The sequence below is a fragment of the Manis pentadactyla genome, chromosome 13 (assembly GCF_030020395.1).
Source record: "Manis pentadactyla isolate mManPen7 chromosome 13, mManPen7.hap1, whole genome shotgun sequence".
Classification (NCBI taxonomy): Eukaryota; Metazoa; Chordata; class Mammalia; order Pholidota; family Manidae; genus Manis; species Manis pentadactyla.
In genome coordinates, this window is record NC_080031.1 from 37,549,951 (window position 1) to 37,622,039 (window position 72,089).

A 72,089-nucleotide genomic window follows, 5' to 3' on the forward strand; every position below is an offset into this window, starting at 1 on the left:
CCAAGAGAAACTGGGAAATGTGTTTTCTACCTGGTAAGCCATGTGCTCAGCTAAAATTCGGGGTACACTGTTACTAAAAGGAAGAAAGGGAGAAAGGATCCTGCCAATAACACTTTGGCTTTTATTATTCCTTTGCTGTTTTATATGTTGTATTACCAGTCCAGTAACATGGTTCTATCTTGCTTTTACTTTTATCCTCTGATGAGATCATAGTTATTATTTTACAATCAGTTGTTATTTAGCTTTACCCATATGGTTGCTAATTTTTTTATCATTTCATTTTGCCTCTTGGTCCTTCCTTTGGGTTCAATTGCACTATTTTTGAAGAACATTAGTTACCTATTGCTGCATAACAAATTGCTCTGAAGCGTAATGAATCGATATACTTATTATCTCACAGTTTCAGGAGGTCAGAATCTGGTGTGGCTTCTCGAGGCCCCCTGCTTCAAGGTCTCTCCTAGGTTCTCACAATCAGTGTGTCAGGTGGGATTGTGGTCATTTCAAGGCTCAACTGAGGAAATACCTGCTTCCTAGCTCATTGAAATGATTGTGGACAGTATTCAAGTCTTCATGAGTGAACAAATGGACTGAGGTCTTGGTTTCTTGTGGCTGTTTGCCAGAAGCCACTCTCAGTTCTTTGCCATGTGAGTCTCTTCAACATTGCAGCTTCTTCATCAAAGCATAGAAGCCAGGAAAGCAATAGAGGAAGAAAACCAAGAAGACAAAATTCACAGTCTTTTATAACCTAATGAGAGAAAGCAGCCCTTTTGCTCTCTTCTGTTAGAAGCCAATCAGTAGGTCCCGCCCACATTCAGGAGGAGGGGACTACACCTAGGCATGAATCCCAGCAGATGCACAAACATCTTCATAAGTTCTTTCAGTGAGTGTTTGAGGACAGTAGCTCTATTGATTTTCGTTGGTTTAAAAGTGTCTTTATTTCAGTCTCATTCTCTGTCCTTCTGGGATTCCAGGGAGAAGTATGTTAAACCATTTGATATTGTCCCAGAGGTCAATGATGCTAGGTTTTTTTCCCCCAGATTTTTTTATATGATTTTCCAAACTTTCTGTTGGTGTTTTCAGGGTCACTGCTCTTAGCTGCAGTGTATTGACTTCTAACCTTTGTACATTTGGGCATTTAAAAACATACTTCTAAATGGTTCACCACCAGAGGATAAGCAGAGTGGAAATTTGAAAACATTAAATTGAACAATAAATAAAGTATCATGTTTCAAACTCTAGACACAGCCAAATATACTACTTAGAGAGAATGTAAATACTGAGGAAAATTTAAATACTCCTTTAAGAAAATTAATGAGCTGAATGTCTAGATCAAGAAGTTAGAAAAAACAAACAATTTAATCCCAAAAACATAGAGTGGAGGAAATTAAAAGAGAAAAGAATAAAATTACAAAAACTACAGCACAGAAGATCAATGTCTGAGTATTTGAAAAGACTTATGAAATAAACTTTTGGCAAGATTATTCAAAGAAAAGAGAGAAGATCCAGAAAATAATGCAAGAAATAAAAAAAGCAATATAACAAAATGTATATCTGAGATTTAAAAAAAGGTAAGTAAATAACAGGAAAAAATTTGTGCCAATAGGTTTTGAAAATTTAGGTGAAATATTCCATTTTCTAGAAAATTGTCACTTTCTGAACCAGCTTTTGAATAAATAGAAAACATGAATAAACTTGTAACTAAATAAATAAATAAAGGGAAACAATCAAGCATTTATTCTGCCTTTTCTACATATGCTCTGCTTAGATATCTGAATAAAAGAGGGGGCAGTCTGTCTTTACAGAAGTAGTCTCAGTAATGAATGGAGAAGGAATGATAGAATTACAACACCAGTATTTTGCAACCCCAAATGAATTGTTCTTTAGGAGTAGCTGGTAACTTCAAAAAAAGACAACCATTAACATTTGAGGGACATGCTAAAAAGTACTGAAAAAGTAAGAAAATAAAAAAGTAAGAAATAGGACCTGAAACTCAGCAACTCACTTGATCCAAGTTCTTATTTACATGTAACGGTTTAATTGTAAACTATAGCAAAGGTATTTAATGTGTGTAAGGTTCACAAAAGTTGCATATGTCAGAGAATGCTTCCTATAAGAACTGAACTGAGTCCTGGAAGCTGGTTATGAGTCAGCTACATACAAGCAAAGAAAAACATAACCTGCAGAGGAGAAAGGCATGGGGTAGTACGGGTGGGTAGTAGAAAGAGCTTGAGGGTCATTGCGAGTCCAGCTGAGAATTTTGTTTCACTCAATTAAAAAATTGATGATGGGATGTCATTCTGATACCAGGGTTCTTGTTTACGGAGTCGAAGAATGAACTTCACAAACACTCAAGGTAGGAGAGCAAGAGAGAGGCCTTTATTTAGAGATAAAGTGAGAGGACAGAGCTCCTGGCTCACATCTGGAGGGGACAAGAGTGCCTGTAGCGGTATGTTGTTTAATGCGTGGTTGAGGACTTTTAGGAACATGGTAAAGGGCTAGGGGTGCAGACTTGTTAAGTGGTCTCAGAATGCTCATTTTTGATGAGTAACAGAAGAAATTTGCTGCTCTGATTCTTTCTCAGGATAGCAGCTTCCCTCTGTGAGCATGTCAATGAAGACCACCTGCCCTGCCCCCAAGGTGGGCTGGGCTGCTGCCTGTTTGCTAGAGTGTGTTAAGAATATTACTTCTTAACTTCTTGGGTTGTTTATAGTTGGGATTGCTTACCAAATTAATCTTTTGCCCAGGTTGTAGATTACTTGATTAGGGTTAGAAAAGGAAAAACAGCATATAGGAACAGTTAAAAGTAAGCTGGCCCTTTAAGCAGGCTAAGGTAAATTTTAACAGTGTCAGGATCTAATTGACACAATGAAGTCACAGGTTATGCTGAGATACTCTATCTAGGGAACGTTTAAACATTCCAGGCCGAGTTGCTCCTGGCCTTTTGGGCTTTCACTGATCTCACTGAAGAATGCCTATATTCCTAGTCTAGTATCTTTACCCTAGAGAATTAGTGTGACGCTGACTGTGTGATGCTTAAGATGAGTTCCAGTAGGGACTTATTTGCACGTCGTTACATTGTTCTGACTGTAATTAGCTTGCTTTGCTCTTTCCTGGAGGTCCTCACCCTACTCTGCCTGAACCCACAGTCCCTGTCTCAGTTCCACTGGTGGTGGAACATCACTCATCGATTTTCATCAAGGAAGTAACACGATCATATCAGCATTTTAACAGGATCAGCCTACTGGCTTTACAGAGGATGCCTTAGAACAAAGTGAGACCGCAAACAGGATGACCAGTTAAGACAAAGATGGCAATTTATTTAAGTATCAGTTATATCTTTAACTTAAATTTAGGAAACTCACCAATATCATTAGCCATATTAATAAATTACCTGGGAATGGAGTTGGTAATTTCTTGGGATGAAATATACTAAAGTTTAATTTCATATTGCATCTAAATAATTCAGATATTATAGATGGATCATATAGAACTAAAGCATCTACTACTGAATATAGAGTTGAAAAAATATATAAATGTTCATTAATAATAAAATTGCATGAATAATATATTTGAGTACATAATAAAACAAAATGATATATAATAAAATAATAAAATACTTTGCTTGTGCTTATGCTCTGGTCTTGAGACCAGGAAGGCCTAGATTTAAAGTTTAGCTCTGCGGCTTACTAGCAATATAATTCTAAGAAAGTCACAACCGCAGTGGACCTGTTTCTTTATCTGTACAGTAAGAGGGCAAGGACTGTTTTGCTCCCTGCTGTGTCTCTAGTACCCGCATAGTGATTTACACACTGCTGATGTCAATAAATATTTGTTGATCAAAGTTATATCTGCTTTAGAGAGTTGCTGTGATAATGAACTGAGATAAAAAATGTGAAAGTTCTTAACACAATTCTTAACAAAGATATTATAAAATGACTGCTTTGTGCCAGGCACTATGCCAGGTGCTGGGCATATGAAATTGAGTAAGACAGCATCACTACTCTTGGGAGCTCTGTCTAAAGCAGCTAAAGTACGTGTGATGGAACCCATGGCAGGTGCTCAGTGAAGTTCAGAGTAGGTGCTCAATAAACTTTGAATCTGAATTTTTATGACACTTTATAAAGCATTTTCATGAATATTATCCCACTCAGTAGAGGGAGGGATGATCTGTTGGGATGAATAGGCACAATTTCATGGGAAAGACAGAATTTCAAATGAGCTTCAAAACATTGATGGATTTTGACAGGACTAAAAGATGGACTGATGGGAGTTTTATAACAGAGAAATATATAAGCAGAAGCTTGTCCTTAGTAATTCCATATTGCTTTTCTGTATTCATGAACCATCTTTACAGATACCCTCTGGAATCAACCCTTACTGTCCTTTGAAAATCCAGAGAACATTTTTTCCATCTTTAGTCTTCATGCACGTTTCATGAATTCTGATTACTAATTGGAGTTACATGACAACATTAATTTATTCACAAATATTTGTTAAACTCTTACTATGCTCAAGGCACTCTTCCTGGTAGTGTGTATACAAACTACCACTCCATAAAGCAAAAAGCTGTAAATGCCATAACTGGGTTTGAACTGGAATTTACTCTACGAAGGCTGAGAAGGAACATTTTTTTTCAGTTCTCTTCCTACAATCAACTTATCTGATTTTGGAGATTTGACCTTTTTAAAAAAAATTAACTGTTCTTTTATAACCTCTTTCAGATTACTTGCTGGGATTTGTGGTACCCTTTCCCACATGAGGTTTTTCTCTTTAGCCCAAGAGTGAGGCAATTTAAGAGTCGAAAGACTGCCGTCTGCCTGGCACCAGGTTCAATACCCACTATGCATTGTCTTGAGAAACTATACCCAGGTGAGTACGTTCTTGTTCTGAATGTTCTTTAAAGAATCTTCTATTTGCTTAGCATACTTGCAATATTACCTCGACATTGGAGGTTGGCTGCTTTAACAGTAACCCTAGGAGGAAGGCCCAGGAAGAGTTCTCTCTCCTGGTTTGTGACGCACGTTGTGCTTATGTTGGGTAACTCTCTGCACGGCCCTGAAGGATGGAATGTCTTATCAGTGCTGAAGTATTTCGGAAACTGATTCTCTTAGAGGATAATTTATCCAAGGTCTTAGAGCTCAAAAGTGGTAGACCTTGGATATGAACACTGCTATTGCTGACCTCAAAAATATCTTCCCACTACAAGATGCTAACCATAATAAAGTGTATTTTTAAATTTAACCATCTGTTTTTTGTAAAAGATTCAAAAAAAAATCTGGGTTCATCAAAAAGCTTCCTGTTAGGTCTCACGATTTCAAGTACTCGGCGATCATTTATTACCCAGTTCAAGGCCTAGGCCTATTACCTGATCTCTTCAGCTATCTTTTCAAATTTATTGCTCCTGCCCAGCAACCTAGACAAGGCAGCAAATTGAGGCAAAACCTGGTCAGGAGATACAGCGCTTAGCCCCGCCCCCTAAGAAAAAAGTCCGGAGGCGTGGAAACGGGCAGGGGTGGGGCTGCCCTTCGGCCCGAAGCATTTATACACCTCCCAGAAAGCCCCGGAGCCCTCTGCGCCCGCCTAGGCCAGGCCCCGGCCGGCACGCCGGCCTCCGCACGCTCCGCTGCGGCCCTCGGGCGTCGGCGCAGCGCTCCTCCCGCGCTCGCGGACGCTCTCGCGGCAGGCGTCGCATTTGGGAGTCACACGACCGCGGGCTATGGCCGCCGCGGGGGGCGCCCGGCTCCTGCGCGCCGCCATCGCGGCCCTCGGCGGCGCAGCCCACCGGCGGCTGCTTCTCGCCGGAGCCGGGAGCCTCCCGGACGGCCGGGGGCCGGGCGGAAGCGCCGAACGGGGCCTGGCGGGCCGTGTCGGGGCGCACCGAGCGCTGAGCGCGTCGGCGCAGGCGCACCGCAGGTGAGGCGCGGGACGGCGGGAGGGGGCGGGGTCTTCGCCTGCGGGGTCCGCGCGCCCCCGCCCGGCGCCTCCTGCTCGTTCTTCCGGGTACCTGCGAGCCCTAAGGTTTTCTGTCTGAACCACCGGCGCCTGAAGGGAACTGCGACCCCCGACGCTCCCTGCCATTTTTCCAGCGCCTTCTGTGCTGTCAGGAAAGCCGGGCGCTTTTGCTGCCGTGTTACTTTGCTTTGCGATCTAACCTTTGCTATGCGAGGATCGAGGATCCGGCAGTGACTTGCATAAGATGCTCCCCGTGGCCATGGTTTCTTTCTGGGTCTTCTGCTCTGTTAGGACATTCTGTCTGCAGTTCTTTGTCCGGGGAATGTCCATTCAGAGCACACCCGTTCTGTTCTGTGTACTTCCGTGTATGCCCTCCTAGTCCCTGCGATGGAAACAGAGGATAACAATATTGTAGGCCTTACAGGGTTATTTGAGGAATAAATGAGATTATACAAGTAATGCAGTAAGTAGTCTTGTGCCTGGCAAGTAGTGAAAATTCAGTAGATGCCACTTGTTTACAGTAGCAGCTTCTTAGGCCCAGTAGTGTTTTGTATTAAATATTGAAAGAGATGTAAAAAGTTTTCCCAAAATGTGTTGAAATTCTGTATTCTTGGATATGCTTGTTTTTCAAAGATACAATCTCCTTAGACAAGGCCCCTTGACCCTTGAACAACACTGGTTTGAACTACATGGGTCCACTTAAGTGCAGATTTTTTTCAGTAAATATATGGGCAAAGTTTTTTGGAATATGCAGCAATTTGAAGTGAGTAATTTTATCTCTATTATAGTTGATACTTGAACAATGAGGGGATTAGGGGCTCTGACCCCTGCACAGTGGAAAATCTGTATAGAACTTGACTTCCCAGAATTTAACTACGAACAGCTTGTTGTTGATGAGAAGCCTGTTAACACATACTTTATGTATTATTTTATGTTTATATACTGTATTTTTACAATAAAGAAAACTAGAGAAAAGAAATTTTTTCTCATCGTAGAGCAGCATGGTACAGACTTCCATAATGCAAATCTTTGAACAGCTCTCTGACCCCTGCTGTCATGTAACAGGAAACAATTGGAGGGAGAGTGTTGGATTTGTATTCTGTCTTTTCTAGTTTCTTCTTGATAGAGAATAGGGCCTAGGACTTAATCATCTTTTCTTCCTTAATCCTATTATGTAGTGGGTGCTCAGTAAATTGTTGCCTGAAACTTGAGTGAGGTAATGGAGAAGGCAAGCCAGATTTGTCCGTATATACCCTTCACTTCCTGCCCTTGACCTGCCTCCAGATGGCTGCCTTGCTTTCTACAATAGATGCATTCTTGAAAAATTTGTGTATAAATTGGGACATAAATTGAATATACTTGTGTAACTGGTATTTAAGGAAGCATGAATGTTTTTGTAGATAGGAATTCTCTGCCCCAAATTTATTAAGTTTGGATTTGGGTTTATCAAATTGTCTTACAGGGAAGCACATCTATTCTGTTGCCTCATAATACTCTCTTCATCTCTTTATGGGCACGGTTTTCAGCTGATGGCCTGTGTCTTGTATCACAGTGTGTGGAGCTCCAACTAGACTTTCAGACTCGTATTATCTGAGAGATGTGCTGGCCAGTATGGTTACCACTAACCAGATGTGTCTATTTCAGTTTAAGATAATTAAATTTAAGTAAAAATAAAAATTCAGTTTCCCAGTTGCATTGGCCTTATTTCAGATACTCAACAGCCATGTGTGGCTAGCAGCCACTTTATTCGTTTTTGCATGTACAGAACATTTGTCTCTGGTAGTGCCTAAAGTTTGTGGACAGAACAATTTTGTCTTTGAAGTTTAATATTTACACAAGCTATCAGTAAGAGAGTCAAAAAACGCCTTTTACTTCAAAATAACCCTGACAATACTTTCTACTTTGTACTGATTAGGTTTTACATATGTTACTGCACTTGACTCTTAAGAAATCCTGTGAGATAGATGGGTTATATAAATGGTAATAAAAATTTCAGATTAAATAGGGGGCAAAACTAGGACTAGACCTTAAGTAGTTTTTATGTTTTTTAATTTAATTTAATTTATTTATGTATTTTTTTTTTTTGAGAGGGCATCTCTCATATTTATTGATCATATGATTGTTAACAACAATAAAATTCTGTATAGGGGACTCAATGCACAATCATTAATCAACCCCAAGCCTGATTCTCAACAGTCTTCAATCTTCTGAAGCATAACAAGTTCTTACGTGGTGAACAAGGTCTTACATAGTGAATAAGTTCTTACATGGTGAACAGTGCAAGGGCAGTCATATCACAGAAACTTTCGGTTTTGATCACCCATCATGAACTATAAACAATCAGGTCAAATATGATTATTCGTTTGATTTTTATACTTGATTTATATGTGAATCCCACATTTCTCCCTTATTATTATTATTATTATTTTTAATAAAATGCTGAAGTGGTAGGTAGATGCAAGATAAAGATAGAAAACATAGTTTAGTGCTGTAAGAGGGCAAATGTAGATGATCAGGTGTGTGCCTATAGACTAAGTATTAATCCAAGCTAGACAAGGGCAACAAAACATCCACGGATGCAGATTTCTCTCAAAACGGGGGACGAGGTTCTAAGCCTCACCTCTGTTGATCCCCAATTTCTCACCTGATGGCCCCCCTGCGACTGTGCCTGTCTTAGGTTGTTCCTCCCTTGAGGAATCTTACCCGTCTCTGGCTAACCAGTTATCTTCCGGGGCCATACAGGGAAATGTAAAGTTGGTAAGCGAGAGAGAAGCAATATTCTTTGAAAAGGTTAGCTTTTTACTTCTTTGCAGATTTATGCCCTGTGGCTTCTATGCCCAGCATTTGTCTTGAGGTATCTTTACCACTTGGAGGAATTATGATACTCGGTAGTTTCGATATGAGGTACGAATTCTACTTAAGGGTTGTAATTAGGAAGGAAGAAGAAAAGCTATAGAAGTAGCAGATGGAAGAAAACATGGGAAGATTGATTATTTCTTTGACATATCTTCTTGTAGAGTAACATAAGCATGTACAGGTTTTAAACTACTAATTAAATTGCGTGCACACATTAACATAATAGGAATACAGCTGCATAACCAAAGCAGACCTACAATTACCAGCCATATCCAGTGAAACCAAGAAAACCAGTTAGGCGCCCTAGGCATTTGTGAAAACTTATCAATGATATGATGGATATTGTCTAACTGAATTTGAATAGTTTGAGAAAAATCAGACATATTAAAACAACACATTCCTGGGAACTGTTCACATTCCATATGTTCTTTTAATGGTAGATAGTCTATAGTCGCAAGATTTTGGAGCGCTGCAACTTGCACTTCTCCTAATTCTTGGTTGAGTTCTGACAGTATAGATCCAGTCAAATTTGTTGTTAGTTTTTGTGTTTTTTAAGCACCATAATAGTTACTAATTCCTTAGCCCATAGGGTCATTTGGAAGAATTAAGGTGGCTACAGAAGCAGGGAACCCTAGAGGGAGCCCTTTTTTTTGGTCCAACTGCTCCAAGCTACTCTGTATAGTGAAAGGGTGGGCATCAGCAGCAGTAATTCTTTTTCCAATTATAAGTCTTTTCAATTTACCACAGCAACCCCTGACGACTTTGTTAAAATATGTGCTGTAGTTGAGCAGCATAAATGGCAGTAAGTAAAGGGTAACAAGAACATAGTTGTTTGTTAGTGCTGGATAATTAATTGATAGAGGATTTAGAAGGATCATATTTATTTCTCCGTGCATGAAATTTTATCCTTGGTAATAGTTAAAGCTTTTTGTTCTTAGAACTGAGGGAAAAGATCTACCAAACCTACCAACACCAATTGTTAATAGTGAATGGATGAAGTTATTTGGACAAAGAACTTGTATATAATACTTTAAGGAACAAAGTGTTTCCACAAACTTTCTCTCCTTCAGTTCTCTAAGCAGCGTGGTGAAGTCACTGTTACCGGTCTTACCCATCATGATCTATCTAATGAGTATGTGACAGAACTGGGCTAGAATCTACATCTTCTGATCTGAACATTCCCATGCACTTTCGACTACAGAATTGCCTTTCCTCTGCCATTTCTGCTTCCTCTCCTGTCCTTTGTAGACCTATCACTACTCTAACTGCAGTTTTTTCTTTCGCTGTACACCTTTAATACATAGCAGCAGTTCAGAAGGACTAGGTTGCTTAGCAACAACAGGGCTAGGGCTTTTAAGTTGTTAATCAGTGTTTGTTGAACTCTACTGTGTTAGATATTTTGCATACATTGTCAGTAGTAGGAGATAAATGTTAACCTGATTTTACATAAGAGGAGTCTGTAAAGGAGTAAAAGATTTCCTTGCTGTAAACTTAGCTCTAGAGCCCTCCAGAAAACAGCAATCCTAAAACCTCTGGCTTTCAGTAGTGTGTATAAATGATGGAATTCTTGCTGTTTACTTCTATAGCTTTAGCCACCAGACATTTGTTGATGTTGAATCTCTAGACTGCAATGCTGGGCTCAGACACATATTCCATGTGGTTTCTGGACATTCTCTTCTGTTTTTTTCTGTTACTGAGTTAAACAGGTCTAAACTCAAGCTCATTTCCATCTTCTTCAGAGCTCCTTCTCTTTTAACCCTAGAATAGACTGCCCCCATAATTACCAGAGATGGAAATTGCAACATTATTTCTTCCCACTCTCTCAATCCAACCTTATATAGATGGTACCAAAACCTGTTAATTCTCCCTCCTGAATATTTGTTAGGTCAGTGTCCTACATACGTGCTTAGTTTGTACTCTTAATACCCTCCAAAGTGGTTCCCTGCCTTCAAGTATCTTCATTTTTAGCCATTCTACCTTGAAAAACTCAGTCATCTAGTTGAAATCATGAATAATTGGGGATACTTGTTTTTAAAGTGGTTTTTTTTGCTATGTAAAGAATTTTGAGAGCAAGGCCCTTTTGAGGGACATTCTCTGTTATTTGCTCTCTCATGCACGCACACCCACTAATAACTTTTAATTAATGGAATCCTTTTTTTTTTTCAGCATTGAATTGTCAAGGAGGCCATTCTCTGATAGGGGCTTTAGTTGCCTCGCTTGTGAAATGAGATAATTGGACTTGATAGTTTGTAAGATATTTATAGCTCTGAAATATAATTCTAGGTTTTACTTATATTAAACAGTTTTTCTTTGATGGATTATTACCACCTATAGGCAGCCTTGAAAATTACAACTAATTATTTTAAGCTGAAGTACATCTTTTCAATTGTGAGGTAAAAATTAAAATGGTCAGTGGTGGAGGCTAGGGGTCTAGTTGCTAATATAATTTCTTTTCCCAGATTTTGGAGTGATGTTTGTGAGAAGGGAAAGAAATTTAAGTTAGTCAGGTAACTGCTAGGTAATATACTACCCTGTAATAAAACATGTAAGGCGCTATTATATTATCTTCCCACAGATTCGAACAAATAACCCTTTTCAAATTCCTTTGGATTTTAAATACACAATGTGGACCCAAATGAGATGTTCAAATGCTCTGAAAACTATCAAACTATTGCCTATCAGCAACAGCATAGTCAGACACCTGCATGACAGTCACCTTGATAGCAGAATGATTTGCTTTTTAAAGGTCTCCACAACATGGTCCAGTCTTTTAGGGACCCATTCATAGGGACATTATTTTTCAGAGACCTGTATGAGAGCAGAATAGACTTCATGAGTCATAATGATTGCTGAATGTTTTCACATAACTGTGACCCGTGACCATGACCACTGGGAGACATGCACCTGGTGGCCTTGATAGTGACATAGTTGTAACATAGTTGCTATTGTCTTTAAGGTGGTAGAGCTTCCTCCCGGTAGGTGGGTAGTTTAACATGTCTCTGCTTTTGTGGTGTCTTCTTCCCAAATAAACTGGAAAGCAAAGAAAATACTGTAGAAGAGCATATTTGCACATGCACATGCACACACACACACACACACACAGCCCTGTTTCTTTGACCTTACAGGTTCTTAATCATTAAAACTTATCTTTTGAAATTACTAAAAATAATAAAGGACTGCTTCCTTTTCCAGCTCAGAAGATAAAATAACAGTACACTTTGTAAACCGTGATGGTGTAACATTAACAGCCAAAGGAAAAGTTGGTGACTCTCTACTAGATGTTGTGGTTGAAAATAATCTAGATATTGATGGTTTTGGTGAGTATGGAACATTCCTTAAAATTTATAAGTGAAACTATTGAACAGTTTTCAACTTTTAATTTTTTTGAAGAATTTTAACCTATAGCATGCTAAGTAAAATACTAAAATTCTGATGTTACTGTTATATTTTCATTTGTAAAGAATGAGTGATACTGTATAGTCTTTATAGATTTATTTAGCTGTGTGCCCAACAGTCTGTTGTCTCATTATCTTACCTTACTGATTACATGTGTGATATAAAGCTAGGAGTAGGTATTGAAGTTGAAAGATTAGAGATAATAAATGTCATACCACTGAATGGTAGTTTAAACTTGGTCTTTTTTTAAAACTTATTATTTTGAAATAAGTACAGTGACAAAAATAGTACTTCTCATATGATCTTCACTGAACTTCCTCTCCTGTTAACAGATTGCATGACTAGTACAATAATTAAAACCCAGAAATTATCACTGGTTCAATAATTAAACTACAGACTTAAATAATTTTATTGGTTTTCCCACTAATGTCTTTCTGTTCTGATATTAGATCCAGGATCCCACATTGCATTTAGTTAACATATCTCCTTAGTTGCTTTCATCTGTGACAATTCCTCAGTCTTGTTTTTTATGACTTTGATACTTGTGAAAAGTACTGGTAATTTATGTTCAATTTGGGTTAGGCTAGTGTGTTCTTGATTAGATTAAGCTTATGCATTTAAAAAAAAAAGTGAAGAGTTTTTTTTAAAAATTAAGGTATCATTGATACACAATCTTATGAAGGTTTTGCATGAGCAACATTGTGGTTTCAACATTCACCCATATTAGCAAGTCCCCTCAAAACCCCATTGCAATCACTGTCCATCCATGTAGTAAGATGCTATGGAGTCATTACTTGTCTTCTCCATGATGTACTACCTTCCCCGTGACCTACCTATATTGTGAGTGCTAAATATAATGCCCCTGAATTCCCTTCTCCCTTCCTCCCTACCCACCTTCCCCACCCTCTTCCCTTTGGTGACTGCTAGTCCCTTCTTAGAGTCTGTGAGTCTGCTGATGTTTTGTTCCTTCAGATTTTACTTTGTTCTTATACTCCACAGATGAGTGAAGTCATTTGGTACTTGTCTTTCTCTGCCTGGCTTATTTCACTGAGCATTATATCCTCCAGCTCCATCCATATTGTTGCAAATAGTAGGATTGTTTTTCTTTATTATGGCTGAATAATATTCCATTGTGTATATGTACCACATCTTCTTTATCCATTCATCTACTGATGGACACTTAGGTTGCTTCCATGTCTTGGCTATTGTAAATAGTGCTGCGATAAACATAGGGGTGCATATGTCTTTTTGAAATGGGGCTGCTGCATTCTTTGGGTAAACTCCTAGGAGTGGAATTCCTGGGTCAAATTGTGTTTCTGTTTTGAGTTTTTTGAGGAATGTCCGTATTGCTTTCCACAGTGGTTGAACTAATTTACATTCTCAATGAGGTCTTTTTTTTACTTAGTATTTTATTTTATTTTTATTGAGGTGTAACTGACATATAACATTAGTTCTAGGTGTACAACATTATGATTTGAGATTTGTATATACTGCAAAGTGGTCACCATAGTAAATCTAGTTGACACTGATGGCACTGTACATAGTCTTGAATGTTAGGTCACCTTCCAAGGGGGGTAATTTTTCTGCCTCTTATTAGAGAAGGAAGTGTTTTATTTAGAGTTTTCATTTCTAGACTTCTGATCATATTCCTTAACCACTCATGCAAATCCTTTGTCCAAGAAACTGTCATCTTCCAGCTCAGAAGTGCCCTGGGTCGTCACTTGTCAGTTTTGCTCAGGCATTCTGTGTCTTCAGAATGGTGGTCCTCACAGAGGATTCCCTGACTCATTAGCCTCAGTGGCACTTGGGAAATGCAGATTCTCAGGCCCCACTCCAGAGTTACTGAATTAGAAAGTGGGTCCAGTGATGTGTGTTTTAACAAGGCCTCCATGTTATTTTGATGCGTGTTAAAGTTTGAGCACCACTGGTATTCAGTAAGTTACAAGGAGAATATCTGACTATGCTTCTTTCAAGGCATAGTTCTCATTGCAGTACTAGATCCTTTCCAGATCCGAATTCTTTCTCTTCTTCGATTTTCCCATGATACATTAAATATACCTTTCTATGTTAATGCTTATCATAGTTTTCCATTTTAGAGAGAATGCCTCTTCCATATTATCTTGTGAGCTCTTAGAAGACTGTTAATCACCTACACAGCCTCATAGAGTAGACTTTGTCCAGAATTGACAATCAGTAGTAATATTTCCTGATTTTCTAAATCTTATGTCAGTTTCAGGGTTAATTATAACAACTGGAACACTGGAAGTAAAGTGTGTGGCCCAGTGCCTACCTTGGTGAGAAAGTAGGGTTTGTGTCATTTTAACTTGGCACACTGCATCTTCCTCTCCCCAGTTCTGCAGTAGCTTTAACAACTAGCAGCTTCAGAATTACAGTGGCTGTGAAAACCAGTAGCCCTGCAGCCGCTGGAGGGGCAGACTGTGTTTGAGTCCCTCAGGAAGCCCCATCTCCAGAACACTGTCACCTGTCTTTCCAGAAAAGCTCCCTCCTAGGGAGTTGTTACTTGACCTACCTCAGAGATTGCTCTGTGGGGAAAGCTCTATCCCTAGGACTCTGTCTGAAATAATCACCTGCAGGTCTTTAACACTATAGTTGCCTGAGGCTGTGATACCAGTTGGGTCAAACAAGAGCCTGGTCAAAAATTTAAAAGGAAGAGCTGGGGAATGAGATGGCTTTGAAGTGCTGTGGGGATCTAGAAGGCCATGTACATGTATGTGCTGGGGCATGTGCATGCCCAGGAAGGACCCAGCAGAGCCCCAGGTTCTCATGCCTGGCTAACCTGAAGGCCCACACAAGTGAAGGCCAAGACAAACATGTAAACCCTCTAAAGACGAAGGTGTGTCTGATCACACATGGAGATCCTCAGCAAAGGGCAGAAGACTTCAGGTTCAAAGCACTGAAGGAAAACTCTTCCCAGTCATCTAGGTGAGCACTAAGTTAACCAGGCTGATACCTCAGTGGCCACACACTATGGTGAAGAGGGACTTTAGAGAATTAAAACAGGAAAACAACTAGAGAAACAAATAGCAAAAATAACCACCAAAAAGCCAGCAGAAACACCAAACCCAGGGGAGAGGGTAGCAATCCTGATTCCCAGAGTTGCCACATTATAGTATTTACAGTGTCCACTTTGCAATAAAAAATTCAAGATACCCAAAGGAACAGGAAAGTATGGCCCATACTCAGGGAAAAAAAGCAGTCAATAAAAAATGTCCCTGAGGAGGCCCAGGTATTGCACTTATCAGACAGATATTAAGTCAGCTATTATAAAAGTTTAAAGAATTGAAGGAAACGATGTGGAGGTGGTCTTTGGCATCTTTACATCTGAATGTGTGGAGGCCATTACCACTCTGTGTGAGGGTTCATAAAGAAGTAGTGTACATTGTTCCTGCCCTTGGTAAAACTGATTTTTTTGTGTTCTGGCAAAGCCAATGGAGAGGCTATCTAGTAAATCTATTTCTATAAATTTGTTCACAGATTCAATCTCACTTAGGAAAATACTTGTATGTACTAGCTATATACTGCAAAGGTATTTGTAACAGCAAAAGATTTGAAACAACCAAATGCCCATAAATAGAGGACTGATACATAGTTGTACAGTGGGATATTATATGGTTCTATTAAATAAAAAAAAGCATCTTTGGAAGGAGCCTTAAAAACAAATATATCAGTGTACCTGTTGGTAGGGGGGAGGTAGGAAGGAGATTGTCATTATAAAATTTTTATACTTAAAAAATATTGAACATTGTAAATGGATTACCTATTTTTAAAATGTAAGAAAAAACTGAATAAAGCATAAGTATCTAACAATAGGAATCGCTCAAGTCCGTGATGGCATTTTTGAATTGTAGTATTTACCTGTTATGAATAATATTCCCAGTGAATTTATAACCACGTAAGTAGGTACTGGTAAGTGAAAACGCACATTGTATTTAGTTGCTTTTGGTTTCAGAATGCACTGAAAAAATACTAGAAGATGTTTGATGTTGGTTGTCTCTACTTGGTCTGATTTTAGGTTTTTCATTTTTATTCTACCTTCTCCTATATTGTAACTTTTTCTGTAGTGACTTAACTGCTTTAATACCCTGTGACTTCAGTAAGTTACTGACCTTCTGTGTGCTTCACTTCCATTATCTATCAAATGAGGATCACATCATAGGGTTTTTATAAGGATTAAATGAATTAATATATGTCTTCAGAACAATATCTGACACTAGAAAGTGTTATTACATTTATTATATAATAAATATATTTTATTAGTACATTTTATTATAAAAAAATAATCTGTATGCACAATGAGGCACCACTTCTCACCCATTAGGATAACTGTCAAAAAAATGGAAAATAACAAGTGTTGACAGGGATGAGGAGACAATTGGGTCCTGGTACATCATTGGTGGAAATGTAAAAGGGTGCTATGGCAAATAGTTTTGCAGTTCCTCAAAAAGTTAGAGTTACTGTATGATCCAGCAATTCCACTTCTAGGTATATACCCAAAAGAATTGAAAGCAAGGACTCAAGCAGATAATTGTATACTAATGTTGATAGCAGCATTATTCACAATAGCCAAGAGGTAGAAACAACTCAAGTGTTCATCAGTAGATGAATGGATAAACAAAATGGTATATACTTACAATGGAATATTATTCAGGCATAAAAAAGGAATGAAGTTCATTTATATGCTACACATGGACAAACCTTAAAAACATGCTAAGCAAAATCAGCCAAACACAAGGGAACAAATACTTAGTGAGTCAACTTACATGAAGACCTAGAATAGGCAAATTCATGGAAACAGAATGTAATAGAGGTAACCTGGAACTGAAGGGAAGGAAGAAAGGGGAGTTATTGTGTAGTGGATACAGAGCTTCTGTTTGGGATAGTGAAAATTTTCTGCAAATGGATAGTGGTGTTGGTTACACAATATGATAAATATACTTAATCCCAGTGAATTGTGCATTTATTTAGTAATGGCTTAAATGGTAGATTTTATGTTATGGCTATTTTATTATTAAAAAATTGGGGTAAAAATCTGTGTAAATACAGGAAATAACTATCTGATTAAAAACAGAAAAATTTGGAAAATTTAAAAAGCATGTAAATTAGAAATTATCCATTCTACTTTCTATAACCAATAATAACATTTCTGTGCTTTTAAAAACATATAAATTGTAGTTTTATTTATGCAAACATGAATTACATAAAATAAGGGTGTGAGTGTAGTATGAAAATATTACTGTTTCATACTATATAAAACTTGAAATTGTGTGAATCCACATTTTTTACATGTGCTTAATTTTAAAGCTGACAGTCATGATGAACTGTAAACTGTGTTTTTGCTAATGTCATATGGTGGAGCCACTTTACCTGATAAGTAGAAATATTTCCTGATTTTTGGCAAGAGCAGAAGAGCCCATGCTATTTTTGTGTACACTGGGGCTTGTGACAATCATGATGCTGAAAAAATTCAAATCTGAATATCCCGTAACAGTGTGAACTAAACTTTAGGTGATGGTGTAGTGCTGAAACATACCCTGAAGTCAGTAGGTTTGAAACAGAAGTTAAACATGACATAACATTATGAAGCAGGTTAAACATATCACCCTGGCTTTCCGAGCTATTATTAATTTAGGGGCAGAGGAGCTTAGAAAATATGATTTTCTAAAGAGAAATATTTTTAAGTTCACAAAAATCTCTTGAACAAGGTTATCGGGAACCAAGAGTGTTGACAGAGTCATAGGCAGAGACTACACGTCATATGCTGCAGTCTCCTGGGGCTGATTGTTTATGCTGAAAGTGCCGAAAACTCAGCTGAAATGATCTGCACTCTTGCCCTGCCCCTCTTTGCATTTATTTCTATGAGAAAAGTAGTTCCACCTTGAGTTTTGATTTATGTGAAAATTTTAGGACTAGCATCCTTCCCACAAAAAGGATTGCTGGTTTTAAATACGTTTTTTCTTTCCATTGAATTACCATGAGAGAATATCTGACATTAGGTATTCTTTTATAAGCATCATTTTAAATTAAGGTAGCAGTGATACACAATCTTATGAAGGTTTTTCACATGAGCAACATTGTGGTTTCAACATTCACCCATATTATCAAGTCCCCCCACCCCATTGCAATCACTGTGCATCAGTGTAGTAAGATTGTAAGCATCATTTAAAGTGGCTGCATGTTTTTCTTTACACCATGATTTATTTAACCAATCTCCTTCTTTAGACATTTAGGGGGCTTCCCATTTTCAAGTGTTGTGACTAATCATAAGGTGAACATCCTCAGAAATTATTTTTATTTATGTATTTTATTATTTTCCTGCAGTAAATTTCTAGGATGGAATTACCTAGTAAAGATTGTTTTATAAATTGCTCAAATTATTTGCCTCTTTTTCTGATGAGGTATTATTTTTATTGTTAGCAAAAACTGTCATTTGACAAATTATGGAAATTAATTTTAAACATTTATTTAAATGGCTTTTCACTTCTATTTTACATGAAGCTACATTTTTCTCAAAACAATGTAAAATATTTTCAGTAGATCATTGTATTGTGCATGCCTGTTATGATCTTAATACTTAAAAGTATCTTTTTAAATTTTTAAAAATGTTTTTTCTCTCATTTGTGGCAATATACTGTAGTATGGTGTTTTTCAAGCTACAGGTTGCACTGTTAGTGGGTCCTGAAATCAATTTAGTAACTGCCAACTAGTATTATAAAGAAATCAGAAAGAACAGAATATATAAAATCACATCATCGTTTGCAAGGATATTATTTCTTGATATGCACTGGGTCATAATGTAAAATGGAATTCGTACTTTGAGTCATGTTAAATTTTTTTGAAAGTCGGTGGTTGGAATGGTTAAGAATGGAGTCATCCTGCCTTGCTTTATTTCCCTCCTTTTACCACTGTACCACCTTTGTACTTGGATTAGATACTTAGTATATTAAAACCTGTCTTTTCAAGGGTAAAATGGGAATAATGTTATTACCTACCTCATACAGCTGCTATAAAGTTCAAATGGATTAATCCAAGCAAGTGTTTAAAATAAATGTTAGCTATTATTGTTAACACAGTTATTGGTACAGATTCATGGTCCATTATAGCAAATTCAAAAAATACATTAAAATGACATCCCATAATTTCATCACACAGAGATAGCCACTAAGAGAATCATTTTCCCCCTAGTACCCCAGGAAAATAAATAATTTAATGCCAACACAATCTTTAGTAGTTTGATAAGAATTCTGCACTTAATGCAGTCTTAGAAAAGAAGCTTTAAAGATCAAGGATCCTAACATGTCCAGAAATTTTGGCATGAAAATGTAAGTTTGAGATACAACTAAACTAGGTTCACAAAAGATAGAGTTAAGTAAGCCTAAGCCACTTTCTAGAATAGAGATGAAAGAAATGTGATCAAGAATTCTGAAATGTCATTCGTATAAAGAAGAGCCTATTACAACAACATTAAGAGGGTTAATGTTAAGCTTAATATCTTTAGTTTCTAAATATTGTCCTTGTCATAAGTCATACTCACAGATGAACCCCCTACTCGAATGGAGCTGACCAAGTACAGAGCCTTCTTTACAGTTTCTCCCTGGGTAATCTCACTCCTTTGCCTTTAAATCCCATGTAGATGCCTATAAACTTAAATTTACATGGTCAGCTCTGACTTGCTCTGAAACCATAATTACAGATCCTACTCCTACTTTACATCTCTTCTTGGAAATTGCAACAACCATTTAAAAGTCAGCTTTTTAAAACAACTTTTGATTTTTTTCTCCCCACTGAAACCTGTTTTTCCTAGAGTCTTTTCTGTCAGTGATGATCATAATCACTGAGCTGTTCAAGTCTGGAAGTGGGGAGCGTCCTCTCTTCTTCCTTCTCCATCCCCTGCCTCCAGCACCTGTCAGTTGTGCCTCCAGTGTGTCTTACTCTTGCTATACCTGCAGTCACTGCTTGGGGCTATATACCTGGGACTGTGCTGATCTAATGCTTTTGAACCTAACAGGTGGTGGTGTTATGTCATAATGTGTATCAGACATGCCCCCTGATTAAAAACCACGAAAAACTTCCCATATCACTTAGGATAAAATCTGCATTCCTTATTCTAGCCTAGAAGGCTCTGCATTATTTGGCCTCATCTGCCCCCGACCAATTTCTCATCATTCTTTGTCTCATTGTCTATACTGGCCTTTTCTCAATAGCTGAACTTACCCAGAATTTTTACCTTTTAGACTTTGTACACCTTGGTGTCTCTCTCCTCATCCTGAAAATCCTGTGTACAGGACTTTTCATCTGTCTGGTCTGTTTTGTAAGTTACTTCTTAGTGTGGCTTTGCCCAACCGCCCAAAACAAAATAAGGTTTCTCTCATTACCTTGAACCCATTATTCTTCATCACAGCATCTTATTCATTTCTTTCGTAATCTGTTTATTACAGTATTAATTATATATTTCTTTGTTTACTGTGCATCTTCCTTCCGAGAACTGCAATGAAGGATAAAATAAGTTCTGTTTTATTCCTCATTGTATATGAAGTGATGAATGAATAAATGAATATCAAAGAACAATCAAAAATTTTGCAAGCACATGAATTTATATGCATTATTATTTTTAGTTTTTATATTAATATAGATGTTTTGTCATCTCTAAGTTTTCAGAGTGTATTGTATTGTCAACTAGGGGGCAGTTACACCTCTCTGATCAGATTTACCTAGTTTATTACCTCAGACTTAGGTTTTTTCTTTTGTATGTCTGTTTTGAGGGAAACTTCAAATTGGGAGTTTCTGGTAATGTTTCTATAAGTGTATATCTATTCCTATCATATTTGTTGATGCTAGATCAAGCTTTACTTGAGAAAATTAGTTTTTATATGTAGTCTCCTATTTTTAATATATTCTCATATAGCTAGCCTCTGGATTTTTGCTTGGAAAAGGGCTTGAATGTGAGGGTGGGCGATTTGTCTCATCAGCCTCACATCTCCAAATGATATTAACATAAGATACACATGCACACACACACGTATGTGTGAAATGATCTTGTTATGTTGGCAAACACTCAGATTACATGAAAAGAGCAATAGTCTGCAGATATCTGGCTTTCCCTGGGAATTAAATCTGTGGTAAGAATTTTTGAGCATTTGCACAAAAGCTTAGAGCCTTGTCAGCAACTCACTTCACTTCGGAGAAGTTTTATTCATCACTAACCTTGAAATTAGCCAGTAACCATGTCTTACTTTTTTAATGTACTCTTTAAATTATGAAAATTTGATATTGTGCAGATAAACAATACTTAGGTTCTTACTGTAGCAAAAGCGGTACTGTGAAAACCGAAAATATTGTCAAGAATCCCATAATTTGCAGCTGGCAGGCTGTGTGAATTGTAAATTTTACATTTGTAACTGTTGCTGAAGAGATGGCACTTTAGTTGGTAAACACATACCTGCCATCCTTTGTCAGTATTGTGTAAACATGCCGTTTATAGACATTTTGTTGTGATTTTGTTGATTACAGTGCTGATATTTTAAACTGGTTATAATTTAATATCATTTTTAAAAGTCTGTAACAGTTTTTGCCAAGCATCCATTAAGTACTAGTGCCGGAAAATGCTTCTGAAAATCAGTTATTTTGGAACAGAAGTTGGATGTGACAAAATGCTTTGCAGAAAGCCAAAAATCTGTCATGATATGTATTACTGTTAATTTAGGAGAAAGAACTTGGAATTGTTAGTCAAAATGCTGATAAAAAGCAGCACTAAGGCTTACATATGTTTAAGTTCATGAAAATTGCTGTATAATCAAACAAGGATAGTGGATAAAATGCTGGCAACAGGGGCTGGTATCAGTGTGGCTGTGATGGGTTCCTGAGTTAGATCATGATCTTTGCTAAGGCATGGAGTATATTTTATGTATTTGAAAGGTGGATGTAGTAATGTAAAACGTTTGATTCCAAATGCTTGTTCTGTCTAAATATATTTTAAAACAAAAATATAAGAGGATTATAGATTTATGAACTATAAGAACCCATCCCTCTATATTTTGTTTCATTAAGAAAATAACTTTAGAATTATGAAACTTCAACAGCTTTCATAATCACTTAAGAATACATCCCTCAAAATGTGAACACTTTATACTTAAATATAAATGGGTATCTGTATATATAAGTATACAAATGCACATGTACACATATATCCATGCATATGTATGTATGTACACACACGTATACACATTTTCCCCTTTAATTTACTCTTATATAATCAACCACTTACTAAGACAGTAAAAGCAGGAAGCACCAACATTGCCCTGGGGCTTTGTATAAGCATAAGTCATATATACCTTTTGCACTTTTTATCCCCACCTCTCCATATGTATCATCATATTAATTTACCCACACCTGATTAACCATCAGTTTTAATGGGGGGGGCTCTATAGTTGTTACTTTTGTATTTTTCCTTTTATAAGTTGCCTCCCACTGTTTGTTTTGTAGAGGTTGTTCCCTGTGTATATGATAAGAATAAAAGTAATAGGCACTCCCCATTCAAGAATAAGTTTTGTTCCCCAAAGCCTTTCCAGGTCAACTTCTTGGCATTTGGTATTTGTTTTCCCACAAAAATCATGTTACATATGGTGGCTAGATTTTCAGGCCCACAGAACTTCGTAACTAAATCACCATTTATAGACTGGTTTCTATGAGAAAATACATCTAACTTACAATGCCAGATCAAGAACAGTTTAACTTGTTGGACCCATCTACTACACTACACTACACTACACTCACTACACAACAACAACAACACACACACACACACACACACACACACACACCTACTACACTACACTACACAACAACACACACACACACACACACACACACCTCCTTTCTCCACATTGCAGCCCATTCCAGTAGTGGGGATATATGCACTGCCCATTTCCAGTGGAGATGGTTTCATAGTGGATAGAAGCCTGGGAATTCCTTGATGTTAAAGGGAAGTTAGAGGATGAGGCCAAACATCATTCACTTTTTTCCTGCCCATAGCCTTTGACAGTTTGGCTCTAGAGGAGTTGGGAGCTACTGGAAGATTCGCTAAGGATGTGAACTCCATGTCATTGAGATATAGAATTGGTGGCAGCTCCTATGTTTTAACAGAAAACAAGTAGGCAGTGCCAGATCAGCTCTGATTGTGCAAAACCAGGTACTAATAAAAGGCATTCACAAGAAACTTACAGCCAACATCATGCTTAATGGTGAAAGATGAAATAACCTTTCTTCTAAGGTCAGGGACAAGGCAAGGATGTCTACTTGCACTACTACTGTTTAACATCATGCTAAAGGTCTTAGCCTGTGTATTAAGGCAAAAGAAAAAGAAATTAAAAGGCATATAGATAAGGAAGAAATAAAATTGTTTCTGATTTGAGATGAATGTTTACATAGAAAATCACAAGGAATGTACAAAAAAACTCTTAGAACTAGTAGTGAGTTTAGCAAGGACCTAGGATACAAGGCCAACATATAATCAACTGTATTTCTTTTATTTCTATATACTAGCAGGAACAATTGGAAACCAAAGAAAAAAAAAACACATTTACAGTATCTCCCCCAAATGAAATTTGTAGGTTTAAATCTAACAAAATATGTATAGGATCTTGAAAATTATAAAACTGATGAAAGCAAATACCTCTTATAGCATACTGTGAGACTTATTATGTCCATGGATTAGAGGACTTAACATAGTAAAGATGTCAGGTCTCTTCTTGAAATATAGGTTTAATATAATTTCCATTAAAATCTCAGCAGGCTTTTCTATAGATGCAGACAAGCTGATTCTAAGGTTTCTGTGGAAAAGCAGAGGATATAGAATAACCAAACAGTTCTAGAAGAGAGAAGTTGGAAGACGTGCAGTACAGATCCTAAAGCTCACTGTAGTGCTGCAGTAATCAGACTGTAATACTGGTAAAGGGCTAGACCTTGAGGCGGAATAAAAGAGTTCAGCAATAGACCCATTAAAATATATGCAGTTGGGGGTTTTTGTTGGAATAGCTTTACTGAGGTAAAATCGATATATAAATTAGCCATTAAAAATATACAGTAGTTTTTAAGTATATTCACAGAGTTGGGCAACCATCACCACAAAATCAGTTTTATTTTCCAGCTTGATTGAGATATAATTGACAAATAACATCGTGTAAGTTTAAGGTGGACAACATGATAATACATATATCTATTTGATACATATATCTATTGTGAAATGATTGCTACAGTAGGGTTAACACCTCTATCTCACATAATTAGCTTTGGGGTGTGTGTGTGTGTGTGTGTGTGTGTGTGTGTGTGCATGTGTGGTGAGAACATTTCATATTTACTCTCAGCAAACTTCAAAATATGATAGACTATTTTTAACATAGTCACCATGTTTTACATTACATCTTCAGACCTTATTCATTTTATAGCTGAAAGTTTGTACCCTTTGACCAACCTTTACCCATTTCCCCCAACCCCCAGCCCCTAGCCCCTGGTCAGTCACCATTCAATTCTCTGTTTCTCTGAGTGACTTTTTTAGATTCTGCATATAAGTGAGATCATTCAGTGTTTGTCTGTCTTTGTTTTACTTATTTCATTTAGCATAATCCCCTCAAGATCAATCCATCTTTCACAAATGGCAAGGTTTCCTTTTTTATTGCTGAATAATATTCCACTGTAGATGTACACCCCATCTTATTCATTCATCCTAAGAGAGACACTTAGGTCATTTCAGTGTCGTGGCTATTATGAATAATGCTACAGTGTACGTGGGGTGCAGATATCTCTTTGAGATAGTGATTTTATTTCCTTTGGATATGTATCTAGAAATGAGATCACTGGATCATATGGTAGTTGTATTTTTACTTTTTTGAGGAGCTCCCATACTATATTACATAGTAGCTTTGCTGATTTGCATTCCCACCACCAGTGCATTAAGGGTTCCCTTTTCTCCCTTTTATCCTTGCCAGTACTTCTTGTCTCCCGTCTTTTTGGTACTAGCCATTATGACTGGAATGAGGTGATATATCATTGTGGTTTTAATTTGCATTTTCCTGATGATTAGTGATGTCGAGTATCTTTGCATGGGTCTGTTGGCCACAGTTGTATGCCTTCTTTGGAAAAATGTCTATTTAGGTCCTCTGACCACTTTTTAAGCAGATTCTTTTTGCTGTTGAATCATATGAGTTCTTTGTTTATTTTGGATATTAACCCCTTATCAGATGATATTCAAATATTTTTTTCCCATTCCATAGGTATTCGTTGCTCTTTTTTTTTTTTTTTTGCTACACAGAAGCTTTTTAATTTGATGTAGTCCCATTTATTTTTGCTTTTGTTGCTTATGTTTTTGGTGCCATGTCCAAAAATTATTGCTAGAATCCATGTCAAGGAGCATTTTCCCTGTTTTCTTGTAGGCATTTTTTCATTTCAGGTCTTATGATTAAGTCTTTGATTCATTTTTGAGTTAACTTTTCTGTATGTTGTAAGATAGGGGTCCAGTTTTATTCTATATGTGATTATCCAGTTTGCCCAACACCATTTATTGAGGAGACTATCCTGTTTTTTTGAGTATTCTTGGCTCCTTTATGAAATAGCAGTTGACCATATATGCAAGGGTTTTTTTCTGGGTCTCTGTTCTGTTCTGCTGGTCTGTGTGCCTGTTTTTATGCCAGTACCCTAACTGTTTTGATTACTATAACTTGGGACTATGGCTTGAAATCGGGAAGTATGATGCTCCCAGCTTCATTCTTTCTCAGGATTACTTTGGCTTTTTGATTCTTTTTGTGGGTGCACATGAATTTTGCCATTGGAATTTTGGTAGATATTTGTATTGAATCTGAAGATAGCTTTGGGTAGTATAGACATTTTAACAGTATTCATACTTCCCATCTGTGAACATGGCTTATCTTCCCATTTATTTGTGTCTTCATTTTCTCTCATTAAAGTCTTATAGGTGTCAGTGTACAGATTTTTCATCTCCTTGTCAAAATTTATTCCTACATATTTTATTCTCTTTGATGCTAAATGGGGTTGTCTTCTTAATTTCTATTATTGATAGCTTGTAGTTAGTATATAGAAACACACCTGACTTTGTGATTTTGTATCCTGCAACTTTACTGAATTTATTAGTTCTAATAGTTTTTGGATGGAATATTTAGGACATTATATATATATAAGATCAGATCATCTGCACACAGAGGCGGTTTTACTGCTGATTGGGTGCCCTTTATCACTTTTTTTGCCTAATTGCTCTGGTTAGGACTTCCAGTACTGTGTTGAATTTGTATCCTGCAACTTTACTGAATTTATTAGTTCTAATAGTTTTTGGATGGAATATTTAGGACATTATATATATATATAAGATCAGATCATCTGCACACAGAGGCAGTTTTACTACTGATTGGGTGCCCTTTATCACTTTTTTTGCCTAATTGCTCTGGTTAGGACTTCCAGTACTGTGTTGAATAGGAGTGGTGAGAGTGGGCACCCTTGTTTTGTTCTTGATTTTAGAAGAAAAGCTTTCAACCTTGAACTGCTGAATATAATGTTAGCTGTGGGCTTCTCACATATGGCTTTATTACACTGAGGAACCTCTATATATACTCACTTTGTAGAGAGTATCATAAATGGATGTTGAATTTTGTCAAATGCTTTTTCTGCATCTATTGAGATGATTACATGATTTTTATCTTGCAGTCTATTAATGTGTATTACATTATTGATTTGTGTATAGTGACCATCCTTGAATCCCAGGAATACGTCCCACTTATCATGGTGTATAATTCTTTTAATGTGCTATTTTATTTGTTTTGCTAGTACTTAGTTGAACTTTTGTATCTATATTCTTTAAGGATATTGGCCTGTAGTTTTCTTCTCTTGTAGTGTCATTTAGCTTTACTATCAAAGTAATGCTGGCCTTATAAACTGTTTTGGGAATGGTCCCTCCTGTTCAGTTTTTCAGAGAAAAAATTGACAAAGATTGATCTTCATTCTTCTTTAAGTGTTTGATAGAGTTCACCTGTTAAACCATTTGACTGAGGCTTTTCTTGGTTGGGAGATTTTTGATGACTAGTTTCATGTCTTTCATCATTCTTGGTCTGCTCCGATTTTCCATCTCTTCATGATTCAGTCTTGGTAGGTTGCATATTTCTGAGAATTTATACATTTCTTCTAGTTATCCATTTTGTTGATGTGTAATTGTTCATGATAGTTGCTTATGATCCTGTGTATTTCTGTGGTAGCAGTTGTAATGTCTCTTTCTGATTTCTTTGAGTTTCATCAATTTTATATTTTCAAAAAGCTAGCTCTTAGTTTCATTGATATTTTCTCTTGTTTTTCTGGTCTCCTCCATTTATTTATGCGCTGGTCTTTGTTATTTCCTTCCTTTTGCTAACTTTGGACTTTGTTCATTTTCTGGTTCCTTCAAGAGTAAAGTTAGATTATTTATTTGAGTTCTTTTCTTTTTCTTAATGTAGCTGTTTATTCCTATAAACTTCTTTCTTAGAACTGCTTTTCTTGCAGCCCATGAGTTTTAGTTTGATGTATTTCTACTTTGTTTGTTTTAAGATATTTTCTTATTTCTCTTTTGATTTCTTCTTCATCCCACTGGTTCAGGAGTGTGATGTTTAATTTCCACCTATTTGTGAATTTTCAACTTTTCCTCCTGTTATTGATTTCTGTTTTCACACCACTGTGGTTGGGAAAGGTACTTGGTGTGATTTCAGTCTTCTTAAATTTTTAAGACTTGTTTTGTAACTTTACATGATCTATACTGGAGAGTGTTTGGTGCATAATTGAGAAGAATATGTATTCTGCTACTGTGGGGTAGAATGTTCTGTATGTGTCTGGTAGGTCCATTTTCCCTAAAGCATAGTTGAATTTCAGTGTTTCCCAATTGATTTTCTACCTGGGTGATTTATCCATTATTGAAATTGGAGCATTGAAGTCGCCTTCTATTACAGTGTTGTTGGTATTTTTTACCTTTAGATCTGTTAATATTTATTTAATGTATTTTGCTGCTCACGTGTTGGGTGAATATATTTTTACTATTATATCTTCTTGATGAGTTCCTTTATCATTATATAATTGCCTTCTATATCTCATTACAGCTTCTGAGTTCATTTGTTATGTCTGATATAAACATATCTAAACTAGATTCTTTTGGTTTCCACTTGCTTGAATTATCTTTTCTATCCTGTATGTGTCCTTGAAGCTGAAGTGAGTCTTGTAGTCAGCATATAGTTGGGTTTTGTGTTTTTATCCATTCAGCTACATGATGGAGAATTTAACCCATTTACATTTAGTGCAATTATGATAGGTAAGGATATAAATGCCATTTGTTCATCATTTTCTGGCTGTTTAGTAGTTCCCGTATTCCTTTATAACTCTCTTGCTGGAGTGGCAGGCTTTGGTGTACTTTATCTTTTGTATATCTATTGTAGGTTTTTTACTTTGTGGTTACCATGAGGCTTATATAAAACATTTTATAATTATTGCTGTCTCTTTACACTGATAACAACTTAACTTTGATCACATACCAAAAAATGATGCCCTTTTAGTTTTTGATGTCACAATTTGCCTATTTTATACTGTGTGTTATTAACAAATTATTTTAACTATAGCTAAGTTTTAATACTTTTGTTCTTCAACATTTATATCAGAGTTAAGTTGTTAAATGGTTAATATCACCTTATTGCAGTATTAGAATATTCTGAATTTGAGTATTTATATACTTACCTTTACTGGTATGTTGTGTATTTTCATGTTTCTGTGTTACTGATTAGCATCATTTCATTTCAGCTTCAAGAATTCCTTTCAGCATTTCTTGTAAGGCATGTCTAGTGGTTAAAAAAAACTCCTGCAGCTTTCGTTTGTCTAGGAATGTCTTTAACTCTCTTTCATTTCTGAAGGAAAGCTTTGCCAGAGAGTATTCTTGGTTGGCAGCTTTTTTCAACCAGCATATTGAATATGTCATCCCACTGTCTCCTGGCATGTAAAGTTTCTCCTGAGAAATCCACTGATAGCCATATGGGGGCTCACTTGTAAGTTACAAGCTTCTTCTCTCTTGCTGCTTTTAAGATTCTCTCTCTTTGTCTTTTGTCTTTTGACAGTTTTATTTTAATGTCTTAGAAAAGATAATCTTTATGTTTAGATTGTTTGGGGACCTATGAATTTCATGAACTTGGATGTCCAAATCTCTCTCAGATTTGGGAAGTTTGCAGCCATGACTTCTTAGCAAATCTGCAGGTCTTTGGGGTCAGTTACTGGAAAATTATTGTGTTCCCTTGATGGTTTCATTTTCCCTGATTTTTTTATGTTCCTTGAAGTCTTGTATTGCTCTCTTCACTTTTGAAGTAGCAGTCTCATCCTTTAGTCTTTACTGACTGACTTTGGGAGAGAAATACCGTTTGTCAGCCCTGCTAAGGATTTGGAGGCTTTCTCAGGTCTTCAGTGGATTCACCTCTCCATACCTGCTGCCTCTTGTGGTAGAATTTTTAAGCTTACATGCTTTCTCTGGATCTCATTGAGCCAAATTGTGTGCTAACAACCTCCCTTTTGCTTTCCCAAGGGCATTCTGTCCCAAGTCTGCAGATTTAGGTTGTTTTGTGCATGTTCACTAACTGTCTGCATAAGCTCACTCCTGCCATTGTTAGGAGCATATACAGGGAACTGGCCACAGGGTAGGAAGATGTGTGGAGTGCTCGGGGTGCCCACTGGCTAGCCAGGTAGATTTGCAAGTGAGGCTTACCAGCCAGTAGGGCCCATGACATCGTAAGATTCGTATCCCTTTTAATACATTGTGAGCCCTGGCTGCTGATCTTCCAGCCACTCACTGCTCTTCCAAGTATGCAGGTCACAACTCAGTACTCTGGATAAGATGAGAGAGAAATGGGCCTTTTTGTCAGCTTCTTCTCAAAACGGCTGTCTTCATTCTTGGGCTGCCCTGGAGTTTCAGTCTCACAGAGCTCCCCAAGGCACTTCTGTCTGAAGTCATTCCAAACTGTAGATAAGGGTGGGATACCATCAAGGGGTATCTTTTTTGGCTATCCTTGCTGTTGTCACTTGCTTACCACAGTTGATTTTAAAACATTTTTATCACTTCAAGTGGAAATCCTATACCCTTTATCTCTCAGTCCTCAACCCATTTACCTACTCTTACACTACCAGTTATTTACTTTTTCTGTCTGTAGATTTGCTTATTCTGGGTATTATATATAAATAGGATCATATTATAAGTGTTCTTTTGTAACTAGCTTCTTCCATTGAGTATTATATATGTAAGGTTTATCTTGTTTATGTTGTAGCATGCATCAGAACTTCATTCCTTTTTATGGCCAAATGTTAATATTCCATTTTATGGGTGCATCATATTTTGTACCCCATTCATTGCTTGATGGATATTTGGATTGTTTCCACTTCTTGGCTGTGGCCAAGATACAAAGGCAGTTAAGAAAGAAAGGATATTCTTCTCAACAAAGGATATAATATTGGAACAATTAGATATCCATATGGAGAAGAAAAACAGCAATCTCAAACAAGTTATACAAAAATTAACTCAAAATTTATTTTACATCTAAGTGTAAAACTTAAAAACCATGGAACTTTGAAAGGAAAGCATGGAGAAAATCTTTGAGTCCTGGGAGTAACAAAGAATTCTTAGATATGATGCTAAAAGCACAATCTATAGAAGAAATTTTTTTTAGTTGGATTTCATCAAAATTAAAATCTTTTGCTCTGCCAATGACACTGTCAAGAGGAAATGACAAGCTAGAGTGGGAAAAAATACTTGCAAATCATATAGCCAATAAAATGTAAGAACTCTCAAAATTCAGTAGTAAGAACAAACAACCCAATTAAAAAATAGGTAAAAGACATGAACAGGCACTTCACCAAAGAGACTATAGAGATGACAAATAAGCACATAAAAAGATATTCAGGGGCAGCAGGACCTAAACTTGCACCTATGTGGAACTCTGTGCCATTTAGAGCTCTCTCACAGTGGTACAAGAGGTGAATGATGATGCCATTCTCTCAAATGGCTTTGGAATAAAATGTGGAAAGTCTCCCAAAAGATGTTCAGTGTCTTAAATTTTTAGAGAAGTGCAAATGAAAACCACAGTACAATACCACTAGATTAGATACCTACTAGAAACTGTGGTACAACCATACAATGGAATACTTCTTAATAGTAAAAAGGAATGAATTGTGGATATACGTGACAATTTGTATGAATCTCAAAGGTATTATGCTGAGTGAAAGAAGCTATTCTCAAAAGATTATATACTATGGGATTGTATTTATATGACATTCTGGGAGAGACTAAAACTATAGGATGGAGAACAGATAATTGGTTGCCAGGGTTTAGGAACGGCACAGGGCGTGCTTCAAAGGAGCAGCCCAAGGGAATTTTTTGGAATGTTGAAATTGTTGTAAATCCTGATTGTGGTGTTGGTTATACAAAACTTATACATGTGTTAAAATTTATAAAACTGTATTCCAAAAAAATAAAAAAAGTCAGGTGCCTGTTAATTGGAGACTATCTCTATAAGGCCAGGCAATTAATAAATTGAAAGAAATAGCCATCACGAAGTAGTAATTTTTTTATTAGATAAAAAAGAACAAAAAAGGAGTAACTTTTTTTTTCTGAAATAGCCTTTTGTTCATGCAGTTTTAGTCTCTTTTTAAAATATGTTTTTTCAGAGACATGTCTTCACTATTCTCTAAAATACTTCCTTTTTTAAAAAAATACATGTATCTGTGGGATATACAGGTTTATCTCAAAAAAAAAAAAAACAACTTGAAAACATTGCCCAGGTTGTCTTATTATTTTGGAGTTTCTTCCAGTAAGTGCTACCTATGGGATCTTGTAAATCTTTTCTGCAGATTTTTTTTCAATAGTGATATTTGTACCACAATATGACCATTAATCTCTCTGGTTCAGTATTAGCCATCTTATCTAGGCAGAGTTGATTTCATTCTGAGTCTTAAGGTTTCTATTTGCGTTTCTTCCTAATACAAAGAATAAGGAAAACGTATGTGTTGACAAGTAGTAGCGGAAAATGTTAAAATAAGGAAGGATCATGAATGTGGTGCATTTATTTAAAGGATAAACACATGACGATGTATAATAGGAACTTAGCAGGTAGGAAGCAGAAGTGAACTAATATGTATTCAATATTTGTCAAGTTTTTATTAGAATATTCTCTTCAGCTCTGAGCTTTGTGTCAGATATGGAAACAATTGGCAAGGTTCCTGAGAGGGCAATGGAAATTATATTAGACAATGAAAATAAGGCCTTGAAGACAAGGTTAAAAGAATTGAAGTTTCCTAAGGAAGAAGAGTTTAAAACATATGAAGGGCTGGGATATAAGTGGTAACTCTTCATTTCATCTGACCAGGTGGCACAAAAAGGAATGTCCTAAATTTCCCAGACATATTCACTGGACAGATGGACTTTTCTCTCCATTCCGAGGTGACTGAGACCATGTTGGATTTTCTGTTTTCTTCACTGGGCTCTTCTGATGTGGCACGTGTCTGATTCTCTCCCATTTGGGCCATTTTTATCTGGACTCCCTTTCTAGCAGGGCTCTCACCTTGGCTTTTTCTGCTGCTTATTCTTCCATTGCTTTTTCCCCTTTTCATCCCAAATTCATCCTTCACACAAAACCACCCTTGAGATCTATCTAAAATCAAGTATGCCATGTCATTTTCCTGCTTAGAATCCTTTAGCAGCTTCCTGTAACCTATAGCAAAGGTTCGTAATCACCGTTTCTCCAGGGGCTGGATCTGGGAGAGCTGGAGTTAATGGGTGGCCATAACCTCCTGGCCAGTGTGATCTCTGTGGCCACCTGCCATGAAAGCTGGTTACTGAGCATACGAGTTACTCACCTAGTATGTTCAGAAGCAAGGTGGAGAAAAACTGGCTTAAAGAACAGTTCAGACTTACTCCTCTATAGCACATCTCGTCCTGCCCTGGACTGTTGAGTTTTGTTTTCCTTGCATCTTCTGTTACAAATGGCTTGCAGTTCTCAGGACTTGTTTTTTTAATAGCAGAAATCTGAAGGAAAGTATATGCTTTTTAAATTAAGAAAGTTCCTTGGAATATTTTGTAAGGATTGTTTCACTTAAATTTTAAAGGGAAAGGCTGTGTTTCCTGTTTTTTTTTGTCCCATTGTATCTCCAGAGAGATTTGCCATTTTATTTTATTTACTTATTTGTTGTTGAAGTATATAGTTGACATACAATATTATATTAGTTTCAGGTCTACAATAGACTACAACACATACATTATGAAATGCTCACCATAACTAGTTACCGTCTGTCACTTTTCAAAGTCATTATTATATTATTCTATATTCCCTGAACTGTACTTTACATCCTTATGACTTTATGAGTTTTTATTTTATAACTGGAAGTTTGTACCACTTCACCCCCTTCACTTATTTCACCCATTCCTCCACCCCTCCACCTCCTCAACCATCAGTTTGTTCTCTGTGTTTATAAGTCTGTTTCTCTTTTGTTTTGTTTCTTTGTTTTTATTTTTTAGATTCCACTTGTAAGTGAAATCATATGGTATTTGTCTTTCTCTATCTGACTTACTTCACTTAGCATAATGCTCTCTATTCCACCCATGTTGTCATGGCAAGATTTCATTCTTTTTTATGACTAATATTCCATTGTATATATAATCACATCTTCATCCATTTATCCATTGATGGGCACATAGGTTGCTTCCAGATCTTGATGATTGTAAATAATGCTGCAGTGAACACTGGGGTACATATATCTTTTTGAATTAGTATTTTGTTTTCTTTAGGTAAATAAACTCAGTGGAATTGCTGGATCATATGGTAGTTCTATTTTTAATTTTCCAAAGAACTTCCATACAGTTTTCCATAGTGGCTGTACCAATTTTTATTCCTCTCAACAGTGAGGACTCCGTTTTCTCCACATCCTTAACAAAACTTATTATTTCTTGTCTTTTTTTTTAGGGGGGAGGGGGTTTCTTAAACTTTATTTCTCCCTTTGATTTTGGTTTCAAAGGCATTTTTATTTTATTTTTTATTTTTATTATAATTATTTTTTATTTTGGTATCATTAGTCTACAGTTACATGAGGAACATTATGTTTACTAGACTCCCCCGTCACCAAGTTCCCCCCACAAACCCCATTACAGTCACTGTCCATCAGCGTAGTAAGATGCTGTAGAATCACTACTTGTCTTTTCTGTGTTACACTGCCTTCCCCGTGCCCTGCCACCCCCACTGCCCCACCCCCTACATTATGTGTGTGAATCGTAATGCCCCTTTTCCTCATTTATCCCTCCCTTCCCACCCATCCTCCCCAGTTCCTTTCCCTTTGGTAACTGTTAGTTCATTCTTGGGTTCTGTGAGTCTGCTGTTGTTTTGTTCCTTCAGTTTTTTTCTTTGTTCTTATACTCCACAGATGAGTGAAATCATTTGATACTTATCTTTCTCCATCTGGCTTATTTCACTGAGCATAATACCCTCCAGCTCCATCCATGTTGTTGCAAATGATAAGATTTGTTTTCTTCTTATGACTGAATAATACTCCATTGTGTATATGTACCACATTTTCTTTATCCATTCACCTACTGATGGACACTTAGGTTGCTTCCATTTCTTGGCTATTGTAAATAATGCTGCAATAAACATAAGGGTGCATATGTCTTTTTCAAACTGGTTTCATGACTTACATTCAGGTCTTTGATCCATTTCGAATTTATTTTTGTGTTTGGAGTTAGGTAATGGTTCAGTTTCATTCTCTTACATGTAGCTGTCCAGTTTTGCCAACACCAGCTGTTGAAGAGGCTGTCATTTCCCCATTGTATGTCCATGGCTCCTTTATCATATATTAATTGACCATGTATGTTTGGGTTAGTATCTGGACTCTCTATTCTGTTCCACTGGTCTGTGGGTCTGTTCTTGTGCCAGTACCAAATTGTCTTGATTACTGTGGCTTTGTAGTAGAGCTTGAAGTTGGGAAGCGAGATCCCCCTGCTTTATTCTTCCTTCTCAGGATTGCTTTGGCTATTCAGGGCTTTTTGTGGTTCCATATGAGTTTTAAAACTATTTGTTCCAGTTTGTTGAAGAATGCTGTTGGTATTTTGATAGGAATTGCATTGAGTCTGTAGATTGCTTTAGGCAGGATGGCCATTTTGACAATATTAATTCTTCCTATCCATGAGCACGAGATGAGTTTCCATTTGTTAGTGTCCTCTTTAATTTCTCTCTTGAGTGTCTTGTAGTTTTCAGGGTATAGGTCTTTCACTTCCTTGGTTAGGTTTATTCCTAGATATTTTATTCTTTTTGATGCAATTGTGAGTGGAATTATTTTCCTGATCTCTCTTTCTGCTTAGATGACTTCTTCATTCCCTTTTCATGGTGCCTGACAAATAATAGGCATCCAATAAATAACTCTTATTTATTATGAACAAGGAGAGATTGATAGGGAAGAGTATTTAACTTTAGGTGTAGGTTTGGTTGCTTTCTGATTCCTCTTATATACCACAAAGCTTCATTAATTGTGTTAAACTCTCCAGGAGAAGGTAAAAAACTTGCATAGCTATTATATAAATTAATACTATATAACTTTAAAAATGCATCCATTTTTATATGTGTGCATGTCTGTTTATTAATTTGTAAGCTCTTCAATATTAAGATTATGTATTTTTGAGTTTCCCTTCACAGCACCTAATCTAGAACCTTTTTGAAATAAGATGTGGAAGTGATTTCAAATTGTGTATGTGTGTGTGTCAGGTGTCCCTAGTTCTCATTATTATTCTAAAGTTAAGTCCTATGATGTATGTATGCTAATGATGATTCTAAAATTTAAATAATTAACTTAATTAAAACCATGATGACATTGTGTGTCTTGCACAGTTGAGTACATTGAGTGTCTGTTTTTTTTTGTAGGTGCATGTGAGGGTACCTTGGCTTGCTCTACGTGTCATCTCATCTTTGAAGATCACATATTTGAGAAGTTAGAAGCAGTCACTGATGAGGAGAATGACATGCTTGATCTGGCATATGGGCTAACAGATAGGTAAGATTTTAAGACCACTGCAGGTGTACTGATCTGGGAAGAGAAAGGTTTTATTAGTTTTTATCTACTTAAGACACGTCTGACAAGTGTAGTAACGTGCAGTGCAGATAGACAACAGTCACAGACTTTAAATATCAATTATGTGATATTTCTCTTTGTTCACTGTTCTACAGTTTAGCCCTTATGAACCCTTTCTTTTTTATAAAAGCAATAAATAAATGGATGAATGAATGAATGAATGAATGAATGAATGAATGGAGATGTTGGAAGTAAAAGTTCTAGATCCTAATAAATCTTTTTTAGTCTATTTTTATTCCAGGAATTAATAGTCATCATAATTTAATGAGTTGAGATTAAATTTAATGCTTTTTATGGTGTTCTTGAAGGACAGAGTTGATAATTGAACAAAATTGTAATGGAAAGTTTTATGTACTTGGGAGAACAGAATTTTTAAAAAAACCTATATAACATAGTAATAATGTTAAAATGAATATTTCTAAGTGTACATTAGAGTAAATTGATCAGCTTTTTCTTGTTATTAAGTAATAGGTTTTAAAGAATTGCTCCTAAAAGTGGTAGGAATTGTAGTAGCAAGTAATACCTTTTTTAAAACAATTATCTGGCCTTTTGATTGGAGTTAGGGAAAGTAGCTAGTTGATTTATAGTTTCAAAGGGCAAGATAATAAGGGTTTACTTAATTAAGGTTGGCTTGGGTGTTTAATTATAATTTGTTGAACTTAATGAAGAAATGATTTTAAAAAAAATTATGCAAAAGTGATAAAAGCTTTATTTCATGTGTATTATGTAACCTTATCAGATCCTTACAAAAATGTTTAAGTCAATTGGTAGTTATTCAGAGGTGAAGAATCATTTTATTCCTTTTGAAGTTCATTTCCTCCTTGGTGGAGGTAAGACTGATAACCCTGGGAAGAGAAAGTGAGAAAATAGTGTCTCTTTGGATTCCAAAGCAAAGCAGATTATGACTGCCACCTACCTGTCCCCTCCCATCTCCAGGTGTCATGTTCTCTAAGACCTCTTTTATTTCCTGAATGATAACATACAGAATATACTCAATAAGTTTGTTAATTTGGTTCTGAGAATTGTTTCTCTTTAATGGAAGGGATGAATCACAGCTAACTGCTTGCCCTTTTGTTCAGATAGAATTTGTAGGTGCGTGTAACAGTCTTCTAGGTCAAAAGAAAACACAAGAAGAAAAGGAGAGATATAGTTAGAAGACATACACTTATGTAAAAAGATACAAAAGACCTAATATAAATGTGAACAAGAACTGTGATAATCAATTTCAGAGACTTTTAGAACAAGATATAATGGAGAACAAGGAGCTTCTATAATATTTTATAGCTGATATTCTTAATACACAGAATTTTAGTAGAAATGCTTTGTGGGGAAAAGAATGTAATGTTTTTCATAGGTATCATTCATTTATAAAACACTTTGACATATTTAAAATGAAAGAAATTTTGCTCAAAGCTAGTCACCACATAAAAACTATTTCTAGGGTAGCATACAATTTTGAAACAAAGAAACAAGCAAATTTACTCTTTTATTTCCTTTTTATGTCAATGTTAAGTGCTATGTAAATGTCTTTAATTTTTTAGATAAAACCTCATCCTTTCAATGTTTATTATAGGTGTACTTAAATTTGATTATTGATGGCCTGATGATACCCAGGCTCATATGGTACTTCTTACACTGTTTACTTATCTCCTATTTCCCCTTGGAAACAGGGGCCATGTATTTCATCACTGTATCTCCAGTGCCTTATTCATAAAAAGGCATCATTAACTATTTGTGCAATTAATGGTTGACAGATTCAGAAATGTATCTGTGAATCTATATTGGAAGACTGTCATGGCTTGCTGCCACCAGTATACATGGATAAGTGGATCATCTACACAGAGGCCTCAGTTTCTGTACTTAAAACAGTACCTGTGTTACAGGGTTATGTGAAGCTCATAGAACAGTGTTTGGTGGAGAAAACATTGATTAAATGGTACTTTTTAGCATCAGAGCAATAATAATATCAACATATATGCCAGATACTATGCCAAAGCACTTAACAAAGAGTATTTTTAACTTTAAAGATTGTCCGTATTACCATTTTAAGGGTGGGAAGACAAGGTTTAGTTATCACAGATTTGCTCAAGGCCAGACAGCTAGAGAATGACAGAGCCTTGATTTGAATCCGTTATGTTGGGCATCAAAACCCTTGACTGTTTTACATTTCAAGCTCTTCCTCTGAATTGAAAACCAAACTTGAAGGTAAAATATACACAATAATCAGTGTATTTCCACTGTTAGATATGTATAACAAAGGTGATTGCAGAAAATGTTTTCAAGATTTGCATAAGTATCAGAATATTGGGGGACTAATAGTGAAAGAATGCTTGCCATCTGTCCCCTTCTCCAGAGGTAGGAGACACTGTACACTGGGGAGACACTGGAGCCAGAAAGAGACCTGTAAGGAGGCAGAGGAAGTAGGGACTGAGAAAACAGCCACAGAGTGCTAGTACTTTAACTTCCAAGGTCGAAGGGCCAGCTAGGGCTCTCAGCGCCACCCACCCTGTGTTCCCATAACACTGCTTGTTCTTCTGTCACTACACCTACGGTATTCTTCCCTGTTTCACTGAGAGCTGTTTCCTACTCTTTTTTCTCCTACTAAATTAAAAATTCCTTGAAGATGAGCATTATCTCTATATGAACATCAAGAATAACCAGTATTCTATGTAGGGCTCACCACAGTCCTAGTGAATTGGTCTAAATCAGCTTGCTACATTTTCTCTCTTGAAGATAGAGCCTAATACATAGTTGAGTATTGTCAAAGCTGTTTTTCTCTTTTTTTAAAGTGTATTTAAAAAATTGATGTACAGTTGATATACAGTATTATATTGGTTTCAAGTATACAACACAGTGTTCAATAGTTATATACATTATTAAATCCTCACCACCAACTAGTGCAGTTACTATCTGTCAACATAGAAAGATGTTTCAGAACCACTGACTGTATTCCACATGCTGCACTTCCATCCCCATGACCAACTTACATTATGATTGAGATTTTGTGTCTCAGTACCTCTCACCCTGCCCACCCACCCACCCACCACAATCCCTACCCCATAGTAACCACCAGTTACTTTTCAGTGTCTATGAGTCTGTTACTGTTTTGTTCATTTTGTTTTGTTTTATTTTTAGATTTCACATATAAGTGAAAGTAATTGTCTTTTTCTGCTTGGCTTATTTCACTAAGCATAATACCTTCTGTGTCCATCCATGTTGTCACAATTGGCAGGATTTTTTCCCTTTTTATGGCTGAATAATATTCCATTGTGTATATGTACCACAACTTCTTTATCCATTTATCTACTGATAGACTCTTTGGTTACTTCTGTATCTTGGCTATTGTAAATAATGCAGCAATAAATATAGGAGTGCATATCTTTTTGAATCAGAAATTTTTTTTTTGGAGAAGGAATTGCTAGAAGTGGAACGGCTGGGTCATGTGGTATTTCTATTTTTAGTTTTTGGGGAACCTACATACTGCTTTCCATAGTGGCTGCACCAATTTACATTCCTACCAGCAGTATAGGAGGGTTCCCTTTTCTCCACAACCTTGCCAACATTTGTTATTTCTTGTCTTTTGGATAGTGGCCATTCTAACTGGTGTGAGGTGATATCTCATTGTGGTTTTGATTTGCATTTCTTTATAATTAGTGATGTGGAGCATCTTTTCATGTGCCTGTTGGCCATCTGAATTTCTTCTTTGGAAAAGTGTCTGTCCAGGTCCTCCAACCATTGATGTAAGTGGTGTGTTAAAGTCCCCGAATATGTTTGAGTTTCAGTCTATTTCTCCCTTTAGTTCTTAGTATTTGTTATACATATTTAGGTGTTTCTATGTTGTTTTGAAATCTATTTTGTCTGATGTAAGTAATACTACCTCTGCTTTTTCTCCCTTTTATTTGGATGAAATATCTTTCCCCATCCCTTCAACTTCCAGTCTATGTATGTCTTAAGGTCTGAAATGCATCTCTTGTAAGCAGCATACAGATGGGTCTTGTTTCTTTATCCATTCTCCCACCCTGTGTCTTTTGATTGTTCATTCAACACATTTACATTTAAGGTAGTTGATAGATATGTAATTATTGCCAATTTATTAATTGTTTTCTGCTGTTATTGTAGTTCTTCTCTGTTCCTTTCTTCCTCTCTTACACTGTTCTCTTGTAATTAGATGGTTTTCTTTAGTGTTGTGATGGATTAATTTTTTTTAGTTTTTTGTGTATCTATTATAGGCTTAATGTTTGTGGTTACCATAAGGTTCCTATGTAGTGTCTTAAATATTTAACAGTCTGTATTGTTGATAGTCACTATATTTCAAACACAATCTAAAAATACTTATTTTTTAGTCTTCTTCCTCCTCCATTGTTGATTTTACTACTTTTTTTTTCCAACTTCATACTTGCTTAGTAAGTAAGTAAGTCTGCTGCCTTTACTGTAGGTTTATTTTCACTGATTAAAAATTTAGGCATAAGAACATTTCCATGTACAGGTGTCTCTTTAACATATCCTGTAAGGCCTGTTTAGTGGCGGTGGATTCTTTTAACTTTATCTGGGAAACCTTTAATTTCTCCTTCAATCTGAATAATTACCTTACTAGTTTCTTTCATTTCAATACATTAAATATTCCATGCCATTCCTTTCTGCTGAGAAATCTGCCGATAGCCTTACAGTTTCCCTTATAGGTAACTGCTTTTAAGATTCTCTCTTTATCTTTAATCTTTGCCTTTTTAATTACTGTATGTCTTAGTGTTGTCTTTATGGGGTTCCTTTTGTTAGGGGCTCTCTGTGTTTCCAGGACCTGGGTGTCTGTTTCCTTCCTCAGATTGGGGAAGTTTTCAGCTATTTTTCTTCAGAGACTTTCTACTTTTTTGTCTCTCTCTTCTGGGACCCGTATTATGCAAATATTGTTTCATTTGGTGGTGTCACACAGCTCTCTTAGTAGCTTCTCATTTTTAGAAATTCCCTTTTCTCTCTGTTCATGAGCTTTGTTGTTTTCCTGTTCTCTAATTTCCATCTCATTGGTTGTCTCCTCTACTTCCAGCAGTCTGCTATTCATTCCCTCCGTTGTAGTGTTCATTTCAGTTATTATATTCTTAGCTCTGAGTGGCTCTTCTTTAAATCTTCTACTCTTTATTGAAGTTCTCACTGAGATCATCAGTTGTTTTCCCCAGGTTAGTGAGCATCTTTATGACTGTTACCTTGAAATCTTTATCAAGAAGATTGGTAATCTCCATTTCATTTAGCCCATTTTATGGTGTCTTATCTTGTTTTTTGGTTTGGAACATTTTCTTCTGCCTCCTCATTTTTTCTAGGTTTCTGTGTTTCTTCCTTTGTATAGATAGGTCTACTCTGCCTCCTGGCTTTATGAAGGTGTCCTATGGTTCTCAGAAGCTCAGACTCTGCCCGCCAGGGCCTGGTTCTCCTGAGCGGTGAAGCTGCAGTTGCAGTTGTGGGGCTGTAGGTGGGACTGCCTTTCTGCCTGTTTGCAGGCAGTGGCTGATCTCTCTCAGCCTTAGAGGGCCTTCTGTGTGCTGTGCAGTGCTTCTGCTGGGATCATTGTGGGCAGGCCATCCCTCTGCCTGTCAGGCAGCAAAGTCTGATACTGCTGGGCTGAGCAGGCTGGGTGGGCATATGTGCAGGAAGCATGCCACAGAGCTGAACTGCCCGTGAGGAAGGTGGAGCATTTGGATCTGGCCCCCTCAAGTGACTGCCTGGGCTGAGGGAGAGCCTGGGAAGTGTCATCCACTTGCCCTTTCTCTTCCAGAGAGAGTTCCCTCCAAGCTCTGCCCCTCTGGCACACTTCTGCTGGTAAATCTTTCAAATTGTTTTGGCTCTCAGCAGGGCCGGAGTGTGTGCCTGTCCTGCACAAGTGGCAGGAGTCAGCCTCCCAGAGTGCTCCAGCTCTCTCTGGTGTCCCGCCCCCGTTAATCACCTGACACAGTGCAATACGGACTTGTGCTCCCAGAGCACATCTCCAGGGCCAGGTGTGCTGCATTCCTGAGTGTTTATCCCCTCCTTTCTCTATTCCTGTCCCTCCCACTTTTGGGTTGGGATGGGGGAAGAGCTTGGGTCTGATAGATGGTGGCTTGGCCACTTTCCTGTTCTCTGTGTGGTCTTTTCCTTCTTCCCCAGGTGTAGGTGGTCTGTTCTTTAGTCTTCAGGTTACTTTCAGGGTTAGTTGTAGTTGCTGTAGTTGCTTCCTTGCTGTGTATGTGGGAGGAGGTTTCTGCTTTGCCTTCATACTCTGCTGTCTTTTTCTGGAAATTTCAAGGCTGTTTCTAATTAAACAATAGGAATTATTAGAAGGGGACTTTTCTTTTTTTCTACCAGTTACATATACTTGGTTATATATATAATATACATGGTCATATATACTTCTTTTTTTTTTTTTTTTTTTTCTGAGAGGGCATCTCTCATATTTATTGATCAAATGGTTATTAACAACAATAAAATTCTGTATAGGGGACTCAATGCACAATCATTAATCAACCCCAAGCCTAATTCTCAACAGTCTTCAATCTTCTGAAGCATAACAAACAAGTTCTTACATGGTGAACAAATTCTTACATAGTGAATAAGTTCTTACATGTTGACCAGTGCAAGGGCAGTTATCACAGAAACTTTTGGTTTTGATCACGCATTAGGTCATATATACTTCTACTCAGAAACTTTCCAGTCCCTCATTGCTCACCAGTTAAAACCTAAACTCATTCTTCAGTGTTCAAAGCTGTCTGGGCCTGGCCCCTTCTTAGCCTGTCACTCTCCTGTACTTGTCTGTCTTGTGCAGCAGCCAACCTAAAAACCTGTATTGCCGCAGACATGACTTGACTCCCTGTTGCCTCTGCCTCAAATGCCTTACTCTTTCTCTTTTATTAAGTCCCATCCATCCTTCAAAGCCCATTGTAAACACATCTGCCCGGGCCAGAAGTAAGTGCTTTCTCCTCATACCTCTTGGCTTTCCATCTCTGTGGCATTTGTCATAATCTCACATGTTAATTATCTGCAAATGTGTCTCACCTCTACTGTTGGAGTGAAAATTTACTCTTTAATACTGATATTAGCAGCTAATCCTCCCAGCAGTCCCATGAGGAGCCTGCTTACTCTCTCTCTTTAGGATGAGGTTTGGAAACTATTTGGCAGGATTAAGAAAGTTGCCTGTGAACACACCATGTTCAGTGCTGCTTCTGGACCACTGTCTGTCTGGTTCCAACCCCCATCTTGCCTCCTTCTCGGATGCCTGCTACCCAGCACGTAAGAGGTGGTCAGTAAGGGTTGAAGTGACTTTTCTGTTCTTTGCATACCCAATGACATTTAGTACTGTGCCTTTAGATGCTAAATAAATGCTTAATGAATACATTAATGAAACTAAGACCTACATACCACATTCCAACAAATGGAGGACAATTTGATTGTAAGTCTAATACATTTATTTTTGCATGCCGCTAAGAAAGAACAAAGCACTGCTGATTAAAATAGGGCACAAAGTTATCACTTAACATTTTGTGTATATGGACAAGGTGGTTTATACTTATCTAGGTATAGATTTATACATCACTGTTAACAAAAGAAAATATAAATTAAATAAAAGTGGTAGTAATTCTGAAAAAAAAAAAGAAATTATATTCATCTAGTGACAAATATTTGCTTTACTGATATCAAATCTGTGCCTGGCTGTGTTTCTGTATTTTTCATTTTTGTTTTGTATTGTTTTTGGACTTACTCTTCAGGGTAATTAGATTCAACACACAAAGTACTAACAAATTTCCCTCGACTCAGTTGAAGAGATACCTATGTAAATAACAAGTTTTCAGCTGTGATGTGCCTGCCACCTCACAGTGTAGAGGTGATTGTAAAATGCCATTGATTTTAAGACATCTTGTTTTAGAGATATTAAAAATATGGGGAAAAATAGGCATCTGATAATTAATGACTTATATGTATGTGTTTATTCCAGATTTCTTATTTGAAAGGCTTTAAAAAGTACAACTTTCTTTTATTGTCTGATGGTTTTAATTATCTGGGACTTCATTAATCATTCTCTTGGTGTTGCTAAAACCTTAGTTCTCTTTCCTCTACCATTGTGTGTCTGATGATTCCATTGCCTGTCAGCCCCTTCACCAAAAAAGCAGTAGGTCTTATGAAAGAATTAGTAGATGATAGAAACTAAAGATTAAAATGAAGCTTTGGAACAACACACTTTTTGATTTTCATATTTACATTCTGCTACTCTCTAGTTGGAAGGGTTGTATGTATCTATTTCTACTTAATGGAAATTTAAGAGGTAAATAAATCCCTAATTTAGAAAATATCTTATCAACTGCATTGCCTTGTGAATAATATATACTTAACACTAAACCATACCTCCCACTTTTTTATACAGATCCCGGTTGGGCTGCCAAATCTGTTTGACAAAATCTATGGACAATATGACTGTCCGAGTACCTGATGCCGTGGCTGATGCCAGACAGTCCATTGATATGGGCAAGAACTCCTAAATAAATATGAGTATTTTCACAAAATGTTAATCTGTTTTTACAATTATTATTATTAATGTAATTGAGAACATGGATGAATCGGTTTATTATTATGACTAGTTTTACTACTTTAATTCACCTTGTCTAACTACTGAGTTTCATAGTTCTGAAAGTATGCAATCTTTATTTTGGTTAGACTATAAAAAGCAAATCAAATGTTAGAACATAGTTAATATGATAAAACTTTATGTGTTTTACCCTATGTTTGTTTAGTGATTTTGGGAAATTTTTTCATATAAATCTTATGCCTGCTACCTATAAAGTAAGTTAAAAAAAATGGTATTATTATTCCTATTAGATGTGGGTGAAGATAGAACAACAAATTAGAAGATCTGTACTTGAATCTGCATCTTGTTACTACAAATTGTATGTTCAGATTGAAACTGGAGAAATTATAAATATCTTCTTTACAGCAATAACATGTGAATGTGTATGGACAAAACTAATTGCTCAGTAAACTGCTTAATTTCAAAGACAGTTATTATCTTATAAATAAATATTTCAAAATTTTGTTTAAATAAAAAGTATAATTCTTTATGGCCTGAGCTCCCTCACAGCATGGTGGCTGGGTTTTAATAGTGCCCCAGGAGAGAACTCGTACACCAGGCAAAAGCTATGTCCTTTCTTTCAACAACGAGTCATGGATATCACAGTATCCCTTATGCCACTTTTTTTTGATAGTAGTGAAGCACTAAGTCTGGCCCATCATTTGAAGACTGGGTGTCAGAGAATTTGCAGACATGTTTTAAAGCCACTACAACTGTTTTCAGGTTAACCTGGCATATTATTGCCTGTGAACTAACTTTTCTAACTGTTAGTTCTAAAAAAGTGTGTTCTAAACTTTTTAAGAGGGGCTAGATTTTACTCTTGCATTATGTTTTGAAATATTCTTGTATCTTCTTTGTTATGATGGTTCATTTGTTTTATTCTATGACTCCCAACAGTTTTCTTCTTGACAGTTTATTTAAATAAGAGGAATAATGGTAGACTCCCTTTCAATGCTGTGTAATTTTAGTTTACATTTCTCTGTCATTTTGCTATCAAGAAAGGCATCTTCCTTTTGTAAAGTACTCTGTGTAATTGTTGAATATGTGCTGAAACTTAATATTGTATTTGGTTTTCACAGGTAAACCATCCTGTTACTACATAAGTAATTCAAAACTGCTGAATAGTTTAAGTGAAACATTCTAAAAATTTCCAAACCTTTTGCCTAACTTTCACTGTTAAAATATTGTTGAATTTTTGTCTTAACGGACAATTTTCCTATTTTCTTTCTAATTAAGTACCCATATAGTGGTCCACATGGTTTCTATAATGGTCATTCAGCATTTAGAAAAATTATGTTTCACTTGAAAAATTGTTTTCTAATGGAAAGTTAAGGTTCATTATATATTTTCCCATCTTTTCTTTTTCTTCCATTTTACAACTCTTTTAATTGCTTTTCCCTACCTTCAACTACTTGAATTTTGTGGTAAATCACATTTTGGATCAGAGTTTGTGAGATGGCTTATTTATTGGATAACTTATCACTCTATAATGAAAAAGAAAATAGAAAATAATGTATTACATGTGCATTTCTAAAAATAGCGTATGATACTTCATTTTAAGTGAATGTCTTCATTCAAAGACATTCAGACATTACATAGAAATTTTGTTTGTTGTTAGGGAATATTTAAGAATAGAAATATGACCTTGGTTAAGCAACAACAGGATTTCTTTAATGTGTCAACATATCACATGATGTCAAGTTATTTTTATCAGATTTTCTTCTGTTTATAAGTTTTTAGAAACTGGAAAATTAGAAAACCAGCTGGCAGGAGGAAAGCGTGATTACTTGTAAACACAAATGTGGCTATGACAGAACAGAGACCGGGAGTTAAAAGATAATTTAAATTTACCAGAATCAACTTAGAGAAGCTGATGGAAAGATCTTTATAGTGAGAGGTATTACTTTTCAAAAAACTGTTAGTAACAAATCATCTTAATCAATGTCTTACTCTTCTTTTGACTCCCATTTGCTTTTCTTATATCTGGGTGTATTATCTGTTACTTAATTTTTAGACTTGATTTGATAATGTTATAAAATTAAGCAGAGCCATGTGTCTTTCTGACTCCCTTTGCCTACTTGCCATTTCTGAAACACTCACCTTGGTGTACCCAGCAGTCTTTAGCATGCCTTCGTCTGTCCATACTCTGCCTCAGACTGCCCTTTTTAGTGTTTACTGCATATGACATTGTATAGAATATTACATAGAGCACTTACTTCATTTTTCCCCTTATAGACTAAGCTTTTTAAGAATAAGTCCTGGGTTGTGTTCAACTTTGTTACTGTAGTATCTATCCTATTATTTAACCCACAGTATGTATACATCAAATATTTGAACTAATTAGAACCTGGTCTTACAAGGAATATGCTCCTAGCATTTGCTCTGTGGCAGTCACTTGTTAAGGATGAGACTTTATGAGCTCCTATATATAGTCCTATATACAAGCCTGCATGCCAACTCCAACTTGCTAGGAGTTCAGGTATCATAGGACATTTTTCTTGAGAGATCAACTGTTTTCCACTCTTTTAAAAAGGACTTGGTTCTTTTTGTAAACAGACCTTAGATGAAACAGCTTTTGAATGAGCCGAACAGGTCCCTCTGCTGGTCTTAGGTCTCATAGGTTGGTGGTTCTTGAAATGTGAGTGCTGAGGTCCACAGGTCGCACGTGGACTCCGTCTCCTTGAACCATGAGAACTGTCAGGACCATGCCTCCAAACGGGTGCTTCTCCATCTGGGACGTATCTGGTATCACGCATCTCTGATAGCCCCCAGTTTGTCTCACCAGCATTAGGCTTCCCACTGGTCCTGATGAGAATTCCTCAAGGCAGGGGAAAAGGGTTAGCTAATTCACAGAATGTATTCCCAAACCAAGCAAGCCAAAGACTGAGAAACAGTGGGAAACACTCTTCTTAGTAGTTTTGTTTTAGTCTTCTTTGACAATCTTATTTTCTTTCTTAACTGAAGTCCAAAGACTGAGTGAGCCTAAGAGACAACAAAGTAAGCTTCCCTCTGTATTGGAGAAAGAGTGTGGGGATTTAAAGACCTGGGTAATGTTTAAAAAATTGTCTAAAACTTGGATGTAAAGCATAAAAAAATTACTGCACGTCTATTCAAAGTTGTACCTTGAGAATTGTATAACTGGCCTTGTATAACTGGCCACCTAAGAATCATGTGGCATTCTAGGTCAGAGCGTTTGGCAAACTATGTCCTGTGGATCAAATCAAGTCCACCACCTGTTTTATGTCAATCAGGTTTTATGGGAACACAGACATGCTTATTCATTACTTATTGCTCACAGCTGCTTTCATATGACAACAGCAGAGCTGAGTAGTTGTGACAGAGACCAAATGGCCTTGTAATGTCTGAAATATTTGCTATCTGGCCTTACACACACAAAAATATTTGCTGACCCCTGCTCTTAGGGAAGTAATTTAACTTAGTGTTCACTATAGATTAGGACCTCTAAAGTTAGATATTAAATAACTTAGAGAATATTGGATAGGTTACAAAGGATTCCTTTTTGGTAGAAGAGGTAACTCCAGGAGTTATGGTTTCTTGCCTTTTAGAGCTTTATCCAGTTTTGTATCTATCTCTGCAGTCTTAGTAAGCATTCTTTTTTTGCATGCTGTACCTATGCATGTATTAGTTTCTCATATCCTTCTTTGAACCAGCTTTGTCATTCTACTGGTCCCTCATTAATGAGTTAACTAAATCTTGACATATTCTCACTGTATAATTATATGAGTCCTTTATAATTCAGAGAAAATTATACAATGACTGCTAGAGGCCTCTCTATGCTTCATCATTAATATTCCATCTTAAGGTAGTCACTGAACCCTACTAAACTTCTGCTTACATATTTAAGTAGAGAAAATCATATACAATTGCCTCAGCCAAACTATTCTCTCACCCATATAATAGTATCCACTGGACAAAATTTTGTAATTACGAAAGTTAAAAGATGATGTGTGTAAACATGTAACAGTAAGTAAAGCACTATATGATTGTTGGTTATGCTGCTTCTCAAAATCTAAACCTTAGGTATTGAAGCATAGGTAGAATTCCTGTTATGGATGAATTGCATACCAAGACTTGATTCTTTGGCTTTTGCATTCAGATTAGCTTTTTTTAAAAAACAAATATATAAAGGGATTAATCTTAATCTTAAGCCTAACTACCCATCTGATGAGTGCACTAAAAATGGGAGTGCTTTATTATAATTTATGTTAGAGAAATATTGCATTGATAACCACATATGTTAAATCCTCAAGAGGTAGTTATGAGTTGAAAATTTCTAGGCTATAATTACAAAAAGAAGCAGAGTACAACTGAATGTGGGCTGAGCTGAAAATAACTCATTACCTTTTTATTGAAAGAAAAAGGAGTGACTTCTAATAAAAGAAGGGAACTACCTGTTGCTAAAGTGGAAATATACATTGTTTACTTTTATTTTTTTTATTAAGGTATCATTGATAAGCACTCTTATGAAGGTTTCTCATGAAAAACACTGTGGTTACAACATTTACCCATTTTATCAAGTCCCCTCCATACACAATTGAAGTCACTGTCCATCAGCCTAGTGTTGTCACTAATTGTCTTCTCTGTGCTACACTGTTCTCCATGTGACGCCCCACACACCATGTGCCAATCAGAATACCCCTAAATCGCCTTCTCCCTCCCTCTCCACCTGCCCTCCCTCACCTGTCCCCTTTAGTAACCGCTAGTCCCTTCTTGAGGTGGAGTCTGTGAGTCTGCTGATGTTTAGTTCCTTCAGTTTTGCTTCATTGTTATACTCCACAAATGAGGGAAATCATTTGGTACTTGTCTTTCTCCTCCTGGCCTATTTCACTGGGCATAATACCTTCTAGCTCCATCCATGTTATTGCAAATGGTAGGATTTGGTTTTTTCTCATGACTGAATAATATTCCATTGTGTATATATACCACATCTTTATCCATTCATCTACTGATGGACACTTAGGTTGCTTCCATATCTTGGCTATTGTAAATAGTGCTACAATAAACAGGGTTGCATATGTCTTTTTGAATCTGATGTCTTGTTTTCTTTGGGTAAATTCCTAAGAGTGGAATTCCCAGGTCAAATGGTATTTCTATTTTTAGTTTTTTGAGGAACTTCCATATTGCTTTCCACAATAGTTGAACTAATTTACATACCCACCAGCAGCGTAAGAGGGTTCCCTTTTCTCCACATCCTCGCCAGCATTTGTTCCTAGTCTTTTCGATGCTGGCCATCCTAACTGGTGTGAGGTGATATCTTACTGTGGTTTTAATTTGCATTTCCCTGATAATTAATGATGTGGAGCATCTTTTCATGTGCCTGTTGGCCACCTAATTTTCTTCTTTGGAGAAGTGTCTGTTCATATTTTCCACCCATTTTTTAATCAGGTTATTTGCTTTTTGGGTGTTAAAGCATGTGAGTTCTTTATATATTTTGGATGTTAACCCTTTGTCAGGTATATGGTTTACAAATATATTCTCCCATACTATAGGATGTGTTTTTGTTCTGCTGATTGTGTCCTTTGCTGTACAGAAGCTTTTTAGCTTGATGTAGTCCCATTTGTTCATTTTTGCTTTTGTTTCACTTGCCCCAGGGGATGTGTTCAGAAAAAACTTGCTGATGTTTATATTCAAGAGATTTTTGTGTATGTTTTCTTCTGAGAGTTTTACGGTTTCATGACTTACATTCAGATCTTTGATCCATTTTGAGTTTACTTTTGTGTCTAGAGTTAGACAATAATCCAGTTTCATTCTCTTGCATGTAGCTGTTCAGTTTTGCCAACAGCAGTTGTTGAAGAGGCTGTCCTTTCCCCATTGTATGTCCATGTCTCCTTTACTGTATATTAATTGACCATATATGCTTGGGTTTATATCTGGGCTCTCTAGTCTGTTCCAGTGATCTAAGGGTCTGCTCTTGTGCCAGTACCAAATTGTCTTGATTACTATGGCTTTGTAGTAGAGCTTAAAGTTGGGAGCATAATCCTCCCAGCTTTATTCTTCCTTCTCAGGGTTACTTTGACTATTCAGGGTCTTTTGTGGTTCCATATGAATTTTAGAACTATTTGTTCTAGTTTGTTCAAGAATGCCATTAGCATTTTGATAGGGATTGTATTGAATCTGTAGATTGCTTTAAGCAGGATGGCCATTTTGACAATATTAATTCTTCCTATCCATGAGCACAGGATGTTGTTCCCTTTATTGCTGTCTTCTTTGATTTCTGTCTTGAGTGTCTTGTAGTTTTCAGGGTATAGGTCTTTCACTTTAGGTTTATTCCTAGGTATTTTATTCTTTTTGATATAACTGTGAATGGAATTATTTTCCTGATTTCTCTTTCTGCTGGTTCATCGTTGGTATATAGGAATGCACAGAATTCTGTGTATTGATTTTATATCCTGCAGTTTTGCTCAATTCATTTATTAGTTCTAGTAGTTTTGGAGTGGATTCTTTTTTTTTCCATTTTGTGTTCCAAACTGTGTTTAATAGCAAAGATTTACTTAGTAGGCATTCCTTAAATTTTCTTCCAGAACATGTTTTGAAATGTGAAATCTATTTTGAAATATGAAAATTGATGTGGAGTCTTAAGGAGAAGGGTGACATTAAAGCAAGTTTAGCTTAGTTACTGTTAAAGCGACTAGATTTTGGAGTGGATTCTTTAGGGTTTTTTATGTACAATATCATGTCATCTGCAAACAGGGACAGTTTGACTTCTTCCTTACCAATTTGGATGCCTTTTATTTCTTTATGTTGTTTGATTGCCATGGCCAGGACCTCCAGAACTATGTTGAATAAAAGTGGGGACAGTGGGCATCCTTATCTTGTTCCCAGTCTTAGAGGAAAAGCTTTCACCTTTTCGCTGTTAAGTATGATGTTGGCTTTGGGTTTGATATATATGGCCATTATTATGTTGAGGTACTTGCTCTCTATACCCATTTTGTCGAGAGTTTTTATCATGAATGGATGTTGAATTTTGTCAAATGCTTTTTCAGCATCTATGGAGATGATCATATATTTTTTTTGTCCATCTTTTTTTTCATTTGGTGTATGATGTTGATGGGTTTTCAAACATTGTACCATCCTTGCATCCCTGAATGAATCCCACTTGGTCATGGTGTATGATCCTCTTGATGTGTTTTTGAATTTGATTTGCTAATATTTTGTTGAGTATTTTTGCATCTATGTTCATCTGGGATATTGGTCTGTAGTTTTTTTTCTTGTGGTGTCTCTGTCTGGTTTTGGTATTAGAGTGATGCTGGCTGGCCTCATAGCATGAGTTTGGAATTATTCCCTCCTCTTCTACTTTCTGGAAACCTTTAAGGAGGATGGGTAGTTGGTCTTCACTAAATGTTTAAAAGAATTCAGCGGAGAAGCCATGTGGTCCAGAGGTTTTGTTCTTAGGTAGTTTCTTGATTACCAATTCAATTTAGTTGCTGGTAATTGGTCTGTTCAGATTTTCTGTTACTTCCTGGGTCAGCCTTGGAAGGTTGTATTTTTCTAGAAAGTTTTCCATTTCTTCTAGGTTATCCAGTTTTTTGCATATAATTTTTCAAAATATTCTCTCATAATTTTTTGTATTTCTGTGGTGTTTGTAGTGATTTTTCCTTTCTCATTTCTGATTCTGTTTATGTGTGTAGACTCTCTTTTTTTCTTTATAAGTCTTGCTTATGGTTTGTCTATTTTGTTCATTTTCTCAAAGATCCAGCTCCTGTTTTCATTGATTCTTTCTATTGCTGTACTCTTCTCAATTTTATTTATTTTTGCTCTAATCTGTACTGTGTCCCTCCTACTACTAACTTTGGGCCTCATTTGTTCTTCATTTTCTAGTTTTGTTCGTTGTGAGTTTAGACTGTTCATATGGGATTGTTATTCTTTCCTGAGGTAGGCCTGTATTGCAGTATACTTCCCTCTTAGTTCAGCCTGCACTGCATCCCACAGATTTTGCTGTGTTGACTTGCTGTTTTCTTTTGTCTCCATATATTGCTTGATCTCTTTTTATATTTGGTCATTGATCCATTGACTATTTAGGACCATGTTTTTAAGCCTCCATGTGTTTGTGGGCTTGTTGACTTTTTTGTTTTCTTTGCATAATTTATTTGTAGTTTCATATCTTTGTGGTCTCAGAAGCTGGTTGATACACTTTCAATCTTTTTGAATTTACTGAGGCTCTATTTGTGGCCTAGTGTTTGAAAATGTTTCATGTTCACTTGAGAAGAATGTGAACCCTATTGTTTTTTGGGCGGAGTGTTCTGTAGATGTCTGTTAGGTCCATCTGTTCTAATGTATTCTTCAGTGCTTCTGTCCCCTTACTTATTTTATGTCTGGTTGATCTATCCTTTGGAGTAAGTCTCATAAAATGAATGTGTTGTATTCTGTTTCCCCCTTTAATTCTTTTAGTATTTGTTTCACATATGTAGGTGCTCCTATGTTGTGAGCATTGATATTTATAATAGTTATGTCCTCTTGTTAGACTGATCCCTTTATCATTATGTAATGTCCTTTTTTGTCTCTTGTTATTTTCTTTGTTTCGAGGTCTATTTTGTCTGATACAAGTACTACAACTTCTGCTTTTTTCTCCCTATTAGTTGTATGAAATATCTTTTCCCATCCCTTCACTTTTAGTCTGTGTATGTCTTTGAGTTTGAAGTGAGTATCTTGTAGGCAGCATATAGAGGGGTCTTATTTTTTTACCCTTTCAGTGACTCTGTGTGTTTTGATTGGTGCATTCAGACCATTTACATTTAGAGTGATTATTGATAGGTATGTACTTACTATCATTGCAGCCTTCAGATTTGTGGTTACCAAAGTTTCAAGGGTAACTTCCTTACTATCAAACAGTCTAACTTACCTCACTTAGTATGCTATTATGAACACAATCTAAAGGTTTTTTTTTCTTTTTCCTCCTTTTTCTTTTCCTCCTTTAATTTTTCTTCCTCCTCCATTTGTATTAGGTATCATATTCTGTGCTCTTTGTCTTTCCCTTGACTGACTTTGGGGGTAGTTGATTTAATTTTGCATCTGCTTAGTAATTAATTGGTCTTCTTTTCTGTGGTTTTATTCCCTCTGGTGATAGCCCTTTAGCCTTAGGAACACTTTCATCTATAGCAGTCCCTCCAAAATAGAGTTTGTGGGAGGTAAATTCTCTCAGCTTTTGGTTATCTGAAAGTTGTTTAATCCCTCCTTCAAATTTAAATGGTAATCTTGCTGCATAGAGTATTTTTGCTTTGAGGCCCTTCTGCTCCATTGCATTAAATATATCATACTACTCCTTTCTGGCCTCTAAGGTTTCTGTTGAGAAGTCTGGTGGTAGCCTGATGGGTTTTCCTTTGTATGTAGTCTTTTTTCTCTCTCTGGCTGCTTTTAATACTGTGTCCTTATCCTTGATCTTTGTCGTTTTAATTATTTTATGTCTTGGTGTTGTCTTCCTTGGGTCCCTTGTGTTGGGAGATCTGTGCACCTCCATGGCCTGAAAGACTTTATATCCTTCTCCAGATTGGGGAAGTTTTCAGCAATTAACCTCCTCAAAGACACTTTCCCTTCCTCTCTCTCTCCTTCTTCTGGTATCTCTATAATGCAAATATTTTTCCGTTTTGATTGGTCACACAGTCCTCTCAATATTCTTTCATTCCTAGAGATCATTTTTTCTCTCTGTACCTCAGCTTCTTTGTATTCTTGTTCTCCAACCAATTTCTGTTTCATTTACTGTCTCCTCTACTTTATCGAATTGGCTTTTAAGTCCTTCCATTGTATGTTTCATTTCAGGTACAGAATTCTTCAGTGTTTGTATCTCATTCCTGAATTCCTCCTGGAGTTCTTGAATATTTTTCTGTAGCTCTGTGAGCATGTTTATGATTTTTATTTTGAATTGTCATTCAGGAAGATTGATGAGTTCATTTTCACTGGCCTTTTTTTTGGTGTTTGTGGTATTTTGGTTTGAACCAGGTTCCTTTGATGTTTTGTATTTGTATGTTGTGCTGTCTAGTCCCAGAAGCTCTACTCTCTGGAGCTGCCATTTCCCTGGAGCTGTGGGGGTCATAGGTGAGCGGCGCTGTTGCCTGTCGATAGGAAAAAGCTCTTTCCAGTTTCTTGGCTGCAGTGCCTGCCTTCACTGCTAGGGCCAGTGGGCCCAGCATGCAGGGAGAAGCCTCTGTGCTTTGTACTTGGAGCTACCGTAGGCGGGTCTGCCCTCTGGCTGGCCTGGGAGAATGGCAGGGGCAGCAGGTTTGTGAGCTGGTGCCAGCTGGATGAAGGCACAGCACGCTGCCTATCATGGAGGGGGTGCCTCATAGCTGCATAGTCAGCCAGGGACATGGAGCACCTGAAGCTCCTGAGAGTTCCTAACCTGCTGGACTGAGTGTGCCCGGACAATGTTTTCCACCTGAGCAGGAAGCTCTGTGTAATCCTTGGACCTTTAGCAACCCTCTCACTGTTAGGACGTCTCTCAGACTGCCTGTCCATCTTTTGTCCCAGAGCAGCCGGTTGTGGATATGTGTTTTCCACAAGCGGCTGGATCTCAGTCTCTCCAAGTATTCTGCCTGTCTTAGCTTTCCAACCCAAAATGATTTGCCAGATCAGATCTCCAGGGCTGGGTGTTCAGGAGTCCTAGGCCGCTGCCCTGTCCCCGCTCCATTTCTCTTCCGCCAGTGAGCTGGGGTGGGGGAAGGGCTCAGGTTCCTCCAGATCATGGCTTTTGTACTTACCCTTTTCCTTGAGGTTGCTGTTTTCCCAGGTATAGGCAGTGTGCCACAGCCTTCTTCCCTGTTCATTTCAGAATTAGATATATTTGCTATATTTTCATAGTATTTGTTGTTTTGCAAGGAGGTTTCTCTCTCACCTCTTGTGCCACCATCTTTAATCCTCCAAAGTACATACATTGTTTACCTTTAAAGCAACATCTGTTCTTTCAAAATACATAGTTCCTTGTAATACTGCAAAACAAATTGAAAGGGACACCTCCACTCACCATGATCAGCTTATTCCCCACCTGCGAAGTTGAGATGTACATCGGAGTTTAAATATATTTATTAATCAAGGTTGAAACATTTTTTCACATTTTTCTTGATAGCCTAATGTGTTTTTTTGAAGTATGATCATTGGTTAGATCTTGTATGACAGATACACCATTCTTTGAACACAAGCTTAAACACTTCAGAGAAAGTTGTAATTATCCCATAAGGGTCTCAACGTAATTCTCTATGTAGAGGTATCCTGCTCTGGCTGCTCAGTTTTGACCTGTGACCTGTATGACCAAATAAAATTGCCAGTAACTCTCCTATAACTTCAAGTGATGTGCTCTTCCTTAGATCAGATTTGAATCACACAATCAAAAGTGACAGCTCTTGTAGTCTTTTTAAAAAAAATCCAGTCTCTTTTATTCATGTTTGTATTCCAAATGTCTTGAGGAGTATCTGGCACATAGTAAGTGGTCAATCAATATTAGTTGAATTTGTTGAATGAATGTCCTATGAAAAGACCTACTGCCTTTGCCCACACTGTGCCTTGAAAGTTTTCTTGGTAAAATAGCAGGAGCTTCAGAGGAGGAAAAATCTCTGGTTAGAGCTTTAGTTAGTAAGTTTAATTATGTGAAATGAGTCCATTAAGCCAAAGAAAGTAAAGCAAAGAGGTTATATACCACCAACAGCTTCTGAGAATAAAATCCTGGATGATAGCCCTTATCAGGATAACGAGGAGACAAACTTTCAAGTACTTTTTAATCTTTATTACTTTTGTCAGACAGTTGAACTCTTCAAGGGGACAAAATGATTGTTTCTTTTAAGAATGCAGCTAGAATTTACAGAATCGAAAATCAAATGTTCATATACACAGCAGTGGAGTGGACATACTTTGACTTGGCACCCACTTATACCAGATTCTGTTTGTGTGTCCTGGATGCACTGCTGAGTGACCTCACCTTTAGGGTATGGAGGTTTCTTTTATTGATAGAGGACAGAGATAGTGACCTCAGGAAGCTGGTGTTTTCTCCACCAGGGACTAAGACGTTTATCTGTTTATCTAACTGCTGCGCCAGCTGTCAGCCAAACTGGCTGGTTAATTTGTGCAGTAATCATGCATAGTCTTGGAGCCCTCCCACAGCCCCAGTGAAACCCCATCCTTTGGGATTCAGAGCCCCATCTTGATGTGGTTAATGTGCACACCTCAAAATACCCATCATCAAGCTCAGAATTCATGCTCAGTAGCAGGGTAACAGAACTTATCACAAGGCATTAGGTTATGAAACCATCTGTTGGCACTCACGTGTCTTCATTATTATCCAGTTTTTTAATGCCAGAAGTCCAACTTTGTTGACGGAGTATGCCTTCCAAACCAAAAGTTGTTTGGAGAGAGCAAAGGAAAAACTAAACAGGAAATAAGTAAGCCAACAGTCATCACCTAATGCAACTGCACTAAAAAGCTGAAAAATATTTTAAGTGTTTTGAAAATGTTTGTAGCTATCCAAGAGTCAAACCATCAGGGTGAAACACTCCATTACTCCTCTTTTTTTGTAGGGGCATTCATTTTGAACTGGAGAAAGCTCACCCCTGCCCAGGTTAACATACTTTGCACTTAACACCTCATTCAAAACTCCCAAGCATGTTAAGCTGTAATTAGTAATAAAAATTAGACGTGCATGGTTTTAATATTTTCTTATAAGCATTTGTCCATGAGGCTTGAAAGGATAGGATTCCCTCCCTGTGCCACTCACATGTCCTGTGAAGATACTACTACCATTCTAGCTCCATTGTCCTGCTCCTCCTTCTTTCATGTCTTTCCTTTATAATATTTTTATTTTCAAGGCTTGAAGAAACTGGGTGAGTATAAAGAAGGATTCTGATTTGCCTACCCAACTTTTCCCCTGGCCCTACCCTTTTTCTGTCCTTCAATTTGTGATGTGCCTCTTGTGTCTTCCTTTTCCGAAGTGTCCTCCACATCCAGCCTAACCCTGGTGCTTAGTGAGCAGCAGGAGAGAGCTGCTAGGTGGGACTCCTTAGTCTTGAAAGAATTTTTTAATTTGAGCACCTGATAAGCCCAGACTGGAGATGAGGGGCTCTGATTTTGAATAAGGAGGGACGTCCAAGAATGTTTAGGGCCAGTTTTTGAAGGTCAGGGTCACCTGTGAAGTCCCACGCAGAGGTGGCAAATGAGACCATGCCCCATCCGGGAGTGGGTGGGAGGGCGGTCGTGGCTGTCAGTCTGTCCAGCCAGTTGTTGCCGAGTAGGAAGGCAGACCAGGATTTTCGGAATTTTTTTTCAAGAGGATCTGGAAAGTTATTCTGTGAAATCTATTAGTTTATCTTTGCAAGGATTTTAAGTTGTTTTAGTTTGTTTTTAATATTATATGGGCTGGAATAAAATAGCCATGAGAATATTGGGCTGCTACCTTGCAACCTCTGTTCTGGAGAACCCCTGAGAAGTGAGTTATTTGAGTCCTAATTATTAAGACTTTCGTCATATTCAGAAGGCTCTGAAATGTCAATGTGAGTCTCCTTCAGTGAATTTGACTTTTAAAATATCTCAAATTTGATTCATCTTCTAAGGAATTCTCTCCTCTTGGGAAGCTGGCCTGATTGGAGATGAGCCTATAAGTTGACCCATGGACTGGAGTCCATCACCCAGCCTCTCTAGACTATCTTCCTGATTCTGAGATGGTCTCTAGGCTGCACAGGTTTCTGGAGGGTCTGTATCCTTGCCTGTCACCATGTGGAAAGGGCCAGGTATGTTGTCCTAGATCTCCGCAAGTCTTTCTTTAACAGACTTAGGGAACCATTAAGAAGGTTGGATTAAAACTATCCTCCATTAGGATGATCAGTCTAAAAACAAATTGGATCTTTCACATTCCACAAATAAGCCCTTTCACATAGCATGTAAGAGACAGACTCACATCTTACAGTCTTTTCACACAAACCCCTCTGTAGTTCCCTGACTGCACTGTGCAGTTTTCTGTGCATGCATCGTGCTGAGACTAAGGTCCTGCTCTCTCGCCTAGCTACCTCTTGATGCTCTTGATCCAGAAATCTCTGAGGTCTCTGAACTTCCAGCTGGGGTTAAATGCTCCCTTTCTGGGCCCCTCAGGATATAGTTACATCTTGGCATTTACCATATTAGAATGTATTGAGATTGGCTGTTCGTTTTTGTCTGTGTCACTGGGTTGAGAATGGGGCGCCTTCTTGCTAAGAGGACAAGCATGCGAGAACACACACACACACACACACACACACACACACGTCCTAATAATATCCCAAACTCAAGAAGGAGTTATAGTGTGGATAAAGAGGCCCTGGGGACATTACTGTCCTCTGCTTGGACATGTTCTTTGTCTTGGAGCCCTTTAGATGTTTCATAGCTACTTCCAGTTAAGGTTATTTTTGTTGTTGAGTTTTTCATATTTTGGAAGGTCGAAGACCACTGATCTAATAGTGTGTGACCTTGGAAGAGGAAGGAAGGGGAAGGAAGATAAATGGATGTTCATTTAAAAAATACGTATTGATCACTAGTTTCTGGGGATTCAGCAAAAACAAAACAAATTCTTGCCCTCAGAGCTTACTTACCAATGGTGGAGAGAATAGAAAATGAAAATACAGGGCATCTTAGATAGTGGTAAGTGCTTTGGGAAGCACTAAAGCATAGAAGAGTGGGGCAGAGTGGGGAGCTGCAGATTTAAATAGGCAGTCTCTGAGGTGAGAGTGTCAGGGTACACAGGGCTTGGGGAGCAGGCAGGGGTCAGGGGAGACCTAAGAGGGTGGCCAGAAAGGTCAGTGAGTGCAGAGGGGGTTTCCAAATGGTGTAGGCCCTGTAGGCCATGCAAGGATGTGGCTTTACTCTCATAGAGTAAAAGCTGCTGGAGGGTTTTGAGAAAAATAGTGTGATGCTCTTATTTACTATATGTGCAGCGCTGTGCAGGGTGTTCACATAAACTACTTCATTTACTCTTGTCAAGTACCCTGCAAGGTGTGTGTTCTTCCCATCATTTTGCGGGTGAGGACTTACAGACCATCTCCAAAGTCCAGTGTGCAGTAAGTCGGGGAGCCAGGAAGACTTGACCTCTGTGAGCCCTGGCTTCATCCTCTGTGCAGTAGGAATGATACTTATAAACCCTGTAAGATTATTGTGAAAATAAAATGACAGTGTATAGAAAGGACCTAGCAAAGTGCTCGAGGTATTCAATATATGTTAATTTCCTTCTTTGTCCCACGTGTAAGTCTGGGGAGAGGAAATCCCAGGGCAAAATCTCTAAAAACCAAGTCAGTCAAAGGGAGAAATAAAGTTTAAAACCCATTTTTTGCCTACAAACTGTAGTCTGGGCCCTTCTCTCTTTCCTGCTCCTGCAGAAGCAAAACTAGCCCATCCCTCACCTCTTGGGTACAGATAAGCCCTCCTTGCCCAGGTAATTCCCCACTGATACGGAGATGAACTTCTCCTCCTCTGAGGAATGATGCAAATGCACTAAAGCCGTACTTCTTTCCACCTTTGAACGCCTGTTGTTATGCAGATATAGTAAAGCCAGGTAAGACATTATGGAAATACTACAATTTTACCCAAGGGAACGCAATTAAAAATGGAGTCAACAGTAGATAGAAGACCTCCACCTAAAGGCACATCCATACACTTAATTTCAGTTTCTTCTCTCCTTTTCCTGGGTTCAGTTTCCTTATCCATATATCGAGCTTGATGGACTGCTGTCTAAGGCATTTTCCAGTCAGGAAGTTATTTATTGGTTCTGCATTGTTTTAATGTTTGCTATACTCCCTTAACAATAAGGGGAGGGTTATGCACACTGGGGGCTGAATCAGTTCCGGAGGGTGATCTGAGAGGCATGACGGAATGGTCAGGTTAAATGTCAATGTTGTGTTCAAGTTTTCTTGGTTCAGTGATCATGCCAAAGGGGCATAGCTAAGTGCACCATGGAAGACTTAGAGTTTCTGAAAATGAATGCAAAATATTAAACACCACTGCTTCCCAAGCGGTGCTGGAGTGATCCTGCCTCTCGTATGTCATCCTTATTACTTTATAATTACCTTCTGCCCTTTACTGATTCTGAAGTTGTGACTCTTTAAAGAAAGGATTCAAGAATATCATCATTATGCAGTTGCCTAGAAACCAGGCCTAAAATACATCTGGCTTTAATAGAAGAGCTAAAATGAGTTTAGTTTTTTGGCATTGTCCCTCTTTCTCTTCTCTCTCCTACCCCGACCCTTTTTTTGTATCAACCACAAATTGCAATACAGTTTCTCCCTAATCCTTTCTGAACTGTCCAAAGCCAAGATAGTTACCATACATTTTCCCATCATGGGAAGCTTTAGCAACACTGACTTGGTATCAGGAAACCTAATCCTTAACCCACTTACACAGGCGTGCATAGAATCTGTATTGTCAAATCACTCACCACTTGATCTGAGGAAGCTTTTGCCAGCATTCCTGAGAATGCCAGAAGGAGGAGCAATTATTTGTCCTTCGTCAAAGCATTCTAGTACAATCTGCCAAATGGCTACAGTTTCCTGACCCATAGGAATTTCTCTTCATCTCTCCAACCCCTCTTTCAGGAATTATTCTCTTCCTCCTACCCCTCCTGTCATTGCAATGTTCAGTCTATAGCTTGTGCACATTGCAAGCATAAGCCCTCATAACCTAGTAAAAAAAAAATGGTGAAAAGGAGAAAAAATATATTCCATTTCTTCTTTGTCTGCTGTCAGAATTCTGCCTGTGGAAAATACTGATTTGTAGTGATGCTTCTGGTGGCTAAGGTCAAACAGCCCTGTTAGGTGCTGAGGCCCAGAAGTCTGAAGGCCAGGCCAGCATGCCAACCCCTACTTACTGAGCAGACACTGGAGTTTCAAGAATGTGGAGTTTTGCAAGGATATTTGCAGATGAGGATACTCACATTTATTGGTGAGAGCTGATCTAGAATTATTTTTCATTGACCAACATCACTTCCAAGCTGTTTCCAAATTTGCCTGATCAAAAGTACCACCTGAAGGCTTTTTAAAATGACTCTTTCCAAAGCCTCTCTTCTGAAGACTGGCAAAGAACTTGGAAGGCAGCTTTAACAAGCGCCTGGGGCAATTCTTTCCAGGCCAGCCGAGGAGACATGCCAACAGGGTAGAGTCCAGGTGCCTTAGAACTGCAGATTTCTGTGGCCTTGCTTCATATCCCGCCATTTCTTGCTCACGCTTTTGGCTCCCGACATACCACCACGTGTGCCGGCCTGTGGCACCATTCCAGGCCTGCGCTTGTGGTTCTGTGCACCAGGCTCCCTGTGTGGTGGTGCTCAGGCCAGCTGTTGCTTCCTTGTGTTTCTGGAGCACCTTGCTCTTGCTCCTAAACACAGGAAGAGCACCTACCAAAATGTGTCACGTTGTTGTTTTACCTGCTGTTATCCTGGGTCCTGCTTTCTCTGTTTGACTTCTACCTCATACTCTTCAATTTGAATACAAGGGACCTTGCATGTTTTACATTCCTATATCTGCATCCCACACTCCTGCAAGAGGACCTAGCATGTGGTAGGCCCTAGATGCTTTGTTGATCGACCTGTCTTCAGTGCTAGATTGTGAGCTCCTTGAGAGCTAGGTTTTTCATGTCTGCAACCCTGGCACCTTATTCAGTGCCAGTTGCTTCAATGTGAGTTGAATAAATCATTGAGAAACTTAAATTTGACTTTATAACCAGGTTTGTGTCCACTCAGGGCTCTTAATGTAGGGGGAGATTAAACACATGCAACTTTGAATGGGAAAAAGAAACAAAGCAGGGGAAAACCATGGAAACTTGAAAAGGGGTAGAGGAAAGAGGGACAGAGAGAGGAGAGGCTGAGAGCACAGACTCTGGAATGAGATGGGTCCGGTTTGGAGACCTAGATCAACCACTTCCTAGATTTGAGACCTCAGGCAAGTTAACTTCTCTGAGCCTCACAACCTCCTGTATAAAGTGGGGATAATAGCTACTATTTATTGAGCACTTACTATGTGTAGAGCACTTTGCTTCCATCACTTTTATGAGCCAAACAACTGTCCCATGAAGAGATTACTTATACTTTTAGTGATCACTGTTTCATCTGTAACCTCAACCCCAACCCCAGCCCCTGGCTATTGTCAGGCAAACCCCAGATACAATGTCACTTCATCTGTCAATATATTTTATAAAATTTTTGTAACTTTACTACATGTGGAGTAATTCTAATCTACATAAAAAAACTTGGTTCTGGACAGAAAACACAGTCTCAATGCCTTGCCTGTTGTTACCATTTTTGTCTTTCCACCTTCTCAGGCCCCTGATGACCTGATAACATTTAGGCTGCAGGTTGGCACTTGAGATAGAGGATGGGGCCGAGTAAGAAACCTGGGATGCCAGAGAGTGAACAGGAAATGATCTCTCTTGTCTCAGCCTTGTGCAGATCTACTGGGCAAGGATGCCTGGGATGACTCTTTGGGGCCACAGCCAAGCCAGATTGTCCCCATATAAACCTGCCTCCAGGCCTTGACCTGTCCACATGGACACTGCCATGATTGCTTGGAAGAAACCAGGATGCTCTCCCGGGGACTCTCCTGGGCCACTGACGCCTCTTTAGAACTGGTCTCCTGTAAGTAACAACAATGAGCTTTAGCAGCTGCACAGTGGAGCTGCAAGAAGAAAAGCCTGTTTTGACTAAATTGTTACTTGGTCCTGTCACATCAGGCCCTAGTCCTAAAGACATGTAGTTCTGCATAAGGAAGGGCAAGAAGAATGCTTTCCCTTTGCAAATAAGGGAAATCACCAAAGTCATTCCCAGGAGGAAGGGATACGGAAATAGGCCAAGGCAGTCGTCTTTTCGGTGGCGGTGGTCGGTGTGCCCGTCTCACTCCTCTGTGGAGGCAGGGTTTCAGTTCTCAGCTGGGAGACACTTTTTGTCATCCTGTTGCTCAGTCCCTATTGGACACAAGGAAGGTAGTAGCTACAGAAAGTTCCTCAGGTAGCAAATGAAAACTAAAATGGAATCCTTATCCAATGGACAATTCCAACTTTTGCCCTTGCTGATCCAGAGATTGTGAGATTGAGGCAGGTCCATAAAAAATTAGGTAAAAATTGAGCAACTGTCAGAAGTCAGCAGTCTTCCACAGTGTGGGAAGCAAGTAGAGATGAGTGAACTTTCAACCTGGTGCATCAACTGCGTGTGAATGGAAGCAGTGAGAATAAGGGAGAGGGGCACCCCCCCCAGGGGCGGCCCGGGGTCTTGGAGGGAGGACGTGCAGAGACATAGAAGGCTTTTGTGTCTACCAGTTTTGTCAAAAGAGGACTTAAAAATTTTGAAGTAAAGAAAAATGGGGGGAGGAAAAAAAGAGAAAAAAGACTCCCCTAACTCACAGCTGGCAACCTTACAAATCTGAATGTGCTATAAGGCGGCTGAGTGCACATCCATCATTGGTTGCTGGAAAAATGAGTTGTGATCCAGTGAGCCTCACAGCGTGTGAAGTGGAGGTGAACAGATTTTCTGAAGTGCTGTGGCTATACTTTTTCTTTTATAACTCTGGAAGGAGGGGGCCAGATCTGAGGGAGCATGGTGGGGGTTTCTTTCTCCTGGTGAGGGTTTCCAGTCTGTGGCCCCGATGTCACCAGAAGAAGCACTTGAGGCCCCCGAGGTCTAGGGAAACTCCCTGGACGTATTAGCTAGCATAGTAACATCAGTTTTACTACCGGTGGGGTCTATCACCCAGTTTCTACCAATTCTTTGGGACTCGACCTCCCATAACTTTATGTTCTTGGCCCCATACACATTACTTTGGCCCTTACCATGTTGATCAAAACATGAAACATGCCTTTCAACAGTTTCCAGACACATACACACACACACAACCCAAAACATGAATATATACTTAAAACTTTATTGACCTCACTGAAGAACTGGGTAGTGAAGTGAGCACACACCAAATAACATTTAAGAAATTGATTTTGGGGAGAGATACATACCAGTTTCATGGGTTAGAAGATTCAATACTGTTAAAAATGCCAATTTTCCCTAAATTGATCTATGGATCCAACACAATGCCAGTCAAAACTCCAGGAGGCTTTTCTTTCTGTAGAAATTGACTAGCTGATTCTTAACATGCATAAGGAAATGCAAAGGATCTACAATAGCCAGAATAATTTGAAGAAGAACAACGTTGAGGACTTATACTATCTTTGTTTAAGATGTATTATAAATCTACAGTAATGAGGACATTGTGATAGTGTAATGAATCAGTGAGACAGAACAGAGGTTCAGAGACAGACATATATATATGGTCAGTTGATTTTGACATAAGTACAAAGGCAATTCGGTAGAAGGACGGTTTTTCAACAAATGGTGCTTGAATGATTGATATCCTTATGCAAAAACATGAATTGTGATCCATATTTGCTCCATGTACAAAAATGAACTCATTTTTGCAAAATGGATTATAGATCTAACTGTAAAACCTTGGAAGTATAAAACATTTAGAAGAAAACACTGTAGAATATCTTTGTGACCTTGAGTTAGGCAAATATTTTTTAGCTATGACACCAAAAACACAATCCATGAAAGAAAAAACATGGGTAAATTGGACTTCATCAAAATTAAGAATTTCTACTTCAAAAGACACTGTCCACAGAATGAAAAGTCAAGCCACAGACTGGAAGAAAATATTTGCAAATCACATATCTGATAAAGGACTTGTATCCAAATAAGTCTCAAAACTCAGAGAAACAACTCATGAAAAATAAGAAAATATTTTAATGGATACTTCATGAAGGAAGATACATGGATGGTTAATAACTGCATGAGAAGATGCCCAACAAAATTTGTTATTAGAGAAATACCAATTAAAATCATAGTGAAATATGCCACATTTTTAGGATGTTAAAAATTAAAAAGACTGATAATACAAATGTTGGCAAGGATTGGGAGGAACTGTAATTCTCATGCATTTCTGGTATAACCACTATGGAAAACAATTTCTTGACAAGTTAAACAGAAACCTAAAATACGACCCAGCCATTCTATTCCCAGGGGAATTAAAGTACATTTCCATATAAAGACTTGAATGTTAGAGCAGCTTTATTTGTAACAATCTGTAAACAACCCAAATGTCTATCAACAGGTGAAGAGATAAACAAATTTTGATATTTATGTATTAAATATATATAGTTAATGTTAATTATACCTCAAAAAAGCTGTTGTTAAAAATTCATTGCAATCGTTCTTATTCCCCAGAGTCCTGTTCCAGGCTTGCCCACCATGGGGGTTCTCTTGGCCTCCCCATGTCACCCTTTGACCTCTTGACTCCTCTCCCCTCCGTTCTTTCTCCCAACATGCCTTCTTTTACTTCGACAGCAAGTTTCTTTCTTTCTCTCTTGCTGAGAAGTTCTCCCCTTGACCCTGAGGTCTGTTGTGATTCCAGCTGAGACCCGGGCCCTCGGCTTTACCATCCACCGCACTGCTCTCCCGCTCTGGGCCCGGAGCTCCTGGGAGTCAAGTGTCTGCACCCAAGTGTCCTTATCTACAGAACGGTGGTGGAATCAGTAATACTCTTATAAGATTTCCTGTGAAGGTCAAATGAGTTAATAAATACAGAATCCTTAGAATAATACTTGGCATATAGTTAGTATTCAATACATGTTAGTTGTTGTTATTATTTCTAGGACTTAAAAGCATTTTCCTAAGATCAGACAAAGGAATTATGATAGTAGAGGAGTTAAGTAAATCATGGTGCATCCACCAGTGGAATACCTTAAAAATGATCCTTCATAAAAGTCTATAATAATTTCGGGAAAATGCTTGTTAAGTGAAAAGGAGGCTTCATAATCATTCATACAGTGTCATCTCAACTGCAACTCAAAAGTCCAAATGAAAATTGTACACTGAGTGAAAAAATAAAAGGAATTATATGGAAATGTTGACACTATTATCTTTCATAATGGAAAAAAGTGTTTTTATTTTCAAAAAGAATATTCTAGTACTAGTGACCACTTCTGCAGGGGGTCTATGCACACTATAAACTTTTATCATTTACCCTCTCATCTGACCAAGCCCTTAGGCAGGAAAGAGTGCAATGCAATCCAGGGCGGAGGGATATATTTGAAAGGGAGGGGAGAGAATAAAGGAGAGAGAGAGAGATGAAAGAGGAAGAGGACCCTGAAAGGAAGATGGGAACGCCAAGGAAATGTCTGCTTTTCCATGCCACTTGGGGCCTGAAGCATTCACTGTCATGCCCAACCCTCACGTGAGCATGTCCAGCCAGTTGTTGCTGAAAGTGACTCTGCTGTCATCTTATGTGGAGACCCCTAAGGTGCGGGCCACTTATGCCATGGTGTCCACTCACACATTGCTCTTTGGCTCAAAGCCTGTGCTATGGGAAAGAGTACTGCTTATCCATGAGGATAATTAGAGACCATGATTAAATTATTAATAAGCTGCATAAACCATTTCTTGATTTTTCATCCCAAGCAGAAATTCAACTTTTATCGTACAAATTTTGATCCTAGTTTATGCTTTAGTTACATATATTTATTTGCAGGGAGAAGACAACCTTCCTCTTTTCTCCTTTCCTGATCTTTGTGATTCCTGGAATGAGTAATTTGTTTTCCTGCTCACATGCAGCTCATGAGATGCTGCAATGCAAGGAGTTGTCTCAGTTCTCAGATGTGGGCCCGCCAGCCCTTGTCACCTGGAGGGGCTGGTGATTTTAGCTGGACATCTCTCTCTGTCATACTAATTAGACCCTCAGCACTGTGGGTGGAGTAAGAGTTCTGCAGGGACCCTGGGTATGAAATTTCTGTTAACTACACCCCAAAGCTAGGAAACTGGAGACAGCCCTAATGCCCACAAGTACCCTTTCACTTTTGCTCAAGAAACAGAAAAATAGAGCTACTATTATATAGGCTGCAGGATAGGAAATGTGGCCTTTCTCTTTAAGGGAGACAACGATGAAAAAATGTCTGGAGAATTTCTATGGGGTAGCCTGGCTGTAAACCACCCAAAAGATGCCGGCAGCCAGCCTAGGATGTACCTACCTTGTCTACAGATGGGCAGCTCAGGCCCAGTGGGAGTGAGAAGGTCCCTCTCCAGTGGGACAGGCTGTTCCTAGTCCCCACTCTGCCACCAGTCAAAGAGGGGTCATCATTGAGGGCTATCTGATGCTGCAGGTTTTTAAACAACTTATTTTAATTATACCTAATTATTAAGGCAAAAAGGTCATTGTTGAATTGGAAAATACAGAGGGAAAAATGAAATCATAATATTTTGGAGTGTTTTCTTTTAATATTTCAGTATCCTTTTTTACATAGTTAAGCACCTACAATGTGTATAATTTTTGTTTCCTGATTTTATTACTTTATATAGTATAAATATTTTCCTGTAGTTTTGAGACACTTTGCAATCAGTTTTAATGGTTAATTCTTTAATGTTTAATGGTTGATACTTAATTCTCTGTTACTATAGTATCTTCAGCGTTCTTCTACGGTAGACATTTATATTATTTCCTGTTTTTCAGTATTATGAATAGAACACCAATAAACACCTTTGGTGATAAAACTTTTTCATATTTCATGTTATTTCCTTAGTATGGAATACTAATAGAGGAATCTGTGAGTGCAGGTAATAAAAATGGCTACCATTGGTTAAGCACTTACTATGTACTAGGCATTTGTATGTATTATTATTATAATCTTGCAAGATTTGTATTATTCTGTTTTACAGATAAAGGAAGGCTCATAAATACACAGCTACTTAGTGGTAAAATTGGGGTTCAAATGCTGGTTGGTCTAATTCTAAAATACATTTGTGATAGTTAATTTTATGTGGCAACTTGCCTGGGCCACAGTGCCCAGATGCTTGTCAGACATTATTCTGGCTGTTTCTGTGAGGGTGTTTTTGCATTAGATTTATGTTTAAATTAGTGGATTTTGAGGACAGTATATTGCTCCTCATAGTGTGGGTGGGCCTTATCCAGTCATTTGAAGTTTGATAGAAAAAGAAAAAAAGACCGGCCTCCTCTAAGCAAGAGGGAATTCTGCAGACGTTGGCTTTGGATCTGAATTGCAACCTCTGGTTCTTTCCTGGGTTCCCAGACTGATGGGCTGTGACGCTGAACTACGGTGCTGGCTCTTTTCTAGGCCTCCAGCCTGCTGGCCCACCCTGTGGATTTTGGACTCTCCAGCATCCATAACTGCATGAGCCAAATCCTTAAAATATATCTTTATTTGTGCATTCTATGTTTGTGCATTCTATCAGTTGTGTTCTCTGGAGAACCCTAATAGAATATTCTCTCTTTGGAATATTTTCAAAGTTTTCATAGCTATTTTCAAATTGCTTCTCAAAAGACTTAACAATGAATATTTCCCCCAGCAATGTATGAGAAGACATGAAATTACAGTTCACAAAAGAGGAGGAATATAGTATGTATCTGTCTCACTATCCAGCATTCATCTTTTAAAAATTCTGTTTATATACTATATGAAAAAGGATATTTCAGTGGGGCTTAAATTCATATTTCTAACTAAAGTAGTTGAGCATTTCTTTATAATTTTTTTAACAGGTCCATATTCACATATATTTTTATCTATTTTTCTTTTTTAAGGATTGAGTTTTTTACATTTAAGTTTCTGGAATTTATTTTGGTGTATAGTGCATGACAAAGATCTGATTTGATTTCTCCCAAAATAGTTCATATTGCTGGTCTACAGCCTTTTGTCTAATGTACTGGGTAGTGGCTTTCTTGTCTACAAAATGAGAACTTTGGACTAGACGTGGTTCTCAAAGCATACTGCATGTTCGAATCACCTGGGGCACTTTTTAAAAGCATAGTTGCCTTCACTCTAGAGTTTTTGTTCCAGTTGATCTGAGATGGCAATTGGAGATTTTTTTTCTTTTTTCTGGTCTTATAAAATTATTTATGTTCAGTCAAGTTTGAGAATGAATGAGTCACATGACCACTGAGGTCATTCCACCGGAAATATCCAGATTTGAGGTAAAACTTCTATGACGTCTGGGCTGGTAGTGTTTTGGGAACGTGGGGGAGGGATGGATGAGTTTCCTTTTCCCTCATCCCTGCTTCCCATGCACACTTTCCAGAGCTTCACGGTCCATGAGGACTCTGGTCCAGCTCTGCTCCCTGTTGAGACTTCCAAGTGTAGAACTCGGTGGTTCCTCAGACTTGGAGTTCTATAAAAACTTTACCACAAAGAGCTCAATAGCAGAGTAAAGCTGTATGTTTCCTATAGGGAAAATTAGGCTCTGGTTGATTTGGTTGCTGATTTTTGGCTTGTTGCCTGTCCTTATCCACTTGTGTAATCCAAAGACTGTCCCTGGCCCCATATTCCTTCCAGCCCTCCCCTCCCTCATCCCAACTGTGTAATACAGAGCCCTTGGGAAGTGGCTCTCAAGGCTGGCTGCTTATGAGATCCCCTAGGACCTTTAAAAGATGCTGATGCCTGGGCCCTAGTTTGATTCTGAGTTATCGAGTCTTGGTAAAAGCATCAGTTTTTTTTGTAATATTTCCCAGGTGATTGTAGTGTGTAGTCAGATGTGAGATCCATTGCCTGGGAGATGGTTGTTAGATTCAAGTTGCATTTAGAGAAAGAAATATTGTTGAGAAGGGAAATCCTAGTCAAATTAATTTCTGTTTTTGACAGTAAAGGGAAGGGGAAAAGAAATAGATGACTTAATATGGATAAACCATATTCAGAGGCCAGAACTATTTCAATGTAGGCTCACGCAGGAACCATATTGGGCCTGAACTTCATCACAGCCTCCGGGAGAGACTGCACTGCTGGGACAGAGGTGGGAGACCCTGGACTAGCTCCCGTGGCCACCAGGAGGGGCAAAGTGCTTGGAAAACTGGGAGGGAGACTGGCTTAGTTCTGGCACCCTGGAGATTCTATCCAGCAGGGAGATGTAGTGGAGGGAGAGGCTGAAAATCAGGTGGGCAGTGGCTTTCTGCTTCTGGGCAAACAACTGACTAGAAAGCAATGGCTTAGTGTTTGGGGACATGAGAATCAGGCTGCAATGCCTGCACGAGGAGTCAGAGGAGCATGACAGGGTGGGTCCGTCTGCAGGGAAGACTGGTGTGGAACAGCGGGCACCACACCATTCATGTGCGGGGCACTTCGTCTACGTGGTCCTTCCACGGGAACGTTGCCTCTGTGAGAGCAAACACACACTTCTGTTTACCACTCTGTCTCACCACATGCCACGGTAATTTTTGCATAATAGCAGATTCTCAGAAGTGTGTACTTGGACCTGCTCTGTTTGGGGGAATCCTCAGCCTACAAGCAGCAAGGCGAGGCCCTGGCCCCTCCCGATGGCCTCATGCCTCTCTGCTCGGGACTGCGGGGTCACACGGCCAGGCGGGCAGATGGGTGCACTGCAGGAGCGGGGCCTGGCACGGGGAACGGCAGCGTGGCTTCTGCCTCGATTACTTCTTCCCGCGTCCTTGGATGGGCTTAGTGCCTCGTTCGCCCCTCACTTCCCGCAGCAGCCCCTGAAGAGTTCCCTAAGGAAAATGCCTGGAGCTGCCGGTTCCGACATTCAGACAAGAGGTCAGCTAATCTTCAAAAGGGCAGATGTTTCCTTCAAACACACACGAAAAACTGCCTCTGCTTTGGTAATCGTTTGAATCTTAGCCAAACACTTAAAGGATCGCTTTTCCAGCCTGGAAGAGCATTTCCTCAACTTCAGAAAAGCTGAAATGATCTATTGCCAAGGCAACCAATCGCACCCATACCGTTTGGCCTCCTCTGCTTAAACCGCGCCTGAGTCAACGGGAGGGGCCGCAGGAAGGAGGGAACGACCCTTCGGGGGGCTGACCCGCGCCTCCCTCCAGCTGCCTCCCCTCTGCGCCTCAGGCAGATGCGGCTCGTCACCCCGCTCAGCGGGCTCCGCAGCCGCGGCGCACGGGCCGTCTCCTCCTCCATCGCCCGGTCTGGGGGTGCTCGCGGACTGAACGCACCTCCTGAATCAGGGAAGTGGAGTTTTAAAACGAGCTTTCAGAAAAGTTCAGAGAAATCAGTCTTCCCCATCAGCTCTTCCCGGATAATGGCAGGAGGCTCTTTGCGGGCTTCTCTGCCTCCGTTTTCGCTCTGCGAGGAGCCAGGCTCTTCGCCGCTCAGCCAGAGCGGCCTTTTAAAACAACGAGCATCT

The 72,089-nt window shown here is 38.1% G+C and overlaps 1 protein-coding gene across 2 annotated transcripts; it reads left to right on the forward strand.

Annotated features, from left to right (window-relative positions):
• The first annotated feature begins 5,561 nt into the window (after positions 1 to 5,561).
• FDX1 (ferredoxin 1) lies at positions 5,562 to 45,433 on the forward strand. Of its 2 annotated transcripts, none has more exons than XM_057491091.1 (4): positions 5,562 to 5,913; positions 12,001 to 12,125; positions 36,171 to 36,300; positions 44,103 to 44,228. In XM_057491091.1, exons 1-4 carry the CDS (start codon positions 5,717 to 5,719, stop codon positions 44,173 to 44,175), a joined length of 525 nt encoding a protein of 174 aa, XP_057347074.1. In that variant the 5' UTR covers positions 5,562 to 5,716; the 3' UTR covers positions 44,176 to 44,228. The 2 variants fall into 2 exon arrangements, with proteins under 2 accessions (XP_057347074.1, XP_057347073.1); XM_057491090.1 differs by lacking the exon at positions 44,103 to 44,228 and adding an exon at positions 44,756 to 45,433 and having other exon boundaries at positions 5,572 to 5,913.
• The last annotated feature ends 26,656 nt before the right edge of the window (positions 45,434 to 72,089 follow it).

Excerpts from the sequence above, each read along its gene's own strand:
- FDX1 (XM_057491090.1), top strand. The coding sequence starts at position 5,717 with ATGGCCGCCGCGGGGGGCGCCCGGCTCCTGCGCGCCGCCATCGCGGCC. Across the intron at positions 5,914-12,000 it reads TCGGCGCAGGCGCACCGCAG|CTCAGAAGATAAAATAACAG; the intron begins GTGAGGCGCGGG and ends TTCCTTTTCCAG. Across the intron at positions 36,301-44,755 it reads GCATATGGGCTAACAGATAG|ATCCCGGTTGGGCTGCCAAA; the intron begins GTAAGATTTTAA and ends TTTTTTATACAG.